The sequence below is a fragment of the Nelumbo lutea genome, chromosome 4, assembly GCF_056320005.1.
Source record: "Nelumbo lutea isolate HS-2025 chromosome 4, American lotus-T2T, whole genome shotgun sequence".
In the NCBI taxonomy this organism is placed as follows: domain Eukaryota; kingdom Viridiplantae; phylum Streptophyta; class Magnoliopsida; order Proteales; family Nelumbonaceae; genus Nelumbo; species Nelumbo lutea.
Genome location: NC_142687.1, coordinates 77,958,113 through 78,030,201, shown reverse-complemented (window position 1 = coordinate 78,030,201; position 72,089 = coordinate 77,958,113). Strand labels below are relative to the sequence as shown.

At 40.4% G+C, this 72,089-nt stretch overlaps 1 protein-coding gene, 1 long non-coding RNA gene and 1 pseudogene across 2 annotated transcripts; 1 reads left to right on the top strand and 2 right to left on the bottom strand.

Annotated features, from left to right (window-relative positions):
• Window positions 1-1,965: 1,965 nt before the first annotated feature.
• LOC148861200 (secreted RxLR effector protein 161-like) lies at window positions 1,966-2,391 on the bottom strand. Its single transcript, XM_088985021.1, has one exon. The coding sequence runs from the start codon at window positions 2,389-2,391 to the stop codon at window positions 1,966-1,968; it is 426 nt and encodes a 141-aa protein (XP_088841147.1).
• A 7,947-nt stretch (window positions 2,392-10,338) lies between these two features.
• Window positions 10,339-11,459, top strand: LOC148861199 (uncharacterized). The gene is made up of 3 exons (XR_016112555.1): window positions 10,339-10,622; window positions 10,732-10,990; window positions 11,091-11,459. It is a non-coding gene; the product is annotated as an uncharacterized LOC148861199 (long non-coding RNA).
• Window positions 11,460-37,701: 26,242 nt separating this feature from the next.
• Window positions 37,702-63,441, bottom strand: LOC148861198 (gibberellin 20 oxidase 2-like; annotated as a pseudogene).
• Between the last annotated feature and the right edge of the window lie 8,648 nt (window positions 63,442-72,089).

Here is a 72,089-nt window from a genome sequence, read left to right as displayed (position 1 = left end):
TTGCTGGTTGTAGATTCTCACCCAAGGCTCTGTTGTATCCTGGGAACGAATTTGCCTATAACCCAACAGCAAACTCAGTAAAACTAAGTGGGGGCAAATAACAATCTAAAGGCAGTGTCTTCAGATGCGCCTCAGAACTTCTCCTCCTAAGTTACAGTGACCCCATCTTCCCCAACAGACTCTACCCACTAATAATTAACAAAACAAATATCAATACACAACTGTCACAATTATTGCAAACAATTAATGAAACGAATTAACGAATGATTAATTCTAGGTCGTCTTCTCTACTCACCACTTGCGCATGAAGGAAGAAATGGACACTGGTAGCATGTGAAACATTCAGAGCTGCTAAACATTGTATGACAAGAATCATAAGTTGAAATGAAGAAGCCGATGCCATGGTTTCCCTACTCTTATTTCACTTCACTTCACTCAAACTCAATCCTTTCTCTAGATTTTCTCAGTTTGGCGATGGTGCATGGTGTTCGGATAGCCACATTTATAGGCAAAAATCGTATGAACATTTGGTAGAAAATTGTAGAGAATACACCAAGCATACAACCATAGATCGATACAGTATGTTAAAGCACGTGGGTATTGTAATGGTGGTCCAGCGGACAAAGAACAGAAGAAGTAGCTAGAACTAAAACACGTGGCGACTTCCTTCAGCTGAAATTCATGAAATTCTATCCTTTTTAACGGTTGCTTTCCTGTTCGTTATCACTTAGCCTCTGTTTGTTTTGTGGGAAGATTTGGGTGGGATGGGAAAAGATGAGATGGGATGGGATGGAAAAGTGTAAAATTTTAACTTTCCAGTGTTTGGTTTTACATGAGAAAGTAGAAGAAAAATATCCAAGACAAAATAGAGGTCTCAAAGGTTCAATCCACAGAGGGAGGATGAAGACGAAATAGAGATCTTGGAGGTTCAATCCGCCCTCATCGTTGGTGAATGCAAACCATCATCAACAACGGTGTTACCAGCAATGGCAGATCTGTTTCATCTTCTACCTTTTGCAACTGCTGGTTTCTATCTGGTGCCAATAAGGACAGCATCTGAAAGACTGACTAACTGAGACAAATTTAAATCTAAAGATATCTATCTATCTTATCCATCTGTCTATATTCAGCTCCACTAAATTTCTTCCTTTTTATCTCCTAGGCTGCCTTCATCACTCTCTAGTTTAAGTTGTTATGATCTGTGAGGTCGTTCTCGTCATCTGGGACTGTTTTTATTGGGATATGGAGGAGAGTAGAGTTGTTAGGACTTGGGATGTGAGAGAGAGTAGACTAGGTAAGATAGGATTGTAGCAAATGATAAAGGCTTGAGTTGTTGGGAAAATGGGAACTTGTATTGGGTTGTTCTCAAATGTACAAGCTTAGCCCTATTTATAGTAGAGCTAAATAGGTGGAGCACTGCCAATCAAAATTCTAGACATCTCTCTCTAGAATTTTACGTTTTCTAGAAATTATCATCTTCTAGACCCAAATACATTCTACAAGTTATGACTTCTAGAAAGTGTATTACTTTTTCTAGAGGCTTAGAGATTTAATTTCTAGAGTGCTAATTAATTCTAGAAGTTTGAACTTCTAGAAACCTCTGGAAAGTGAATTATTTTTTAACACTTCTCCTTAATGCACTTTCTTGTAACTCCTAGTTGCTCCCATAACAACTCAAACTTTGAACACGGTAATGCCTTTATGAAAATGTCTACTAATTGTTCTTCGGACTTGTAGTGCTTGAGCTCAATTTCTCCTTTGCTAGTTGCCTCTCGTAAAAAGTAATACTTGATTACAATGTGTTTCGTCCTAATGTGGTATATTGGATTCTTTTCCATTTCTATAGCAAACTTGTTGTCACAATAGATCATTGTCGGTTCCTTTTGCCGCTCACTCATGTCTTCAAGTATTCTTCTTAGCCATATAGCTTGACTTGTTGTTGTTGTTGTTGCCGCTACTATGTACTCAACTTCTGTTGATAATTGTGCTACTGTGGCTTACTTTTTTGATGCCCAAGAGAATATTCCAAATCCTTGTAAGAAGGCATAGCCTAAGGTTCTTCATGTCATCCACTGATCTTGCCCAATCACTATCAGTATAGCCAATCAATGTTGAGTTAGTAGTGGATTTGTACCAAATGCCATATTCTTTTGTGCCTTGCAAGTATCTTATTATCCTTTTTGCTGCTCCATAGTGAACTTGACTTGGGCTTTGCCTGAACCTTGAGAGTAAACTTGTTGCATACATAATGTCTAGCTGTGTAGCTATGAGATAGAGTAAACTCCCAATAAGATTTCTGTAGATTGAGGCATCAGCCTTCTTTGGACCATCTTCTTTCTTGAACCTCTCATTTGTAACGAGTGGTGTAACGGCCGTCTTGCATCCTTCCATCTTAAACTTCTTCAGTAGATTCTCTATATACTTCTTCTATGATATAAAGGTACCTTCTTCTTCTTGATTGATCTCGATGCCAAGAAAGTAATGCATTAATCCAAGATCACTCATCTTGAACGTTTTCATCATATCTTCTTTGAACTCCTTGGTCATTGTTTTATTGTTTCCTGTATAAATGAGATCATCTACGTATAGAGAAATAATGAGAGTGTTAGAGTTACCTTGGGTCTTGATGTATAGAGTAGGCTCACTTTCACTCCTCCTGAATTCTTGATTGATGAAGTAACCATCAATCCGACTATACCATGCTCGTGGTGCTTGCTTTAGGCCATAGAGAGCTTTCTTCAATCTTAGTACCTTGTCTTCTCGTCTTTTTGCTATGAACCCTTGAGGTTGCTCTACATATATTTCTTCCTCGAGCACTCCATTCAGAAACGCCAACTTGACATTAAGTTGATAGATCTTCCACTTATTCTATGCTACTAACTCTACGAGTGCTCTTATAGTGTCTAAATGTGCCACCAGAGCAAAGGTTTCACTGTAATCTATTCCAGACAATTGTGCATAGCCTTTAGCAAATAGCTTCGCCCTGTTCTTTTGTATTGAGCCATCAAAGTTGAGCTTTGTCTTGTAGACCCACTTGACTTCGATTACTTCTTTGTCTTGAAGACGATCCACTAAATTCCATGTCTTGTTTTTCTCAATCATTGTGATTTCTTCTTTCATCGCCTTTACCCATACTTCTTGTTTTGCTGTTGCTTCAAAGCTTTCAGGCTCCATAGTTACAAAGTTGCATGTTTCATATATGTCACTAAGTGATCTCATCCTTCTTAGTGGCGATTCTAGAAATGACTATTCTTGTTCTTCTTCTTCTATTGTGGCTGATGATGGAGTTGATGGTGATGTTGTAGGTTTAGGACTTTTTGGTCATTTTTCTCCATTATTGAGAGGCCTTAGTCTTTGTACTTTTGGTATCATGATGCTATGTTTCTCCACTTTTTCTTCTTTCCAGTTCCATGTAGCATTCTCGTCAAACTCCACATCTTGACTACTAATTAGCTTCTTTCTCTTTAGGCTATAAATTCTATAGCCTTTTGATTGCGTACTGTATCCTAGGAATATTCCCTTCTTTGTCTTCTCTTCTAGCTTGTGCCTTTTTTCTACTAGAATGTGAACATAGCAAATGCATCCAAAAACTCCCAAGTGTTGTGTTGATGGCTTCCTTCCACTCCAAGCTTCTATAGGAGTCTTGTTTTCTACTACTCTTGTTGGACATCTATTAAGTAGATAGATTGCAGTATATACTGCTTCTGCCCAAAACATCTTTGGCATGCCTTGTTCCAATAGCATTGATTTTGCAATCTCCATCACTATTCTGTTCTTTCTTTCTAAAACTCCATTCTGCTCTGGGGCATAGCTGATGGTCAATTGATGCTCTAAGCCTTCATCTTTGCAAAACTTGTCAAACTCATTTGAAGTATATTCTTTTCCTCTATCACTTCTGGTCACTTTTATGCTTTGGCCGCTTTGTTTTTCAACGAGATTCTTAAATCTTTTAAAAATCTTAATGACTCCTGACCTTTCACGCATAAAATAAACCCAAGGCATTCTTGTAAAATCATCAATGAAGAGAATGAAGTATTTGCTTTGTTCGAAGGATGTCGTTCTCATTGGTCCACAAATATATGTATGTACGAGCTCTAGGATTTCCTTGGTTCTCCATGCACCACTTGATGGGAATGATTTCCAATGTTGCTTACCAAGCAAGAATCCTTCACATATGTCGTTCATCACTTGAATGGATGGCAGATCCTTCATCATGTCTTTTCGATGGAGTACTTTTAGCTCATGCAAATTGAAGTGGCCAAATCTTTGATGCCAAAGCCTTGATTCATCTTCCTAAGCCTTCATTGCTGTCTCAGTGTATTGCCATATGATTGGAAAATTCCTTTGGTGCTGGATATTTACCTAAGCAATCTCTAAGCTTTTATTTTTGTTGTCATATATCGTGTATGAGTCTCCTTTAAAGAATACAAGATTAGCCCTATTTATACTAGAGCCAAATAGGTGGAGCAAAGCCAACCAACATTCTAGACATCTCTCTCTAGAATTTTACCTTTTCTAGAAATCATCATCTTCTAGACCCAAATACATTCTACAAGTTAGAACTTCTAGAAAGTGTATTACTTTTTTTAAAGGCTTAGAGATTTAATTTCTAGAGTGCTAATTAATTCTAGAAGTTTGAACTTCTAGAAACCCTTGGAAAGTGGATTATATTTAACAATTTTGATCATTGTATTGAATCATGTGGAAGAGGGAGAGAGAGAACCCATGTGGGGTTTGTGGGCATTATTACAAATACGAAGTAGGGGAAGTTTGTGGGGTTTGTGGCCATTGGATTCTTGCTTCATCTGAAAAATTGGGCATTCAAACAAGTGCTTTTCCATCGAAGGTCTTGCCTGAGTTTCTTTACTTGGGCAGCTACGATAATGCGCCTCAAGCCGAAAGTAGAAGACGAAACTAGCAGCAGTAGATCTATTACTAGCAGTGGCGATTACCAGCATATGCATGAGGGAGGATGAAGACGATATGTTACCAGAACTGGTGGTAATGGTGGTGCTTACTAGCAGTGATGATGAGGATGAAGACGATCTCGAGTTTTCTCGAGTTTTTCCACTGGGTTCATGCAGTTTTGATGCGACCCCGAATGCTTGATTTTGGGATCTGGCATCCCACATTTTTTTCACCCCATCCCATTCTTTCCCTCAAAACAAATATGAGAAAAGAGAATATTTTTAGAATATTCCATTTTTCTCATCCCTATCCCACAAACCAAACAGAGCCTTAGGCATTGTTTGTTTTTCCGTATCTAGATAATGTGTTTGTCCGTATAAATGATTTCTGGGTAAGAATTATTTGTGTTCTGCTACATCGACACTTATACAGATACAGATTTTGATGAGAGATTTTAACTTTTTAGGTAGATGTATAAGCAATTTACCCATCCCCCATCAGCAAACGATACTCTCCCAAAAGTAATCCTTTTGTGAGATCCAATATTTGTCACTGGAATGCAGCAAAGTTGATTAATTACCCTCACCGAGATACCAACAAATGAATGAAGCCTTAGTATGTTTGCCTACTGTGAATGTGAAATTAAATATATCTGGGAATGAATACAGGACCCTTTTCTTTGGTTTCTCTAGTGGCTTGACCAATCTATAGAGTATAATATAATAAACAAATGATTTCAGTAATCAGTACCTTTTTTGTGTAGAAAATTTCAGTACCACAAATATATATACATATATATATATATATTGCAGTAACAAATGATTTAAGTAATCATTAATTTAATAAATATCTATTTTTTGGATTAATTTAATAAATATATGTATTTATTTTAATAATTACTGATTATTACAGTAATTTAATAAATATATAGATAGTGATTATAATTAATAATTACTGTTATTATAAATATTGTTAATAGCTAGATATTTACTTTAAAATTATAAATACTGTTATTAAAAAATACTATTAATAAATTATTGATTATAACAGTAATTTAATAAATATATAATTAGTGATTATAATTAATAATTACTGTTATTAAAAATATTGTTAATAAATAAATACTTACTTTAATTTTATTTAAATTAAAATTATAAATATTGTTATTAATAAATTTAGTAATTATTGTTATATTAAAAATAATTAAAAATGTTAGTAAAAGTATTGTTATTGATTATTTAATAAAATATTATAATTACTGACTAGTACTGATAAATACTGTTAATTTAATTTAATTTTGGTAATTATTAATTTAATAAATATTATTAATAAATTTTATTCATAAATTTAATATTTATTGTTATATTAAAAATAACTAAATAATATTATTAAAGCTATCATTAATGATTATTTATTTAAATAGAATAATTACTTACTATTATTGATAAATGTTGTTAATAACGCTCTAACAACCGATGGTTCAACCATCCTGTTCAAACGGATGGCCCGTTTTGACAACAAAAACAAGCAAAAAATTACAGAATTGTTCTGGCCACCAGTTTTTGGCTCGACGGTTCAATAATCCAAATGGATGGCCCATTCTAACAACAAAAATTATAGGCAAAAAATTGAGTTTGTAAGGTCCATTAAATAGTATCATATGTGTTATATCATACGAGCATATGCCTCATATGACCCAAAAACGAAACCATTTTGGTCACCGATTTTTGGGCCAACAGTTCGACCATTCAGTTCGAACGAATGGCTCGTTCTAACAACAAAAAATTACAAGAAAAAAATTATGGAACCGTTCTAGTCACCGATTTTCGGGTTAATGGTTCGATCGTCCGATTCGAATGGACAAGCCATTTTGACAACAAAAATTATAGGCAAAATATTGAGTGTTTGAGGTCTATTAAACAGTATCATACATGTTATGTCATTAGAGCGTGTGACTCATACGACCCAAAAATGGAATTGTTATAGTCACCAGTTTTTGGGTTGATGGTTTGACCGTCTGATTCGAATGGGCGGCCCATTCTAACAACAAAAATTATAAAAATAAAAAAAGGCCAAAAACCATTCATGAACGAGTCAAACGGATTAATGATTCGACCACTCGGGTCAATGGGCCATTGACCGATTCAATGGCTTTTGGCTAGGGGCCAAGATTGGGGTAAAACGGAATTGGTTGCCTAAATGGTTCCCAATTAAAAAGATAAAAAAAACGGATGACCCGTTCTGGCAAAAAAAATTACAAGCAAAAAATTGAGTGTGTGAGGTCCATTAAGCAGTTCCATACATGTTATGTCATTCGAGCGTGTGAGTCATACGACCTGAAAACCGAACCGTTCTGGCCACCGGTTTTCTTTGTCGATGGTTCGACTGTTCAGTTCGAACGGATGGCCCATACTGACAACAAAAATTAAAAAATAAAAAAAATAAAAAATGGGTCAACGGTTTGACTGCTCGGGTCAATGGATCATTGACCGATTCAATGGTTTTTCGCTAGGGACTGGGTCAACGGACTGATGGTTCCATTCCAGCCCCTACGAAGTAGGGCCCCTCCACTAGTATATCTATTAAAGAGATAGGGGTGGTCACCCCTTTTGCCAAATGGCAACCCTTTAATATATATATATATATATATATATGCCACTGGTTTTAATCCATTCGGTTCGAATGAATGGCCCGTTCTGACTACAAAAATTATAAGCAAAAAATTACAAAATCGTTTTGGCCACCAGTTTTTGGGTTGATAGTTCGACCATTCGGTTCGAATGGATGGCCCATTCTGACAAGAAAGATTATAGGGAAAAAATTGAGTGTGTGAGGTCCATTAAGCAGTATCATACATGCTATGTCATTCGAATGCGTGACTCTTACGACCCAAAAACGGAACTGTTCTACCCACCAGTTTTTTGGTCAACAATTCGGTTGTTCGGTTCGAATGGGTCAATAGTTCGACTACTTGGGACAATGGGTCATTGACCGATTCAACTATTTTTGTCCAAGGACTAGGATTGGGATAAAACAAAACTAGTTGCTTGGATGATTCCCAATTATAAAAATAAAAAAAAATGGTAGTTCGACCATCCAATTCAAATAGATGACCCATTTTGACAACAAAAATTACAAGCAAAAAATTGAGAGTGTGAGGTCCATTAAGAAGTATCATACGTGTTATGTCATTCGAGCGTGTGACTCATACGACCGAAAATGAAACCGTTCAGTCCACCGATTTTCGGGTCGACGATTCGATCGTCTAGTTCAAATGGACGAGCCGTTCTAACAACAAAAATTAAAAAAATAAAAAAATGGCCAAAAACCATTGAACGAGTCAACGGGTCAATGATTTGGCCACTTGGGTCAATGGGTCGTTGATCGATTCAACGGTTTTTGGCCAGGGACCAGGGTTGGGATAAAACAGAATTGGTTGCCTAGACGGTTCCCAATTAAAAAATAAAACAATGGTCAAAACCATTGAATGGGCCAATGGATTGGTAGTTCGACCGCTCGGGTCAATGGGTCATTGATCAATTCAACGTTTTTGTTTACGAACTAAGATTGGGGTAAAATGGAATTAGTTGACTGGACGGTTCCCATGCCGAAATGTCCGTCCATCTGGGTCAACGGCGGATAAAAAATCATGGTCTTTATGCTTTTGGATTTTTACTATTCAAATGTTTCTTCTACTGTTGGCTTTATTAAAGCGTGTGCGGTATGTTCTTTTTTTTTTCTTTTTTTTTTTTGTATTTGGTCGTCTTCTTCAAGATCCTCCAAAATGGGGGTTTACCACCATTTATTTCTTCTCTTTTGTTTTTTCTTTGGGTTTTTCCTTGTGCAATGCTTTTTTTTTTTTCTTACAAGATGACTCTTTCTTTGATTGCATGTATGTTTAGCTCTGCTTCAAAGCAGAACTTTGGACTCAACTTTCTGATTTTTTTCCTTGGTTTTTTGAGTTTGGTAGATTTACCGCCAATTTTTGTTGTGTTTAAGGTCACTTTGAATTTAACTTTCAAGGTTTTGGAATCCCTTGCAATGTCCACCCTTCCCATGACTATGACTATAAAGTTATTTCGTCTAATTATTGACATCTAGAAAAAATGACTTGGAAATGAAACTATTATGGCCATCGGTTTCCAGGTCAACGGTTCAACTGTCGTTAACTGATTCAACGATTTTTGGCCAGTGATCAAGTTTAGGGTAAAACGGAACCGGTTGCCTGGATTGTTCCTGTGTCGAACGGTCCTACTGTCCGGGTCAGCTACGAGTTCTCGATGTGAAACAAATGATAGCTATAAAGTAAAACTTAGAACTATCATTGTATAATCATATTATTTTATGAGATACTTTATTGAAGCAATATTTAAAAAAAAAAAAAAACTCAAGATGATCCCTTTTAAGTTTTTATATGAGTTTCAAGACCTAGTACTTATAATTGTAAATTTCTTATTAAAAAACCATTATCTTTTTTAATGTAGCAAATAAGAATGTTGTAATTCCATTTCAGCCCCAGAGAAGCAAGAACCCCTCAGCTAGTTCCTTTTAATCTCAAACCCCCTCACTATCTGTTGGTAGAAACAAAAATTGAATTCATTGATTAACAACAATCTCGAATCGCATATGTAGCTATTATCAGAGAAATATTAATTTAAGTTATTTACCGAAAAAGCATTATTTTGAATTTATTAGACCAACCGTGATGACATTCAACAGTAGATGTTATGTTTCCATAGAGTTCACATCTGCGCCTTACATCATGCATATCTCACATCTCATCGTGCATGAGGAACATCTTCCGAAATTGATAATGTTATGTTTCCATAGAGTTCACATCTGCGCCTTACATCATGCATATCTCACATCTCATCGTGCATGAGGAACATCTTCCAAAATTGTTATTGGAAGATGTTCCCAATACACAGTTGGGATGAGGCAAACAGATGTGAATTCCTCGTAATGACAGAAGCAACCGAAACTAGGGGCCATGACAATCAGATATAGACTTATAGAGTTGACGTGGCGCATTGCATCACGTCCAATATTACGAGCATCATTATTTCCTAGAGGACAAAACAATTAATTTCTTTCAACTTATCATTGTCTATCCTCGTTTATATTCATCTCTTTCATTTTTGTCTATATCCCAAGATATTATTCAGCTAAACGCGTGTAAGTAAGATTAGAACCCACCATTGAATAGTTTCCACCTTAGAAATTGTCGTTGACGCGTTGGAAAATGAGGTCACACAATTTAGAGGAATAGCGCTCTAAGACATGTTTAAAGATAATGTCTTTGGAATATTATTTGTCCCAACTCAATTTTATTGATTTTATTGTTGGAATATAAGCAAATTTATTCCTAAGATACAATAAAGCCTTGGACGAGAATTTGTAATTAAAGAAGTTGAAGAGTTTCCGAGATCCATGGTTTTCCATGAAGCTACAATTGAGGGAACACCAAACCAAGGGGACTTCTAGTGCATCCTGTCAAGTTGTTCCCTACTCCTCTGACGCTCAGGATCATGAGCCCCCGAGTGCTTGTCTAGTCTACCAGCCGACGTGGAATGTTAGGGAGGGAGACTCCTTGTGCATAAGCCAGGACCGGCTAACAACTCACCATAGGGATGGTGCTTCCTGGTGATCGTCAGTCCTAGACCCAACACTCCATTAACTCGCTTTAGAATATCTTGCTGGATAAGTTGGCTGAGGTATGATTTTGGACTTCATCGATTGTTATAGTATCTTGACTAGTTCGAACTAACTTATATTTTTTTCTTTCTGCAAATGGTCTCTTGCTCTATCGGCCTCTACGAAAAGGTGGAGGTCCTGATTCAACAGTGTGCCAATCATAGGAAGAGGGTTAAGCTCGTAAGAAGTATGAATGACGTAAGAAGGCCGAGGCTGAGGTTTTGATGAAGAAGAAATTGGTCAAGGGTTTGAAGTCCTTCCTTAGCTCGATGGAAAACTAACTCGAAGAATCATCTTCACACAGGGTAACTAACTATAAGGCCTAGACGAGCACAAAAGGGACTTGGCCTGCTTCACTTCCCTCCCTACATACTATTTGTTTTCTAAGGTAACGATTTCAGTTAAACACGAATGGATCGTCTTCATTTCCCTTTTTCTTTCAATTCTTTCTCTCTGTGTTCATTAATAATTCATGATCTTACCTTCAGGTGGTGACAACGAGTAAAGTTTCAAGGCAAGATAGAATGTGTGCATGGAGTGAGCTCCAAAGAGCTGCTAAAGAGGAGAACAAGGCCATTTTACGGGAAGGTTGACAAGCATAGTCTAATGTACGCAGGTAATATATGAAAGTTTAATCAGCAATACATTAAGAAGTGAGAAACATTGTACACAAAGAAATTCATTGAAAAAATCCCAATGTAAATACTGTTGGCTTGTTGAAAGTCTAATCAGCAAAACAATTAAGAAAGCAGGAATGAGAAATTCATGGAAGTAGGATACTGAGTCCATTTAGTGACTGAGGCCTATGTTCACTTTGTTTTAAATGGAAATGAACCACCATTGAATTTATTCTGCCGTAAGAGTTCTCTTTTGTATGGAAGCATGATAGGGGAATTGATAACACCACAAGAAAATAGAAAAAAAAAAACAAATTAGATAGAAAGTAAATAAATGTTACAAAACACAAGGATTCATGTGATTCAGCGAGTATTTTAAAAGTGAAAGGCACAAAAGAAGTGCAAAGGCCATTTGTGCTTGAGGTGTAAGGCGAGATGTACACATTTTTAAAGCAAGGCGCAAAAATGCAAAAAAATAAATAAATATATATATATATATATCTAAAAAATTCAAAAAATGCATGTAAATTACGTTCTTGCTGTATGGATTCGTGCCTTAGGTGCAAGGTGAGGTGCGTGCATTTTTCTAGATAATATGTTTATAAATTACGTTGATGTGTTGCTTGGATCATGTGATTACGTTCATGGTGTACACTTTATTATACAGTTCTTGCTAGCAACCATTCCATAACACGAACCTCCCTGTTTTTCTAGATAATACGTTTATAAATTACGTTGATGTGTTGCTTGGATCATGTGATGGATATTTCTCCACAGCATCTAGCTGATATTATTTCAATGTATAGAAATTACAGCTTTTAAGTATTTTCTGGTTTCAAAATACCCATTCTTTACCTCAGGCTGAATTTACTCTTCTTTTAATAGGGAGCCTTGATAAACCCATATGGCGACCTTATATCCAACGAGACTGGCGGTTTGGGCATTATGAGATGGATGATCTACAGGACTCATTGAGCCGGTTATCGAGATTTAGGCCATGTTTGGTTTATTTATCTAGGCCTCATTCTCTTAATTCTTGCTCATTATAGGCAAGAATGGGCAAGAATGAATTGTAATAGACTGTTTGGTTACAAAATTTTTGCCAACGGCTACATTTTTTTTAGAATGAAAATCAGCCCCATAGTATAAAAATTGACTTACTTGCAGCATGAAATATAATCATGCCCCATCTTGCTCATTTCATTCTTTGAGGAAACTACCTATAAAATTGTTGTCATAGATGTTTACTTTTGCGAAAGCATTTTTACAAAAGTACTTTTACGAAAGCACTTTTGTAAAAGTACTTTTATGAAAGCACTTTTATAAAACTACTTTTACAAGAAAGCACATTTATGAAAGCACTTTTATAAAAATACTTTTATGAAAGTACTTTTACATGAAAGCATTTTAACGGAAGTACTTTTACGAAAGTACTTTTATAAATGCACTTTTATAGAAGTACTTTTACAAAAGCACTTTTATGGAAGTACTTTTATAAACACTTTTACGAAAGTATTTTTATGAAAGCACTTTTATAAAAGCACTTTATGGAAGCACTTTTATAAAAGTACTTTACTAGAGCAGTTTTACGAAAGTACTTTTATAAACACTTTTATGAAAGTACTTTTACGAAAACACTTATGAAATTATTTTATAAAAGCACTTTGTACTTTTACAAAAGCACACTTTTATAAAACCACTTTTATGAATGTACTTTTATAAAAGAAATTTTATGGAAATACTTTTATGAAAGCACTTTTACAAAGTACTTTTATAAAAGCACTTTTATAAAAGCACTTTTATGAAAGTACTTTTACAAAACGAAAGCACATTTATGGAAGTACTTTTATGAAAGTATTTTTATAAAAGCACTTTTATGAAAGTACTTTTATCGAAGTACTTCTACAAAAGCATTTTGTAAAATCAATTTTGGAAAAGTACTTTTATAAAAGCACTTTTATGGAAGTACTTTTATAAAAACACATGAAATTACTTTTACAAAAATACTTCTATAAAAGCATTTTTACAAAAGTACTTTTATGAAAGTACTTTTATGGAAGTACTTTTATGAAAGCACTTTTACAAAATCACTTTTAAGAAAGCACTTTTATAAAATCACTTTTATGAAAGTACTTCTATAAAAGCACTTTTACAAAAGTACTTTTACAAAACATCTATGCCAATTGGTCAACATTGACTATTGGAGACCAAGGTTGGCGGTTTGTTCATGTAGCATCGTTTCATCATATTTAGGACATTTCCTAGGTATCAAGAACCTTTTGAATCAAGGTACATTTGCCATAAAAGAAAAGCAATGATAAAAGCAACCCAATGTGAAAACCAATTACATTTTGAAAAGTGACCCCTCCTAGGTATTAGAAACCCTATAGAATCAGGGTGCATTTGTTGTAAAGGAAAGCATCAAAAGTAAGTAAAACACAACTTTGAAAGCAATTCAAGAACATAATACTTAAGCTTATCGCAAGGCACAGTCACAAAACAAACACACATATTCTTCAAAAAATATTTTAAGAGCCTTAGGAAAACATGTTGAAAACTTGACAGAGGTCCTGTGCTTGATATAGCGCAACTGCTCTTTGGTCAAACGAGATGCATCATTCCAACCAAGAGCAATCGACGCTTAAAATTTCGACCAAACACTCGATAAATCTAATGATGGTGAAAAGTGTTGTGCTTTCAAGTGTGCGCTAGTATTCATCAAGATAATAATGCATGATTAATATGATTCCTCAAATTAGAAATTTCACTTACGCTCCTTCAGGGATGATGGGTAATCTACAAATTTTGGACACGCTACCACATTCCTTGAGAAAGGTGATGAACTTGTTATCAAGCTTCTATTATCATCATCTCCTATCTCAAAGTGACCCCTCCTCGGTATCTGAATCTTTATGGAGTCAGGGTATTAGAAAATGGCTATTTTTTGGAAAATGACCCCTACTAGGTAAAAACCTTATGAAATTAGGGAAAATTAGTGAAAACTGCCATTTTTTTGGAAAACGACCCCTACTAGGTAAAAACCTTATGAAATTAGGGTAAATTGGTGAAAACTACCATTTTTTGGGAAAATGACCCCGCCTAGGTCAAAACCATATGGAATTAAGGCTTATTTGTGAAAACAACTATTTTTTGGGAAAATGACACCCTCTTGGGTAAAAACCTTACAGAATCAGGGTAAATTGATGAAAACTACCATTTTTTTCAAAAAAGACCCCTTCTAGGTAAAAACGTTAAGGACTTAGGGTTCATTTGTGAAAATGACTATGTTTTGGGAAAATGACCCCTTTTGGGTAAAAACCTTACAGAATCAGGATACATTTGTGAAAACTACAATTCTTTGGGAAAACAACCCGTCTTGGTTGAAAACCTTACGAAATTAGGGTTTATTGGTGAAAACTACTAATTTTTTGGTAAACGACCCCTCCTGGGTAAAAACCTTATGGAATTAGGGTACACTTGCCATAAAGAAAAAAGTCATGAAGAACTTTAATGCAATAATGGTCTTTGATGCCACAAGGGACTTTAATGCCATGAGGGTCTTTACTATCATGACAGTCTTTTAACAATATGGTTATCATGAAGGGATGAGAGATCCATCGTATGGACGCCCAAAACTTGCGAAATAAGGTGGGCGAATTTCAAACAAAATTTTCTCTCCCTTCAATTGGGAATCACATTCCCTATTTTAGAAAATCATATTTTCAATGATCAATCTTGAACCATAAACTGGACTAGATCTGAATAAAAGCAGTAGGAGAGGATTACACCTGATATGGAGAAATAATATCTCCCAACGAAGGTGTCCACGCCCAAGGAATGATCCAAAGACTGCTCCCACTGAAGATGATTCAGTGTAGGATGGAGCAGAATCAATAGTGTTCTCTCCAATAACCTAATCCTTCGCAAGAAATAGTAGGATGGCACATGAGCACAGCTTCCTATCAGTCCCTTCACAAGGAAATGATGTCAAGATCAAATCTTGATTTCTCCCACTGAACTGGATGTCAAATTGGCAGGTGAGGTCGCAGCAAGAAGGAGGCGGCAAGAAAGAATTTGACAGGGATGCTTAATTCTTCCTTTTGTGATTTCAGCTCTGAAGAAGATGTGAATATGTGTCTTCTAAAGATTGTCGCCCCCTCCTTTTTTTGTAACCTTAAAGAGATCAGCTCCTAATCCCACTAGGAGTTGCTGATCCAAATCATATTTGGATCAGACATCCCTTTAGGTGATAAGGGTAAACCCTTGTCTTATTTGCAGATGAGATCAGCCATCTCCTAATCTCATTAGGAGGTTTCTAGATCTGAATGTGATTCAGATCTGGACTCTTTGAATGGATAGGGTTAAGACCCTATCCTATATGCTAATCCATTCCTAGAATTTGCCCCTTATATAACTACTTAAATTAGCCCAGTTCGAAATGGGCTTTAGGCCCATTAAGGTTATGTGCTCACTTAGCCTTCCTAACTGCTGCCCAGTTAGGCTTCCTTGTATGGCGTGGGACCCAAACATTGATCTACACATCAGCCACAAGGGTTCGGCCCAGCCTTTGTTACAAGGCCTGGCCCATAATGATCAAACACTGCCCGACAAGAGAGGACCTCTCCCTCAACTGCAAGGAACAGTGTTGCACTCTCTACTTATATGGATCCCAGGAATTAAAACCTTTTGCAAACATTTTGGAAACCATAATATGTTTGTACTTTTATATCTCATATAAAATATATTTCGCAAAACAAATCTCAACGATTGAAATCAGCTGCCGGCGGTCTTGGTTTCCATCAGAGATAGTGCATCCCCGATCATTACCTTTGTCCAACAAAGGGGCTGATCCTGTCACTACGTTCACCCACTTAGATGAATTCACAAACTGTGCCAACATACCCAGGTTTTGACTCCCTCTAAGGATCTCACTGATTGGTACATCAAAGACAACCTAATCCAACACCTAGTGCAGTATCATAATCAAGTCTAGGGGTCGGGTGTAACTTTCTAGTTTTGCCCATTAATCTCCAAGGTCCAGGGCAAAACTAGAAATCTAGTCCGGTTCAAAGCTTCAATTAGTCCTACACTGCATATGCCTTGGGTCTCACCCTGGTAGCTGAGACAGGCCACCCCAACCAACTTGGAGACACATCAGTGTCAGCGTTATCAAGATAGGTCTACTAGACTGACCCACTAGCTGTGAACATTCTAAACTAACACGAGTCTCATTAAGTGTCCAGTTTAAGGGTATTACACAGAAACACACCACAAGAACATGAATCAAATATGTACTTTATTCATTTACAATAAACTCATAATGTACATCATTCTGATTGAAGCTAAGGGCATACAAAAACTGTCTAACAGCTCCCACTTGCACTTAGGCCCAATCTAGTACAAGTCGGAGTCCCATGCTTTTCACGTGTTTCTCAAACACTTTTTGTGATAGTGGCTTCATCAATGGGTCTGCTACATCTTCCGCTAATGCTACCTTCTAAATTAGGATGTCCCCTCTACCAACAATCTCCCGTAGTACGTGGTACTTCCTCTCGATGTGCTTTGACTTCGAGTGGGCTCGTGGCTCCTTAGCCTGAGTAATGGCTCCATTGTTGTTACAACAACGGGATGGTTGATGTGCTAGACAGAACTGCTCCCAACTTGTGAATGAACTTCTTCATCCACACAGCTTCTTTGGCAGCCTCGCTTGCGGCAATGTATTCGTCTTTGGTTGTGGAGTCTACAGTGGACCCCTATTTTCTGCTTTTCCAACAAACAGCACACAATCCTATCATGAAAACATATCCAGATGTAGACTTTCTATCATCTGGATCCGACTGGAAATCGGCATCAGTATACCCCTGGATCTGTAGTGAGCTACCATCGAATACTAGATAGAACTCTTTTGTCCTTTGAAGGTACTTAAGTAAGTTTTTCACAGTAGTCTAGTGCTCCTGCCCTAGGTTGGCCAAAAATTTTCTTACCACACTCACTGCCTGAGCAATGTCGGGCCGAGTGCACAGCATGGCATACATGATGCTCCCTACAGTAGAGGCATAGGGAACATCCTTCATACCCTCAATCTCCTCAAAGGTCTTGGGAGACATCTTCTTGGAGAGAGTGACTTCGTGCCTGAAAGGAACATTTCCTTTCTTGGAGTTCTCCATGCTATATCTTTTGATTGTTTTGTCGATGTAAGCAGATTGGGATAATTATTATCCACTTCAATCTATCTCTATAGAGTCAATGACTTAGTATATAGGAGGCTTTTCCAAGATCTTTAATGGAGAATTGTTGTGAAAGTCATACTTTCACCATAGTTAACATTCTTACATAATTCCCAATTACTAGAATGTCATCAACATATAGAATTAAGAAAGTAACCTTATCCCCACTAGACTTCCTGTAAACACAGGGCTCATCCGGATTATGCTTGAAGTCAAACGATTTGACAGTAGAGTCAAAACGGATGTTCCAACTCTTAGAAGCTTGCTTAAGTCCATAAATAGATCTATTAAGTTTACACAACATGTGTTCCTGGCCAGCATCAATGAAGCCTTGTGGCTGCTGCATATAGATATCTTCAATAAGATCTCCATTCAGGAATGCAGTTTTGACATCCATTTGCCAAATCTCATAATCATGGTATGCTGCTACAGCTAGCAGGATCCTAATAGATTTAAGTATGGCCATAGGTGAAAAGGTTTCCTCATAATCGATGCCCTCTTTCTGAGTGTACCCTTTCGCCACCAGATGAGCTTTGAAGGACTCAATCCTACCATCAGGGCCCTTCTTCCTCTTGAAAATCCACTTGCAACCAATTGCTTTTACCCCGGAGGGCGGATCTACTAGAGTCCAGACTCCATTGGTCTCCATTGAGTCCATCTCCACTGTCATGGTCTCCACCCACTTCTAGGAATCTATGTCCAACATAGCTCCCGCATAAGTCATGGGATCCTCCTCACTAGTCAAGGTTTCCACTAGGTAACAATCCTGGTCATAACCATAATGGACTAGTGGCCTGGATACCCATGTGGATCTTTTAGGTGGGTCACTACTAGGAACTTGTGGGACAACTCCCACTGCTTCTAAGCTCTCTTCATCAATAACTACTTTCTGACGATGGGTGTCCAGGATGTAATCGGTTTCCAAGAATTGTGCATTTCGGTTGTAGAACACCTTCTGCTCACTTGGGTAATAGAATAGGTAGCCCATAGAGCCTTTTGGGTAGCCTAAAAATAGGCAATGGCTGGTCTTGGATTCCAACTTGTTTGCACTTGTTCTTTTGACGTGTGTTGGACAATCCCAAATCTTCAAGTGTCTAACACATGGTTTCTTTCTGGTCCAAAGTTCATATGGAGTTGTCGGAACTGATTTGGTTTGAACCCGATTCAGCATGTAAATCGCAATCTCTGATGCGTAACCCCAAAAGGATGTGGGTAACTTTGAGTGTATGAGAAGTGACCAGACCATATCCAATAAGGTCCTATTCCTACTCTCTGAAACACCGTTAAGTTGTAGTGTAGTAGGAGGAGTCAATTGTGATACCATCCCATTGTCCTTTAAGTAGTCCATGAATTCGTCAAAGAGATACTCGCCACCTCGATCTGATCGAAGGGCTTTAATTTCTCTTTCTAACTATTTCTCGACCTCTTGTCTGAACTCTTTGAACTTTTCAAAGGATTCAGACTTGTGTCTCATTAGGTACACGTAACAATATCGTGATAAATCATCAATAAAGGTGATGAAATACACGTGTTGATTCCATGTCCTAACACTCAGGGGACCACATACATCACTATGTATAAGGTCAAGTGTGCTTGTACATCTTTCAGGCTTATCGTTAAATGGCCATTTCATCATCTTACCTTGTAGGCAAGGCTCACATGTGGGAAGATCTTCTACAGTTAGAAAATCCAAAGGACCATCCTTTACCAACCTTGTGATTCGGCCAACACCAATATGGCCAAGTCGGTAATGCCATAAGCACATGGGATTAACTATATCACAGACTCTTTTCTTGGGGATTTCATTCATTCTCTAGTTTCCCATATGCGATGAATTTATTGTTTCTTTTAATAGTAATTGTATTACTAAAGAAGATAGGATAACCATCCGGACACAATTTTGAAACAGAAATCAAATTTCTTCTTAAATTTTGTACATAAAGACAATCTTTCAGTACAATATTTCATTCTCTAAAAATTAACTCCACGGTTCCTATGGCCGCGACTGCAACACTTGTAGAAGTCCCCAAGTAGAGCATAACTTCTCCTTCACTCAGCCTTCTACTTACCTTGAACCCCTGCAGTGAGTTACATGCATGAGTTGAAGCCCCGGAGTTAATACACCAGGGCGCAGAAGCTACCAATAAATTGGTTTCTATAACACAAGTTTCAAAATTACCTTTTTTGGATTTTAGGTAGGTAGGACAATTCCTTTTCCAATGGCTGGTCTTCTTGCAGAAGTGACAGACATCCGATGCTTTGTCTTTCTTTTGCTTCTTAACCTTAGTGGCTTTCTTTTGAGGCTTCTTTGCCTTTCTCTTTCTCTTGCCTGTCTTGCAAGCTTCAACAAGCATAGCTATAGGCTCTTCCTTTTTAATCAGTTCTTCTGCTCGTTGCAACATATTGCTGAGCTCTTGTAAGCTGACATTCAGCTTGTTTATGTTATAGTTCATGATGAATGGATTAAAGGAAGGAGGCAAAGAATTAAGGATAGCGTCTATCTAGGTCACAAGGTCCAGCCCGGATCCAAGAGCTTCAAGCTCATTGATGTAACCCATCATCCGAAGACAATGGTCATGAACTTGTTGCCCTTTGGAAATTTGTGCGGTCATGAACTGTTTCAAGACCTTTTGTCGAGTAGAACGATTCTGCTCTTCATACAACAACTTGAGACTGTCCAATATATCTTTGGCAAATTTGATCTAACCGAACTGCCTCTATATTGGATTATCAAAGGAGGCAATGATGTAACGATGGGCAGGGGAGTTTTTCTCCTCCCAATCATGATAGTCTCTCCTTCGAGCCTTAGAAGCCCTATCACTCAGATGCTCCGGGGCAGGATTTTTAGCCACTTTGTCTAACTTTTTAGAAATTAGGACCAACATAAGGTTCCTATACCAGTCGGCATAGTTTGGGCCCTTCAACTTGTTGTCATCAAGAAGATTTGCAAATTGTCCATTTTCCATTTTCTGATAAAAGAACAAACATTAGTCCACAACATAATTTGATTCATGTTCATTACATAGATATGGCTTTTAATCTATGTTCCATTCCCATTTATTCATCTCTGACATTTCCCTCCCATTTCAGTGACGAAGACTATGAGTTGTCTCTGGAAATGTGGGAAATCACATAGGGTGCATGGAGCCAACGGTTTCAGCTGTATAACCCACCACCTTTCTGTGAAAGATCATATCCACTCATCATATGAGTTTTCCCTTTGGCCTCTCTCAAACAAGGTTCAGAGCCGTTTTCAAGTAAACATTTATGTCTAGTGAGTGCTTACCTATCATATTCATGAACGCCAAGGTACCGTGAGAGAGTTCCAATTTTCTGGTGAAGCCCCTCCCACATTGGTCTATGATGCCCCTATCATCTTATGAAATACTCAGACAAGCCCAACAGCAAATGGATAGCCCATTTTCTGGTGCGTTTCCTCATTACTGAAGGACCCATCCTCATGCTAATGATGAAAAGACTTTAGAGAGTTATCATATGAATCTCCCTGTCACATGCACTCATATTAGCTAGAGGGAATAGTAAATTACGCCCTAGTTTGATCTAGGTCAAACCAAAGTGGCTCCCACTAAATTTCATAAAGCTAGATTTCGGTGAGCCTAAATTGGCTAGGGTTTTGCACATAACCTCTCCATGAGGTGTGGGGCCTACCACTGAGGGAGGTCATCCAATGACCAAAAGGGACACCATGGCAATGATGTGCATTCAGCCATGGTGTGCGCAAGAGCCACTATCGATTTAGCATGGGCCAAACACTTATGGCCCATGTACATAGCACATCACACATCCATACATCACATGCAAGGATAAATTGATCCAATCGATTAAATATTTGTAAAGCCCATTTGAAGCCCATTTTTAATCCATAGTATTAACCATTAATATTATCTAAGTATATAGAATGAATGAGGGTTGAACAGTTCGGCCCATATAGCTTTATCCGCAAAGTGGGATTTTAGAAGTTTTAACAACTTAAAATTGGGCCTTTACAAGTTGGGCCAAATTAAACATTTAATTAATTATCAATCTTCAGGCCCATTAGTGGGAAGAAATAGGGCTGATATTCAGCCTTGATCGAACCCTAGATTCGGCCCAACCAGTTTAGACCAATCTGGTTTGAATGCATCTAGGGTTTGATCTTTAATTAAAGATTTAATTCAAGAATTAATCTGAAATTAATTATTGATAAAAGAACAAGCAAGAATCAGTCACATAGGGCTATCCGCACAATCCATCCTACAAAACAGAGGTTAGATCATAGGTTGCAGTTTCACAAACTACAAATCGAAGATAGTGATTCTCCCATCTACGAAATCTCCTTTTCTACGCCGCCATCTTCGATCCAAAATAAAAAAAAATATAGAAAACCTAATTTCTATTAATAATTACATTATATCGAATGCCTATACATTTAGTCTAAAAAAAATTATTTTACAAACCAAATGTAATAGAATAATCATGAAACTACAAAATCGCAAGTTCCCTACGCCAATCAAGATTTCGATCTCCAAGTGTATGAATAGCCCATAAATCAAGAAAATTATAAAGAATAGTTCTAAATAATAATCAAATTTATAAAAATTAATTTCAGATTAATCTCCCATTAACTAGAAACAAATTTTCTAGAGAAACATCAAATCTGCTCAAATCGAGTAGATCACCTTCTGCCCATTTGCGTAAGTTCAGATTTGATCCAATTTGGTTCAAGGCTTGAACCATGGCTCTGATACCACTGAAGGGATGAGAGATCCATCGTATGGATGCCCAAAACTTGTGGAATAAGGTGGGCGAATTTCAAAAAAAAATTTATCTCCCTTCAATTGGGAATCGCATTCCCTATTTTAGAAAATCATATTTACAAGGATCAATCTTGAACCATAAACTGGACCAGATCTGAATAAAAGCAGTAGGAGAGGATTACACCTGATACGGAGAAACAATATCTCCCAACGAAGGTGTTCACACCCAAGGAAGGATCCAAAGACTGCTCCCATTGAAGATGGCGCAGTGTATGATGGAGCAGAATCAGTAGTGTTCTCTCTAAGAACCTAATCCTTCACAAGAAATAGCAGAATGGCACGTGAGCATAGCTTCCTATCAGTCCCTTCACAAGGAACTAATGTCAAGATCGAATCTTGATTTCTCCCACTAAACTGGAAGTCGAACTGGCAGGTGAGGCGGCAGCAGGAAGGAGGCGGCAAGAAAGAATTTCGCAGGGATGCTTAATTCTTCCTTCTGTGATTTCAGCTCTGAAGAGGATGTGAATATGTGTCTTCTAAAGGCTGCCGCCCCCTCCTTCTATTGTAACCATAAAGGGATCAGCTCCTAATCCCATTAGGTGTTGCTGATCCAAATCATATTTGGATCAAACATCCCTTTAGGTGATAAGGATAAACCCTTATCTTATCTACAGATCAGATCAGCCTTCTCCTAATCTCATTAGGAGGTTTCCAGATCTAAATCACATTTAGATTTGGACTCTCTAAATGGATAGGGTTAAGACCATATCCTATCTGCTAATCCATTCCCAGAATTTTCCCCTTATATAACTACTTAAATTAGCCCAGTTCAAAATGGGCTTTAGGTCCATTAAGGTTATGTGCTCACTTAGCCTTCCTAACTGCTGCCTAGTTGGGCTTCCTTGTATGGTGCGGGACCCAAACATTGATCTACACATCAGCCATATGGGTTCGGCCCAACCTTTGTTACAAGGCCTAGCCGAATACACTGTTATGGACAGTGCACCCCTTGAAACCCATCATATGGGCTCTATGGGCCCAACAATTACCCTAAGTGGTCCCTGGGCCAAGTCACCTTGTAACAACCAGGGACTGTGGGCAAATACAAGATTAGCCCATCAGGTATTATCCTCAATGGTCTTACACTTAACCTCTTAGCACATAATGATCAAACACTGCTTGACAAGAGAGGACATCTCCCTCGGCTGCAAGGAATAGTGTTGCACTCTCTGCTTATATGGATCACGGGAATTAAAACCTTTTGCAAATATTTTGGAAACCATAATATGTATATACTTTTATATCTCATATAAAATATATTTTGCAAAACTAATCTCAATGATTGAAATTGGTTGCCGGCAGTCTTGGTTTCCATCAGTGAGAGTGCATTCCCGATCATTACCTTTGTCCGACAAAGGGTTTGATCCTGTCACTATGATCACCCACTCAGATGAATTCTCAGACTGTCCCAATATACCCAGGTTTTGACCCCCGCTAAGGATCTCACTGATTGGTACATTAAAGACAACCCAATCCGACACCTAGTGCAATATCATAATCTAGTCTAGGGGTCGGGTGTAACTTTTCAGTTTTTCCCATTAATCTCAAAGGTCCAGGGCAATATTGAAAATCTGGTCTAGTTCAAAGATTCAATTAATCCTACACTACATGTGCCTTGGGTCTCACCCTGGTGGCTGAGTCAAGCCACCCCAACCGACTTGGTGGCACATCAATGTCAGCCTTATCAGGATAGGTCTCCCCAGACCGATTCCACTGGCTGTGAACATTCTAAACTAACACGAGTCTCATTAAGTGTCCAGTTTAAGGGTATTACACAGAAACACACCACGGGAACATGAATCAAATATGTACTTTATTCATTTACAATAAACTCATAATGTACATTCTTTTGATTGAAGCTAAGGGAATATAAAAACTGTCTAACATATCTTGATCAAATAATGATTTCTATGCCATAGGCGGGAAATGATATGGTTATTTGGAAGCTGGATGATTTTAAAAAGCATGATATGATTAACTAAAAAACACAATTCATCATATAATGATTAACTTTCATATGAAATTTTTAACTTATCAACACAATGCAAAATTCCATATTCAAATATTGCAAAGCAATGGATGTTCTTTTTTTTTTTTGAAATAAAAAGAAGTGTACTACACACAATGGGGGGTAGTACGTCTCCGAAAATCTGCAAAACAAATAAGAAGAAGGGAAGGGGGAGGTGAGTTGATACAATAGTCTAGGTAAGGGGAAGAAGAAGAAAGAGCTTCATGAGGAAGCTAATCTACCGCTTGGTTAGCTTCTCTGAAAATATGCTAGTATCGAAGACCACCCTCGAATAGACCTCTCCTCTTCAAGTAGCAAGAGATGATGCCTTTCAAATTCCAAGGAACATCTGCCTTTTTTTAGGGATGACATAACCAATAATGAATCACCCTTGATTATAATAGGATGCTCCCTATGGATATTCAAAGATAGAGTTCCATCGGGAATTTTTTTCCAGACTTGAATAAGAGATAAAACCAACCACTTCATTCTTGGAAAATAATTATCAATATATTTCAAATCTCAAAGACATAAACATTGGATATGCAATGATCGTCGATCAAATATCCACTTCACGAAACACCCATTGAAAGGGGGTTTTCCCCAATTTGAATCAATTAAGAAGGATTGCTCATGAAACACCCATTGCGCTTTTAATAAGAAGATCCTCTCTTTCTTTACCATTTTGCCCCTAGCTTTAGAGAACAATCAGGCTTGATTTCTTCTTTCCATTTTTTTTCTCTTTTTTTGCCAACCCATTCAGTTCTATCTAGTGTCAATTACCAACTTTTCAATGATCGGGGAGGACTTTTGACTAGGACAAAATGTGGCATAGGACAAGGGATAAAAGGTTCAAGAAACTTAAACTATAATGGATATCGGATGCTTGAATCCATATTTAGAGATTTATTCAAAATTATGCTCTTATACTCTTGTTTTTCCTCAATCAAGCACATCGCAATCATAAATGACACAAAGTGCTCTTCATGTCTTTCAATACTATGGATTATGCTCTCGGGTGATCAAGGAGGACTTTATTAAAGGACGAAATGGAAATAAGTGAAGCTAAAATAAAAAACTAAGAACAGAAGTCACTGTTGGATCCTATCAATCAAGTCTACCCCAGTTGTTCTCACTTGTTCTTTTCTTCTTCTTCTCACAACAATTGGTTGCTCCAATCTATCTTTGCAACCTCCCTTCTTTTTACCTCTTTTCTTTTCTTTTTCTTTCTTTTTCTTTAATTTGCACATTGCCCCAATTTTTATATTCATTTCTTTCTTTCTGTTTTTTCTCAATTGATTGAGGTTCATATGCAGAATTGAACATCTGACATCTGCCTCTTAGGAGGGTTTATTTGAAGGAATGGTTTCTACAAAGTCTCAAAGGGATAACTAGTGAAATGAATAATAAAGAGGGTTTAGCGAAAAGGGATAAAGCAATCAGCCAAAAGAGGGCCTCCCATCATTTCTCCATTAAATGTATAACACGTATGGGAGAAAAACATGTTGAGTACACATTCCGAGTTCAACTAACTTAAGGGTATTTATGTCATTTGATAACTTTAAGACTTGAATGTTCTAAGATTACTCAAATGAGAGTATTTTTTTTTCTTTTTTCTTCTTTCTTTTTTTTTTCTCTTTTCTTTTCTTTTTCTATTTCCCCTTTTCTCCTTTTTTTTTTCTAACTTCTTTTAGTCCCTTGGAAAGAAGCACATTAGGAATTTTATTGGTTTAATCAAAGAAGAGGATCTAACAAATCAGCTCAATGGGCTAAGTAGCGATATTGACAGTGGCAAGGGATTTAGGGGAATAAAAATGACTGATAAGAGCCTCCAGTCCTTTCCATGATTAATAAGCAAAGTAGTAGGTTGTTATGACACAATCATTCTATGTTGGCTCATGAAACGGACCCAAAGGAGTGCATATCTCATCATAGTGGTTTCAACATCATGCTTACCCCAGTTTGAGCTATCAATGGTGGGCTTATCTGCAGACATGCTTGGGAATGGATATCACTACTTTGGATTGATGGGATTACCCCTCCCTAGGGTGTTTCTAGCCATGACCCTTCAATCAACAATCATTATTTCGCACAGTTATGCCTTGCTTATCCTAAGCTTGCTATCCAAGATAGTCATGCTTGCACAATCCTTCTAAGGGAAATAGTAACTTTATCTCTTTCTGAATTTAGGAAGTCCCCTTGTTACTGAAACTTATTACTTTATCGAAAGCGCAGAAGGCAGAACAATAAAATGAAATGACTAACTAAAAACTTTGATTAATGCAAAAGATGATGTGTTCAATGATTACAAAGCAAAATGGAATAGAAGAGTCATAATTAATGCAACCAAACAAAAACTGACGAGATCTTCTAATCAATCAGCTTGTTGGGCATTGGCGGCATCACATTTGGAACTTTCCTAGTGGAATCGAATACAGCCTCGTCAATGAGATCTTGAATAGAAAACTTTAGTTGCCAGCAATAACTAGTTGTGCACCCTAGTCCACGATGAAAGTCACAATGAACATTTTCATCATAATTCCTAGGCTTGGGTAGCATTTGATCATGAGAGCACGGTAAATGGATGAGGATCCTTTTCTCCTTCTAAGTTGGTTGGCCATTTTGAATCATTTGGGCTTGAGCGGGGGCTAATATGTGTGATTTCGGCTTGGAAGATGATGCATAGTGTGGAGTTGTTTAGGGTGGGGCCAAAATGACAAGAGAGTTCTTAGTCATTACAAGTGCACCAGATGAACATCTATGAACTGATGGTTGATGGGATGGGGATACTGGTTGAGGTGGTGGTCTAAAGACTGGGAGTGGATGCAAATGTTGCCAGGGCAGATAGGGACAAAGTACTTCTGATGGGGGTGTGTGAAGTGGGTTTTCCATGATTTAAGATATCAACCAATCCACATTGGAACCTAAGACAATCATCATTTGCTTAAGCTCGTCAAACTCTTGGCGGATTACGAACCAGTGAAAAGAAGCCGAACTTATTATGAAAAATGCAAAAAGGATGGAAAGAAGAGATGGTGAAAAGAAGATTTCTTTGAAAGAATGGTAGGATCCATCTAATGGACACCATGAAGTGTGCGGAATGGGTGGGCAAATTTCAAAAATTTTTCTACCTTCTCCCGACTGAGAATCATATTCCCTAAATTTAGAATACAATATTCAAAGATTCTACTTAAAACATAATCGAACCAGATCTGAACCAAAAGAGAAAGGGAGGATTATACCTGATCCAGAGAAACAATATCTCCCAAAGTTGGTGTTCATGCCCAAAGAAGACACCAAGATCCGCTCCTGCTGAAGATGACACAGCTGTGGATGGAACGAAACCAACAGGGTGCGTCTTACACACTGGATCCTTTGCAAGAACCCACTGGAAACTCTGAACACCGAATCCTTTTCATTCTTTTCTGCAAGACTGATGTCAAGAACTGATTTCTTGACTTCTTTCTTCTGCAAAGATCGAATCTTGCAAGAGGGGATAGTGGCGGCTGGAGAAGAACTCCTGGGAGGCTGAACAACTTTTCTTCTCTCTGGAGTTTTGTGAGATCTAATCTTTGTACGCAGAAAGATTTCTTCCTTACTATAAAACCCTTGGTTCGAAATCTGATATTTTTTGAATTGGTTTTCTCCTCCTTTCTTCTTGATTAAGAAAACCTCCTAATTAGGAGTTATCCCAATCCAAATCAATATTTGGATAGGGGATTATCTTAATCCTATCTGCAGATTAAGTTAGTTTACTCTTGATCTTATTAGGAGATTACCAGATTCAAATCTGATTTGAATTTGGTCTTCTAGAGTGGATAATGTCAAAAGCCCAATCCTTTTACTAACATTAATCTCAGATTCGCCCCATAGATGGGTGATCATATCAGCCCAGCTCGTAATTGGCTTTTGGCCCATTAAGTGTTCAGTATTTAAATAGTTTCCAATCTGCTACCTAGTTGGGCTTCTTTGTATGGCGTGGGATCCAAGAATTGATCTACACACCAGCCACATGGGTTCGGCCCAACCTTTATTACAAGGTCCATTCGAATTCACTGAAAAGCTCAGTGACCCCTTGAGCCCATCACATGGACCCTATGGGCCCAACACTTACATTAAGTGGTTCTTGGGCCAAGCCATCTAATCAGTCCTAAATGGTTTTACACTTAACCTCTCAACCCTTAATGATCAAGCATTGCCCGACAAGAGAGGACCTGTCCCTCGGTTGCAAGGAACAGTGCCGCACTCTCTACTCACATGGATCTGAGAATTAAAATCATTTGCAAACCTTTCGAAACCGTACATATACATTTATATATATTAATTTTGCAAAACAAAATTCCAACGATTGAAATCAACTGCTGACAGTTTGGTTTCCATCAGAGAGAGTGCATTCCCGATCATTACCATTGTCCGACAATGATCACTTACTCAGATAAATTCTCAGACTGCCCCAACATGCCCAGGTTTTGACCCCTGCTAAGGATCTCACTGATTGACATATCAAAGACAACCCGATCCGACACCTAGTGAAATGTCATAATCGAGTCTAGGGGTCAGGTGTAACTTTCCAATTTTGCACATCTGTCTCCAAGGTCCAAGGCAATACTGGAAATCTGGTCCGATTCAAGGATTCAAGTAATCCCATATTGCATGTGCCATGGGTCATACCCTAGTGGCCGAGACAAACCATCTCAACACTTAGTGGCACACCAGTATCAGCCTTGGCAGGATAAATCTCCCCAGACTTATCCAATGGCTTTGAACATTTAAAACTAACACGAGTCTCTATAAGTGTCTAGTTTTAGGGTCTTACACAGAAATATACCAAACAACATGAATCAAACATGCACTTTATTTATTTACACTAAATGACAAAAGTACATCAAAATTGGATTGAAGCTAAGGGCATACAAAACTGTCTAAGAGCTCCCACTTGCACTTAGGTCCAATCCGATACAAGCTGAAGTCCCAAACTTTCCACATGTTTCTCAAACACCTTCTTTTCAGTGGCTTAGTCAATGGGTCTGCCACATTATCCGCTGATGCTACCTTTTGAATTAGGACATCCCCTCTACCAACGATCTCCTGCAATACATGGTACTTCCTCTCGATGTGCTTTGACTTCGAGTGAGCCCGAGGCTCTTTAGCTTGGGTGATCACTCCATTGTTGTCACACAACAACGGGATGGGTGATGTGCTGGACGGAATCACTCCTAATTCATGTATGAATTTCTTCATCCACACGGCTTCCTTGGCAGCTTCACTTGCGGTAATGTACTCGGCCTCAGTTGTGGAGTCTGCAGTGGACCCCTGTTTGCTGCTTTTCCAGCAAACAGCACACGATCCTATCGTAAAAACATACCCAGATGTCGACTTTCTATCATTTGGATCCAACTGGAAATCGGCATCGGTATACCCTAGAACTTGTAGTGAACTACCATCGAATACCAGACAAAACTCTTTTGTCCTTCGAAGGTATTTAAGTATGTTCTTCACAGCAGTCCAATGCTCCTGCCCTGGGTTGGCCTGGAATCTGCTTACCACACTCATCGCCTGAGCTAGGTCCAAGCGAGTGCACAGCATGGCATATATGATGCTCCCTACGGCTGAAACATAGGGAACATTTCTCATGCCCTCAATCTCCTCAGAAGTCTTGGGAGACATCTTCTTGGAGAGAATGACTCCATGCCTGAAAGAAACATTTCCTTTCTTAGAATTCTCCATGTTGTATCTTTTGACAATTTTGTCAATGTAAGCAGCCTGGGATAATCCAATTATCTGCTTCGATCTATCTTTATAGAGTCAAAAACCCAGTATATATGAAGCTTCTCTAAGATCTTTCTTGGAGAACTGTTGTGATAGCCACACCTTGACCGAAGTCAACATTCCTACAGCATTCCCAATGAGTAGGATAGCATCCACGTACAACACCAAAAGGGTGATCTTATCCCCACTGGATTTCCTGTAAACATAGGGCTCATCCGGATTCTACACAAAGTCAAATATTTTGATAGAATAATCTAAACGGATTTTCCAACTCCTAGAAGCCTGCTTAAGTCCATATATCTACATGCAACAGCCGCAAGGCTTCATTGTTGTAGATCTTTCAGGCTTACCATCAAATGGCCGCTTAGTCATCTTACCTTGAAGGCAAGGCTCACAAGTGGGAAAATTTTCTACAGTTAGAAAATCCAAAAGACCATCCTTTACCAACCTTGTGATTCGGTCAACATCGATATGGCCGAGTCGGTAATGCTAGAGGCACGTGGGATTTACTGTATCACGATTTCTTTTCTTGGGATTTTTGACTGACGTAGTTTCGGTTATGTTAGTTCCCAGAGAAGGGTGTAGAACATAGAGACCGTTCTCCAGTTCCCTGCATGCGATGAATTTGTTATTCCATTTAACAGTAATCACATCACTAAAATAAACAGTATATCCATCAGCACACAATTTAGAAACAGAAATCAAATTTCTTCTTAAGTTCTGTACATAAAGACAATCTTTAAGTACAAGCACTCCTTCTCTAAAAACTAATTCTACGGTTCCTTTTGCTGCAGCTGCAACACTTGCAGTTGTTCCCAAAAATAGTGTCACTTCGCCTTCACTCAATCTTCTACTAATTTTGAACCCCTGCAGTGAGTTACACACATGAGTTGAAGCCCCGGAGTCAACACACCAAGATACAGAAGTAACTAACATATTAGTTTCTATGACACAAGTTTCGACGTTACCTTTCTTAGATTCTAGGTAGGTAGGACAGTTCCTCTTCCAGTGGCCTGTCTGCTTGCAGAAGTGACAGACATCAGATGCCTTGTTCTTCTTCTGCTTCTTGGGTTTGGTAGCTTTTTTCTGGGGCTTCTTTGCCTTTCTTTTTCTCTTGCCTGATTTGTTAGCTTCAGCAAGCATAACCACATGCTCATTCTTCTTGAGTAGATCATCGGCCCTCTACAACATATTGCTGAGTTCCTGAACGTTGACATTCAGCTTATTCATGTTGTAGTTCTTTGTGAACGCATTGAAAGAAGAGGGAAAAGAGTTCAGGATGGCATCCACTTGCATGCCAAGATCTAGCCCGAATCTAAGGGCTTCGAGTTCGTTAATGTAGCCCATCATCCGAAGACAATGGTCATGAACTTTCTGCCCCTTGGACATCTACGCAGTCATGAACAGTTTAAGGACCTTCTGTCGAGTAGAACGGTTCTGCTCTTCATACATAGTCTTTAGACTGTCCAATATGTCCTTGGCTAGTTCGATCTGATCGAATTGCCTCTGTATTGACTTGTCTAGTGAGGCAATGACAAAGCAGCGGGTTAGGGAGTTCTTATCCTCCCAATCTTGGTAGTCCCTCCTACGGGCCTCAAAATCCCTATCACCCAGACGCTCCGGGGTAGGATTTTTTACCACCTTATCTAACTTTTCAGAAGTTAGGACCAGCATAAGATTTATGTACCAGTCAGCATAGTTTGGGCCCTTAAGCTTGTTATCATCTAGAAGCTTTACGAATTGACCGTTTGCCATTTTCTAATAAAACAACAAAATCATTAGTCCACAACCTTAGTTTGATTCAAGTTACCTACATAGATATGGCTTTTAATCTATGTTCCATTCCCATTTGTTCATCTCTGAGATTTCCCTCCTTTCTCAGTGACGGAGACGATGAAATGTCTCCAGAAATGTGGGAAATCACATGGGGTGCGTGAAGCCAACTGTTTCAGCTGCATAACCCCACCACCTTTCTATGACGGATCATATCCCCTCATCAGATGAGTTTCCCTTTGGCCTCTGTCAGACAAGGTTCAGAGCCATTTTCACGTAAACCTTTCTATCCAGTGAGTGCACACCCATCATATTCAGGTTATGCCAAGGTACCATGAGAGAGTTCCCTTTTTCTGGTGAAGCCCCTCCCACATCGGTCTATGACGCCCCTATCATCTTATGAAACACTCTAACAGATCCAACAACAAATGAATAGCCCAATTTTATGGTGCGTTTCCTCATTACTGATGGACCCATCATTGTGCTAATGACGGAAGGCCTTTAGAGAGTCCATCATATGGATCTCCCTATCACATGCATTCATATTTGCTGGGGGGAACAAAATTATGCCCTAGTTCTATTTTAGGTCAAACCAAAGTGGCTCCCACTGACTTTCATAAAGTCAGATTTTTGGTGGGCCTTAATCGGCTAGGGGTTCCGTACGCATCCATTTTTAGGGTTGTGGTGGCCCACCAAGAAAGGAAGGGTCATCCAATGACCTTAAGGGACACCATGGAAATGATGTGCATTCAGCCATGGTGTGCACAAGAGCCACTAACGAGTCATCATGGGCCAAGTGCTTATGGCCCATGGTCGCAGCACATCAAACATCCAATCATCACATGAAAAAGGGAGGAATTGATCCAAACACTCAACTGTTGTAAAGCCCATTAAACGGCCCATTTGAAATCCATAACATTAACAATTAATGTCTACTAGGTGTATGGGCTGAATTGTAGTTAGCTGTTCGGCCCATACAACTTTTCTCACAAGTGTGGGCTTTTGCAGTTTTAATCCTTTTAAAACTGGGCTTTACAAGTGGGCTGAATTAACCCCGGTAATTGAACATCAGATTTGGAACAAAAGTATAAGGAAAAATGGACTGAAAAACAGTCCCTTTCGAACCCCAGATTCGGTCCAAACAGTTTTGGTCCAATCTAGTCCGAAATGGTCCGAAACTGATTTTCAATTCAAGAATTAATTCATGAAAGATCTGAAATTAATAATTTTGATTTTAGATAAACACAAATCAACTTTGGATTGTTCGCACCACCTACAAAATAGAGGTTAATCACTAGGGTTGCAGTTTCACAAACTACAAATCACAGAGAACGATTTCTCCATCTACAAATCTCCAGCGCCGCCCTCTTCTTCCTTCTTCTTTAATCAAGAAAATAAATAATAAAAAAAACAGAAATCATATTTCTATTAATTAATTACATTCTTGATCAAATCTTATACATTCAGTCTAGAAAAATAAAAATTTACAAACCAAATTGAATAAAAAAAAGAAAGGAAAAAGGGTGCGCAGGCCATCTGCGCCAAATCTGTACTACGATCTCCAGGTTCGAATAGTCCATTAAATCAAAATAAATGAAGAACATTTCTAAATAAAATTTGGATTTAACAAAATTAATTTCAGATCAATTGCCCTTAACAAGAAACAATTTCTTGAAATAAAGAAAAACAATCTGCGCAAATCTTGGCAGAACATCTTCTGTCCATCTGCGCAGGTTCAGATCTGATTTTCTTTTTGGTTTAAGATTCGAACCTGTGGCTCTGATACCACTGAAAGAATGGTAGGATCCATCTAATGGACGCCATGAAGGGTGCGGAATGGGTGGGCAAATTTCAAAAATTTTCCTACCTTCTCCCAACTAGGAATCATATTCCCTAAATTTAGAATACAATATTCAAGGATTCTACTTGAACCATAATCGAACCAGATCTGAACCAAAAGAGAAAGGGAGGATTATACCTGATCTGGAGAAACAGTATCTCCCAAAGTTGGTGTTCATGCCCAAAGAAGACATCAAGATCCGCTCCTGCTGAAGATGACACAACTGTGGATGGAACGGAACCATCAGGGTGCATCCTACACACTGGATCCTTCGCAAGAACCCACTGGAAACTCTGTACACCGAATCATTTTCAGTCTTTTCTGCAAGACTGATGTCAAGAACTGATTTCTTGACTTCTTTCTTCTGCAAAGATCGAATCTTGCAAGAGGGGATGGTGGCGGCTAGAGGAGAACTCTTGGGATGAAGATGGTTGAACAGCTTTTCTTCTCTCTGGAGTTTTGTGAGATCTAATCTCTGTGTGCATAAAGCTTTCTTCCTTACTATAAAACCCTTGGTTCAAAATCTGATATTTTTTTAATTGGTTTTCTCCTCCTTTCTTCTTGATTAAGAAAACCTCCTAATTAGGAGTTATGTCAATCCAAATCAATATTTGGATAGGGGATTATCTTAATCCTATCTGCAGATTAAGTTAGTTTACTCCTGATCTTATTAGGAGGTTACCAGATTCAAATCTGATTTGAATTTGGTCTCCTAGAGTGGATAAGGTCAAAAGCCCAATCCTTTTACTAACATTAATCTCATATTCACCCAATAGATAGGTGATCATATCAGCCCAGCTTGTAATGGGCTTTTGTCCCATTAAGTGTTCAGTGTTTAAATAGTTTTCAATCTACTGCCCAATTGGGCTTCTTTGTATGGCGTGGGAGCCAAGCATTGATCTACACACCAGCCACATGGGTTCAGCCCAACTGAATTCACTGAAAAGCTCAGTGACCCCTTGAGCCCATCACATGGACCCTATGGGCCCAACACTTACATTAAGTGGTCCCTGGGCCAAGCCATCTTATAAAAACCCAGGGACTGTGGACAGGTGCAAAATTAGCCCATCAGGTATTATCCTAAATGGTCTTACACTTAACCTCTCAGCCCTTAATGATCAAGCACTGCCCGACAAGAGAGGACCTCTCCCTCGGCTGCAAGGAACAGTGCCGCACTCTCTACTCACATGGATCCCGGGAATTAAAACCATTTGCAAACCTTTTGAAATCGTGCATGTACATTTATATATATATTAATTTTGCAAAATAAAATTCCAACGATTGAAATCAACTGCCGACAGTTTGGTTTCCATCAGAGAGAGTGCATTCTCGATCATTACCATTGTCCGACAATGGAGCTGATCCTGTCACTATGATCACTTAATCACTGATTGACATATCAGAGACAGCCCGATCCGGCACCTAGTGAAATGTCATAATCGAGTCTAGGGGTCAGGTGTAACTTTCCAGTTTTGCCCATCTGTCTCCAAGGTCCAGGGCAATACTGAAAATCTGGTCTGGTTCAAGGATTCAAGTAATCCCATGCTGCATGTGCCTTGGGTCATACCTTGGTGGCCGAGACAAGCCATCCTCCCAACACTTAGTGGCACACCAGTATCAGCCTTGGCAGGATAAATCTCCCCAGACTTATCCAATGGCTGTGAACATTTAAAACTAATACGAGTCTCTATAAGTGTCCAATTTTAGGGTCTTACACAGAAATATACCAAACAACATGAATCAAACATGCATTTTATTTATTTACACTAAATGTCAAAAGTACATCAAAATTGGAGTGAAGCTAAGGGCATACAAAATTGTCTAACATTCTTAATGAAGCTTTCATTAAACATAACTGTGTAGTTCGCTTCTATTATCGTTAGAGAGAATTGGTAACATGTCCAAAGCTTTTAGGTTAATCTCATCTTGTTCTATCTTCTCTCCTTTTCTTTTCCATCTTAAAGTAGCATTGATCCTCAAACAACGAATAACATATGCATGAAACATCACAAAGGGAAAACTTGTGCATGAATCCATCCATATATTTATTCTACATTAATTTCACTTTCACCAGCGAAGGTGATTATTTACTAGAGTAGAAGTAGAGAGTAACACTTCAGCAAGGAAGGTGGATCCCTTCAGCGGCTGAACCTTTGAAAGGAGGAAACCTGATGCCGAAGTACAAGTGGGTTTAGGGTAGTAGGGGCAGTCAATGAAGTTAGACCCAGATTTATCCACGCAGAAGATAATTTGGTAGAGTTGATAGTTGTTCGACTTGTCAAGAGTGCAGTCAATTGCAGGAGTTATTCCAGTTGCTTCTTGATGCTATGCTTGATTTGAAGGAAAATGTAAGGAAAGGAAGGGAAAGGTAAGGAAACTTAGACAAAATTAGTGAAGATTTCCCTACCTTTCCTTTCTTCCCTACTTTTTCCTTGAAACCAAACACAGCCTTAATGACTCGTGTGAATCTCTCCGTGCTGTAAAACAACCCGGTGGGTTCGATTCCTGCATCGATCATTAATTATTGTCCACAGCAATGGCGATCATATATACTGATAATTAATGAAGCTCCTCAAATTAAACACATATAAGGCCACAGATCAAGAAATTAGTGGGAGAAGAAGCTATATATCGTCATCTTCATATTATAACACTACCTCCTTCTTTTGAGGATTTTCAGGATATCCATTCTATCCTTGAGGTCGAGGCCTGCTTTAAAGAAATCATAGACTATCGAAGACAGAGAGTGTGCAGGTGCCATACTTGGTCCACTCGAGAGACCAGAATTCGCTGTAATTGCTTGGGCATGAATACGAGGGCCAGTTGGTTAGCAAAAATAACGGTATGAACAGTTGGTAGAAAATGGTAGAGAATACACCATACAGCCATATACGTATACATATTATAGACACAGAGTATGTTAAGGCACATGGGTATTTCTTGTTGTCCTTTCTATCTTTGATTGATGAAAACCGGAGAATAATGTGGGTCATAGGGTGTTGGGCAGGTGGGAAGAGAGTAGACATGACATAAAATTATGATTCTGAGTTAACGGTGGCCCAGCCTCCAACGGACTAAGGACAGAAGAAGCGGCTAGAATTAGAAGACGTAGCGACTTGATTGAATTATGTTACCCTTTCTTTTTATTAGGGTGAGGAAGAGGAACGTTTGGCCTTTAGTGGTTTGAATTATGTGGAGACTGGAGAGTTGAAATATATATATAATATATATATATATATATAAAAGTTATTTTAATATAATAAGACAGAAATTTTCATTTTAGGCCTTGTTTGTTTTATTTAATTAGTTAAAGTATATTTATTTGAGTAAGTATTTTTTAGCTAGGCAAAACTTGATAGGATATGTGAGATTTAATGTTATTACAAATTACAAGTTATTCTGATTTACCCATCTTACAATAAAGAGAGATATTTTTGGATACCCTCGATTATAGTAGAATCTAATATATATGAATATGGTAATTAATTTATTGATTAACCAACTTATCCCTCGTTAAATACCTATTAAAATCATGCATCTATTTGTGTTTATTTGACGAACCATTACCTTCACACTGCCCAGAATGGAACTCCCTAGATTCAATGACTGTTTATTATTACTACTTAACGGACAAAATATATAATAAAATTCTTTTAATACATAACCGACATAGAAGATGTGACCATATATTATATTTCCTCCCTAAGTTGATTTCCTCCATTCCTCCTCTATTACCACATCTCTTACGTCCTTGTCCATCTCCAGATATTATGAAATCAAAATATTAGATTGTAACGGTAAATTTTTGTCGTGAATCATCAATTTGATGTGTGTAAAGAAGATCAGCACCCACCATTGACTGGTCTACATTTTTTAGGGCAATCTCCTTTAATTTATTGTAATAGTTACTTCCCCTGAATTTTAGAAAAATTAGAGAAAAACCTCCATTCCGTCATTGACGCACACAGAAAACGTTATCTGATATATATTTTTTTAAATACCGATTTTATCCTTCATTTTGAATGCTCTCAACTTTAACTATTGATATTCATCTTGGATGCTCTAAAGGGTACACCAACTTATTTACCCTTGGACAGAGAAAGAAAGTCTGAGATTTCCTTGGTGTTTTATTGTTAACAACAACTTTATGCTACTGTCCTTGGACAACCGGAATCAAAAGAAATTAATCCTACAAAATATAAATCACTCATTCCATTCCTGCACATAAATATAACTATTGATCTTATTTATCATACAATGAACATATTACTGACGTTGACGACAAAAGCTTCAGGGTTGGGACTTATCATACAATGAACATATTACTGATGTGGTCTTGATGAAGGATGGTTAAAGAGGTTGGATCACAGTGAGGTCCCTGTTCCAAGGGTGAGTTCTAGCTTCTGGTACTGCAGATAGTAGTTAAGCCTCATTATTGAATCATTTCCTTCAAAAAAATCTCAGAAATGGGTAGGACCTACTCCAAGGCTCATTCATAAGAGCTCCATGATATATACCGAGAGAGAGAACTCATAGCCTCATTGGTAAACCCTCCTATGTGAATCGAACCAACGAAATAGAGGACAAACACGACAAGAAAACACGTACATCAATTAATTAAGCAACAAAGTTTGAGAAAATATTCAAGGAAAAATAGAGGAAATATTCACTCATGACGTTGAGGAAATATCCTTCCACGGTTTTGTGTGGTTGTTGGTGGGCTGAATAGCTGAAGGAAAGGGTCTTTCCAACGTAGTTTGAAGAAGTAGCTAGTAAACCTACCAGCATATCCACAGTTCTTGCTGGTCTTCCTCTAAGCCCAATGCTTTTCGTGGAGTGGCATGTCAAAGAACAAATCCATGTAGCAATGAGCATCAACTATGAATCGAGCTTTTACTCCGTGATTTAAAAGAAGAAAGAAGTTGTGTTTCTTATATGCCTCCCCCACAAGCCTCAGTGCTTCCCAGGCTGCAAATGGGTCACTAGAAAGGAACCCACCTGATGCAGCAAGATCTAGGCACTCTTAGCTGCCTGAGACTTGGCTCCTAGCTGTGACGGATGGGACCTGAGAGGAAGAGGAAGAGGAAGGTGAAGGGTTCCTGGGGAGCTCTCATGGCGGGAACACTCCGATGGCTAAGTTAGAACTCTTGAGGAAACTCAAAGAAGACACAGAGAGTTAAGAGTGTGAAAGTGCTAGCTTCAATACTTTAGCTTCGTGAGGGTTGGGATCCTTGTATACCGAAGCTCGGCCACATCAGGCGTAACCGCCACTGCCCTAGCCGTTACCACCAGGGTAGGGGTAGCAGGTGCAGGCTGCTGCTACAGGTTGCTATTACAAGGTATGGACTCGATAGGCGTGCCATGCTTTTAAGCGACGGCAGGCAGAACGCTGCCTGGCAAGTGATCCGAGCATTGCCACCGGATCTGGTAGGTACAAATGTCAGGCAAGCATGGATGTAAGGCAGATCTCCCTGCAGTCTGCCGAGCTACCATACACCGAACCACCTAGGGCAGATTTACCTTGCATCGAGGTGCCCGCACTAGAGGCAAGCCTTAAGCAAGTTCGAACAGGAATCTCGATGATGCTGCCCCAGTTAGACAGTTTTGTATGCCCTTAGCTTCAATCAAAATGATGTACTTTATGAGTTTATTGTAAATGAATAAAAGTGCATATTTGATTCATGTTCCCTTTGTATGTTTCTGTGTAATACCTTTAAATTGGACACTTAATGAGACTCATGTTATTTTAGAATGTTCATAGCCAATGGACCGGTCTAGGGAGACCTATCTTGACAAGGCTGACAATGTGGTGCCAACAAGTCGGTTGGGGTGGCTTGTCTCAGCTACCGGGGTGAGACCCCAGGCACATACAGTGTGGGATTAATTGAATCTTTGAACTGGACCAGATTTCCAGTATTACCCTGGACCTTGGAGATTGATGGGCAAAACTGGAAAATTACACCTGACCCCTAGACTCGATTATGATACTGCACTAAGTGTCGGATTAGGTTGTCTTTGATATACTAATCAGCGAGATCTTTAGCGGGGGTCAAAACCCGGGTATGTTGGGATAGTCTGAGAATTCATTTGAGTGGGTGATCATAGTGTCAGGATCAGCACCTTTGTCGGACAAAGGTAATGATCGGGGATGCACTCTCACTGATGGAAACCAAGACTGCCGGCAGTCGATTTCAATCGTTGAAATTTGATTTGCAAAATATATTTTATATGAGATATAAAAGTATATAAATTATGGTTTTGCAATGATTTGCAAAAGGTTTTAATTCCCGGGATCCATGAGAGAGTGCAACACTGTTCCTTGCAGCCGAGGGAGATGTCCTCTCTTGTCGGGCAGTGTATGATCATTATGGGCTGAGAGGTTAAGTGTAAGACCATTGAGGATAATACCTGATGGGCTAATCTTGCATCTGCCCACAGTCCTTGGGTGTTACAAGGTGGCTTGGCCCAAGGACCACTTAGGGTAAGTGTTGGGCCCATAGAGCTCATCTGATGGGTTTTAGGGTGTGCACTGTCCATAACAGTGTATTCAGCCAAGCCTTGTAACAAAGGCTGGGCTGAACCCAAGTGGCTGATGTGTAGATCAATGTTTGGGTCCCATGCCTTACAAGGAAGCCCAACTGGGCAATAGTTTGGAAGGCTTAATGAACACATAACCCTAAATGGGCTTTAAGCCCATTTCGAACTGGGCTAATTTGATTAGTCTTTAAGGGGCGAATTCTGAGATAAGACCAACTGATAGGATTGGGCCCACACCCTATCCACTCAGAGAGCCCAAGATCTAAATGAGATTTAGATTTGAAACCCTCTTAATTAGATTAGGAACTGGCTAATCTAATCTACAAATAAGATAAGGATTATCCCTTATCTTAAAGGGATTTATAATCCAGATATGATTTGGGTTAGCAACTCCTAATGGGATTAGGAGCTGATCCCTTTAATTCTATAAAAGGAAGAGGGGGCGGTAGACTTTAGACACAACATCCAACACACAGACAACCAGCAGTCTTGTCTTCAGAGCTGAGATCACAGAAGAAAGAATTCTGCACCCTGCAAATTCTCTTTAGCCGCCTCCTTCCTACAGCCGCCGCCTATAGCAATTCGATCTCCATTCCTTGGGAGAAATCAAGATTGGATCTTGATTCCAATCTTTTGGAGAAAAGATTGGTAGGAGTTGTATTCACAAGCTGTCTAGGTGATTCTTGGGAAGAATCAGGTTCTTAGGAAGGACACTACTGATTCTGCTCCACCTTCCACTGTGCCATCTTCGGTGGGAGCAGATTTTGGTTTCTACCTTGGGCGTGAACACCTCCATTGAGAGATATTATTTCTCTGTATCAGGTATTATCTCTCTCTCCTCCTTTTGGTTCAGATCTGGTTCAGTTTATGGTTCAAGAATGATCCTTGAAAATATAATTTTCTAAATAGGGAATTCAATTCCCAGTTGAAGGAAAAGAAAAGTTTTTGAAATTCGCCCCCTTTATTCCACAATCTTGGGCATCCATATGATGGATTTCCTATCCCTTCAGTGGTATCAGAGCCAGGTTCAAATCTTGAACCATTCTGTTTCATATCTGAACCTGCACAAATAGGGAGAAGGCGTTCTACCTAATTTGCGCAAATATGGGTTTTGGGAAATTTGTTCCCAAAATAGATGGGCAAATAATCTAAAATTAATTTTAAATAAATCTGAAATTATTAAGAATAGTTCTTTATAATTTTCTTGATTTATGGGTTGTTCGTACAAGAGGAGATCGAAATCTTGGTTTGCATAGGGAGAACTGCAAGATTTGCAATTTATTGAATTTATTTATTACATTTGGTCTGTAAATATTTTTTTTTTAATTCTAGACCCATTGTATAGGCATTCGATCTGATGTAATAATTAATATAAATAGGATTTCTATTTATTTATTTTTTAATTTTGGATCGACGATGGCGGCGCAAAGAAGGAGATTTCGCAGATGGGAGATTCGCTATTTGCGATTTGTAGTTTAAGAAATTGCAATCTGTGATCTAACCTCTGTTTTACAGGATGGAGTGTGCGAATAGCCTTGATTAACTGATTATTGTTTTTCGTTTATCAGTTATTTAATTTCAGATTATTTTCTTAAATTAAGGATTTAATTAAAAATCAAACCCTAGACCAATTCGAACAAAGATTGGTTCAAAGTGTTTGGACGAATTCTAAGGTTTAATCAAGGCTGAAAGTCAGCCCTAATTTTCCCACTAATGGGCCTAAGGATTGATATTTAATTAAATGGTTAATTCGGCCCAGCCTATAAAGGCCCAGTTTTAAATAGTTAAAACTGCAAAAGCCCATTTTAAAGGATAAAGCTATATGGGCCGAACTGGGTAACCCTAATTCAGCCCATATACCTAGATAATATTAATGGTTAATATTATGGAATTTTAACGGGCTTCCAACGGGCCTTACAGATAATTAATTGATTTGATCAATTTATCCCTGCATGAGATGTATGGATGTGTGATGTGCTGCGTACATGGGCCATAAGTGCTTGGCCCATGCTCATTCGACAATGGCTCTTGCGCACACCATGGCTGAATGCACATCATTGCCATGGTGTCCCTTTTGGTCATGGATGACCTCCCTCAGTGGTGGGCCCCATACCTCATCAAGAGGTTACGTGCAGAACCCTAGCCGATTTAATGCCCACCGAAATCTAGCTTTATGAAAGTCAGTGGGAGCCACTTTGGTTTGACCTAAATCAAACTATGGCGTAATTTTTGTTCCCTCCAACTAATATGAGTGCTTGTGATAGGGAGATTCATATGATGAACTCTCTAAAGGCCTTCCATCATTAGCATGAGGATGGGTCATTTAGTAATGAAGAAATGCACCAGAAAATGGGCTATCCATTTGCTGTTGGGCTTGTCTGAGTGTTTCATAAGATGATAGGTGCGTCATAGACCGATGTGGGAGGGGCTTCACCCAAAAATGGGAACTCTCTCACGATACCTTGGCATTCACGAATATGATGGGTAAGCACTCTCTGGATAGAAAGGTTTACCTGAAAACGGCTCTGAACCTTTTCTGACAGAGGCCAAAGGGAAAACTCATATGATGAGTGGATGTGATCCTTCACAGAAAGGTGGTGGGGTTATGCAGCTGAAACATTTGTCTCCATGCACCCTATGTGATTTCCCACATTTCCAGAGACAACCCGTAGTCTCTGTCACTGAGAAAGGAGGGAAATCTCAGAGATGAATAAATGGAAATGGATTGTAGATTAAAAGCCATATCTATGAAATGAACATGAATCAAATTAGGTTGTGGACTGATGTTTGCTCTTTTATCAGAAAATGGCAAACGGAACTTTTGCAAAACTTCTTGATGACAAGAAGCTTAAGGGCACAAACTATGCCGACTGGTATAGGAACCTTATGCTGGTCCTAGCTTCAGAAATGCTGGACAAAGTGGCAAAGAATCCTGCCCTAGAGCGTCCGGGTGACAGGGCTTCCGAGGCCCGAAGGAGAGACTATCAGGAATGGGAGGAGAAAAACTCCCTAGCCCGGTGTTACATCATCGCCTCCTTGGACAACCCAATACAGAGGCAGTTCGATCAGATCGAACATGCCAATGACATATTGGACAGCCTGAGGATGATGTATGAAGAGCAGAATCGTTCAACTCGGCAAAATGTCTTGAAGCAGTTCATGACCACTCAAATGTCCAAGGGCCAACAAGTTCATGACCATTGTCTTCGGATGATGGGTTACATCAATGAACTGGAGGCTCTTGGATCTGGGCTGGACCTCGCAACCCAGATTGATGCTATCCTTAATTCTTTGCCTCCTTCCTTTAATCTGTTCATCATGAACTATAACATGAACAAGTTGAATGTCAGCTTGCAAGAGCTCAGCAATATGTTACAAAGAGTTGAAGAACTGATTAAAAAGGATGAGCCTGTAGCTATGCTTGTTGAAACTAGCAAAGCGGGCAAGAGAATTGTCCTACCTACCTGGAATCCAAGAAAGGTAATTTTGAAACTTGTGTTATAGAAACCAATTTATTGGTAGTTTCTACGTCCTGGTGTATTGACTCCGGGGCTTCAACTCATGCGTGTAACTCACTGCAGGGGTTCAAGGTAAGCAGAAGGCTGAGTGAAGGAGAAGTCACTCTCTACTTGGGGACTACTGCAATTGTTGCAGTCGCGGCAATAGGAACCGTGGAGTTAATTTTTAGAGAAGGAAAAGTTGTACTGAAAGATTGTCTTTATGTACAAAACTTAAGAAGAAATTTGATTTTTGTTTCAAAACTGTGTTCAGATGGTTATTCTGTCTTCTTTAATAATACAATTACTATTAAAAGAAATAACAAATTCATCGCATACGGGGAACTGGAGAACGGTCTCTATGTTCTACATCCTTCTCTAGAAACTAACATAACCGAAACTACGTCGGCTGAAATCCCCAAGAAAAGAGCCCGTCATACAGTTAATCCCACGTGTCTGTGGCACTACCGACTTGGCCACATCGGTGTTGACCGAATCACAAGGTTGGTAAAGGATGGTCCTTTGGATTTTCTAACTGTAGAAGATCTTCCCACCTATGAGCCTTGCCTACAAGTTAAGATGATGAAACGGCCATTTAACAGTAAGCCTGAAAGATGTACAGGCACACTTGACCTAATACATACTGATGTATGTGGTCCCCTAAGTGTTAGGGCACGGAATCAACACATGTATTTCATCACTTTCACAGATGATTTCTCACGATATGGTTACGTGTACCTAATGAGACACAAGTCTAAATCCTTTGAAAAGTTCAAAGAGTTTAGACAAGAGGTCGAGAAATAGTTGGGGAGAGAAATTAAAGCCCTTCGATCTGATCGAGGTGGCAAATATCTCTCTAACGAGTTCAGGGACAACTTAAAGGACAATGGAATAGTATCACAATTATCTCCTCCTGCTACAGCACAACTTAACGGTGTTTCAGAGAGGAGGAATAGGACCTTATTGGATATGGTCCGGTCACTTCTCATACACTCAAAGTTACCCACATCCTTAAGAGGTTACGCATTAGAGACTGCGATTTACGTGCTGAATCGGGTTCCAACCAAATCGGTTCCGAACACTCCATATGAACTTTGGACCGGAAAGAAACCAAGTGTCAGACACTTGAAGATTTGGGGTTGTCCAGCACATGTTAAAAGAACGAGTGCTAACAAATTGGAATCCAAAACCAGTCGTTGCCTATTTGTAAGCTACCCAAAAGGCTCTGTAGGTTACCTTTTCTATGACCCAATTGAGCAGAAAGTGTTCTGCAGTCGAAATGCCCAATTCTTGGAGACTGATTATATCCTGGACACCCATCGTCAGGAAATTGTTCTTGATTAGGAGAGCTCAGGAGCAGTGGGAGATGTCCCACAAGTTCCAGGTAGTGACCAACCTAGAAGATCCACTCGGGTATCCAGGCCACCAGTCCGTTATGGTTATGACCAGGATAGTTACCTGGTGGAAACCTTAACTAGTGAGGAGGATCCCGTGACTTACGCGGAAGCTAAGTTGGACATAGATTCCCAGAAGTGGGTCGAGGCCATGAGAGCAGAAATGAACTCAATGGAGACAAATGGAGTCTGGACTCTAGTAGATCCGCCCTCTGGGGTAAAAGCAATCGGTTGCAAATGGATTTACAAGAGGAAGAAGGGACCCGATGGTAGGGTTGAGACCTTCAAAGCTCGTTTGGTGGCGAAAGGGTACACTCAGAAAGAGGGCATCGATTATGAGGAAACCTTTTCGCCTGTGGCCATGCTTAAATTCATTAGGATCTTGCTAGCTGTAGCAGCATACCATGATTTTGAGATTTGGCAAATGGATGTCAAAACTGCATTCCTGAATGGAGATCTTACTGAAGATATCTATATGCAGCAGCCGCAAGGCTTCATAGCTGTGGGTTAGGAAAACATGGTGTGTAAAGTTAATAGATCCATTTATGGACTTAAGCAAGCTTCTAGAAGTTGGAACATCCATTTTGACTCTGCCGTCAAATCGTTTGATTTCGAACAGAATCCGGATGAACCCCGTGTTTACAAGAAGTACAGTGGAGATAAGGTTACCTTCTTGGTTCTGTATGTAGATGACATTCTACTCATTGGGAATGATGTAGGAATGTTGACTATGGTGAAAGTATGGCTTTCACAGCAATTCACCATGAACGATCTTGGAGAGGCCTCTTATATACTGGGTCTTCGACACTATAGAGATAGATCGAAGCAGATAATAGGATTATCCCAATCTGCCTACATTGACAAAATAGTCAAAAGATACGACTTGGAAAACTCCAAGAAAGGAAATGTTCATTTCAGGCATGGAGACACTCTCTCCAAGAAGATGTCTCCCAAGACTACTGAGGAGATTGATGGCATGAAAGACATTCCCTATGCCTCTGCCATAGGGAGCATCATGTATGCCATGCTGTGCACTCGCCCTGACATTGCTCAGGTAGTGAGTGTAGTAAGCAGATTTCAGGCCAACCCAGGGCAGGAGCATTGGACTGCTGTGAAAAACATACTTAAGTACATTCAAAGGACAAAAGAGTTTTGTCTAGTAATCGATGGTAGATCACTACAGATCCAAGGGTATACAGATGTCGATTTCTAGTCGGATCCAGATGATAGAAAGTCTACATCTGGATATGTTTTCACGATAGGATCGTGTGTTGTTTGCTGGAAAAGCAACAATCAGTGGTCCACTACAAACTTCACGACCGAGGCAGAGTACATTGCGGCAAGTGAGGCTGCCAAAGAAGCCGTGTGGATGAAGAAGTTTGTTCATAGGTTAGGAGTAGTTCCGTCCAGCACATCACCCATCCCATTGTTGTGTGACAACAATGGAGTTATTGCTCAGGCTAAGGAGCCACGAGCCCACTCGAAGTCGAAGCACATCGTTAGGAAGTACCATATACTGAGGGAGATTGTTGGTAGAGGGGACGTCCTGATTCAAAAGGTAGCATCAGCGGAAAATGTAGCAGACCCATTGACAAAGCCACTATCACAGAAAGTGTTTGAGAAACACGTTGAAAGCATGGGACTCCGGCTAGTACCTGATTGGACCTAAGTGCAAATGGGAGCTGTTAGACAGTATTGTATGCCCATAGCTTCAATCAAAATGATGTACTTTATGAATTTATTGTAAATGAATAAAAATGCATATTTGATTCATGTGCCCCTGGTATGTTTCTATGTAATACCCTTAAACTGGACACTTAATGAGACTCGTGTTAATTTAGAATGTGCACAGCTAGTGGGTCGGTCTGGGGAGACTTATCCTGACAAGGCTGACACTGTGGTGCTACCAAGTAAGTTGGGGTGGCTTCTCTCAGCTACCGGGGTGAGATTCTAGGCACATACAGTGTGGGATTAATTGAATCTTTGAACTGGACCAAATTTCCAGTATTGCCCTGGACCTTGGAGATTGATAGGCAAAACTGGAAAATTACACCTGACCCCTAGACTCGATTATGATACTGCACTAGGTGTCGGATTAGGCTGTCTTTGATATACCAATCAGTGAGATTCTTACCGGGGGTCAAAACCTGGGTATGTTGGGACAGTCTGAGAATTCATCTGAGTGGGTGATCATAGTGACAGGATCTGCCCCTTTGTCGGACAAAGGTAATGATCGGGGATGCACTCTCACTGATGGAAACCAAAACCGCCGGCAGCCAATTTCAATCATTGAAATTTGATTTGCAAAATATATTTTATATGAGATATAAAAGTATATAAATTATGGTTTCGAAATGATTTGCAAATGGTTTTAATTCCCAGGATCCATACTTGAGAGAGTGCAACACTGTTCCATGTAGCCGAGGGAGAGGTCCTCTCTTGTCGGGCAGTGTATGATCATTATGTGCTGAGAGGTTAAGTGTAAGATCATTGAGGATAATACCTGATGGGATAATCTAGCATCTGCCCACAGTCCCTGGGTGTTACAAGGTGGCTTGGCCCAAGGACCCCTTAGGGTAAGTGTTGGGCCCATAGAGCCTGTCTGATGGGTTTCAGGGGGTGCACTGTCCATAACAGTGTATTCGGCCAAGCCTTGTAACAAAAGCTGGGCTGAACCCATGTGGCTGATGTGTAGATCAATGTTTGGGTCCCATGGCATACAAGGAAGCCCAACTAGGCAGCAGTTTGGAAGGCTTAATGAACACATAACCCTAAATGGGCCTTAAGCCCATTTTGAACTGGGCTAATTTGATTAGTTTTTAAGGGGCGAATTCTGAGATAAGATCAACTGATAGGATTGGGCCCACACCCTATCCACTCAGAGTGTCCAAGATCTAAATGAGATTTAGATTTGGAAACTTCGTAATTAGATTAGGAACTAGCTAATCTAATCTACAGATAAGATAAGGATTATCCCTTATCTTAAAGGGACTTCTAATCTAGATATGATTTGGGTTAGCAACTCCTAATGGGATTAGGAGCTGATCCCTTTAAGTCTATAAAAGGAAGAGAGGGCGGTAGCCTTTAGACACAACATCCAACACACAGACAACCAGTAGTCTTGTCTTCAGAGCTGAGATCACAGAAGAGAGAATTCTGCACCCTGCAAATTCTCTTTAGCCACCTCCTTCCTGCAGCCGCCGCCTATATCAATTCGATCTCCATTCCTTGGGAGAAATCAAGATTGCATCTTGATTCCAATCTTTTGGAAAAAAGATTGGTAGGAGTTGTATTCACAAATCGTCCAGGTGATTCTTGGGAAAATCAGGTTTTTAGGAAGGACACTGTTGATTCTGCTCCACCTTGCACTGCGCCATCTTCAGTGGGAGCAGATTTTGGTTTCTACCTTGGGCGTGAACACCTCCATTGAGAGATATTATTTCTCTGTATCAGGTATTATCTCTCTCTCCTCCTTTTGGTTCAGATCTAGTTCAGTTTATGGTTCAAGAATGATCCTTGAAAATATGATTTTCTAAAAAGGGAATTCGATTCCCAGTTGAAGGGAAAGAAAAATTTTTGAAATTCGCCCCCATTATTCCACAATCTTGGGCGTCTATATGATGGATTTCCTATCCCTTCAACCAGGATAGTTACCTGGTGGAAACCATGACTATTGAGGAGGATCACGTGACTTACGCACGGAACCTATGTTGGACATAGATTCCCAGAAGTGGGTGGAGGCCATGAGAGCAGAAATGGACTCAATGGAGACCAATGGAGTCTGGACTCTAGTAGATCCACCCTCCGGGGTAAAAGCAATCGGTTGCAAATGGATTTAAAAGAGGAAGAAGGGCCCCGATGGTAGGGTTGAGACCTTCAAAGCTCGTCTCGTGGCAAAAGGGTACACTCAGAAAAAGGGCATCGATTATGAGGAAACATTTTCGCCTGTGGCCATGCTTAAATCCATTAGGATCTTGCTAACTATAGCAGCATACCATGATTATGAGATTTGGCAAATGGATGTCAAAACTGCATTCCTGAATGGAGATCTTATGAAAGATATCTATATGCAGCAGCCGCAAGGCTTCATAGCTGCGGATCAGGAAAACATGGTGTGTAAACTTAATAGATCCATTTACGGACTTAAGCAAGCTTCTAGAAGTTGGAACATCCGTTTTGACTCTGCCATCAAATCATTTGACTTCGAGCAGAATCCGGATGAACCCTGTGTTTATAGAAAGTACAGTGGAGATAAGGTTACCTTCTTGGTAGGAATGTTGACTACGGTAAAAGTATGGCTTTCACAGCAATTCTCCATGAAAGATCTTGGAGAATCCTCCTATATACTGGGTCTTCGACTCTATAGAGATAGATTGAAGTGGATAATAGGATTATCCCAATCTGCCTACATTGACAAAATAATCAAGAGATACAGCATGGAAAACTCCAAAAAAGGAAATGTTCCTTTCAGGCACGGAGTCACTCTCTCCAAGAAGATGTCTCCCAAGATATCTGAGGAGATTGATGAAATGAAAAACATTCCCTATGCCTCTACCATACGGAGCATCATGTATGCCATGTTGTGCACTTGTCTAGACATTGCTCAGGTAGTGAGTGTAGTAAGCAGATTTCAGGCCAACCCAGGCAGGAGCAGTGGACTGCTGTGAAAAAATTACTTAAGTACCTTCGAAGGACAAAAGAGTTTTGTCTAGTATTCGATGGTAGCACACTACAGATCCAAAGGTATACAGATGTCGATTTCCAGTGGGATCCTGATGATAGAAAGTCTACATTTGGATATGTTTTCATGATAGGATCGTGTGCTGTTTGCTGGAAAAGCAGCAAACAGGGGTCCACTGCAGACTCCACGACCGAGGCCGAGTACATTGCCACAAGTGAGGCTGCCAAAGTAGCCGTGTGGATGAAGAATTTCGTTCACGAGTTGGGAGTAGTTCCGTCCAGCACATCACCCATCCCATTGTTGTGTGACAACAATGGAGCTATTTCTCAAGCTAAGGAGCCACGAGCCCACTCGAAGTCGAAGCACATCGAGAGGAACTACCATGTACTGAGGGAGATTGTTGGTAGAGGGGACGTCCTGATTCAAAAGGTAGCATCAGCGGAAAATGTAGCAGACCCATTGACAAAGCCACTATCACAGAAAGTGTTTGAGAAACATGTGGAAAGCATGGGACTCTGGCTAGTACCTGATTGGACCTAAGTGCAAGTGGGAGCTGTCAGACAGTTTTGTATGCCCTTAACTTCAATCAAAATGATGTACTTTATGAGTTTATTGTAAATGAATAAAAGTGCATATTTGGTTCATGTTCCCTTGGTATGTTTCTGTGTAATACCCATAAACTGGACACTTAATGAGACTCGTGTTAGTTTAGAATGTTCAAAGCCAGTGGGTCGGTCTGGGGAGACTTATCCTAACAAAGCTGACTTTGTGGTGCCACCAAGTCGGTTGGGGTGGCTTGTCTCAGCTACCGGGGTGAGACCCTAGGCACATACAGTGTAGGATTAATTGAATCTTTGAACTGGACCAGATTTCCAGTATTGCCCTGGACCTTGGTGATTGATGGGCAAAATTGGAAAATTACACCCGACCCCTAGACTCGATTATGATACTGCACTAGGTGTCGGATTTGGCTGTCTTTGATGTACCAATCAGTGAGATCCTTAGTGGGGCTCAAAACCTGGGTATATTGGGATAGTCTGAGAATTCATCTAAGTCGGTGATCATAGTGACAAGATCAGCCCCTTTGTCGGACAAAGGTAATGATCGGGGATGCACTCTCACTGATGGAAACCAAGACTGCCGGCAGCTGATTTCAATCGTTGAAATTTGTTTTGCAAAACATATTTTATATGAGATATAAAAGTATATAAATTATGGTTTCAAAATGATTTGCAAAAGGTTTTAATTCCCAGGATCCATACTTGAGAGAGTGCAACACTGTTCCTTGCAGCCGAGGGTGAAGTCCTATCTTGTCGGGCAGTGTATGATCAGTATGGGCTGAGAGGTTAAGTGTAAGACTATTGAGGATAATACCTGATGGGCTAATCTTGCATCTGCCCACAGTCCCTGGGTGTTACAAGGTGGCTTGGCCCAAGGACCACTTAGGGTAAGTGTTGGGCCCATAGAGCTCATCTGATGGGTTTCAGGGGGTGCACTGTCCATAACAGTGTATTCGGCCAGGCCTTGTAACAAAGGCTGGGTTGAACCCATGTGGCTAATGTGTAGATCAATGTTTGGGTCCACGCCATACAATGAAGCCCAACTGGGCAGCAGTTTGGAAGGCTAAATGAATACATAACCCTAAATGGGCCTTGAGTCCATTTCGAACTGGGCTAATTTGATTACTCAATAAGGGGCGAATTCTAAGATAGGATCAGTTGATAGGATTGGGCCCACACCCTATCCACTCAAAGAGTCCAAGATCTAAATGAGATTTAGATCTGGAAACTTCCTAATTAGATTAGGAGATGGTTGATCTAATCTGCAGATAACATAAGGATTATCCTTTATCTTAAAGGGACTTCTAATCCAGATATGATTTGGGCTAGCATCTCCTAATGGGATTAGGAGCTGATCCCTTTAAGTCTATAAAAGGAAAAGGTGGCAGCAGCCTTTAGACACAACACAACAGACAACCAACAGTCTTGTCTTCAGAGCTGAGATCACAGAGGAGAGAATTCTGCACCCTGCAAATACTCTCTAGCCGCCTCCTTCCTATAGCCGCCACCTATAGCAGTTCGATCTCCATTCCTTGGGAGAAATCAAGATTGGATCTTGATTCTAATCTTTTGGAGAAAAGATTGGTAGGAGTTGTATTCACAAGCCATCCAGGTGATTTTTGGGAAGGATCAAGTTCTTAGGAAGAACACTATTGATTTTGCTCCACCCTACACTACGCCATCTTTAGTGGGAGCAGATTTTGGATTCTACCTTGGGCGTGAACACCTCCATTGAGAGATACTATTTCTCTGTATCAGGTATTATCTCTCTCTACTCCTTTTGGTTCAGATCTGGTTCAGTTTATGGTTCAAGAATGATCATTGAAAATATGATTTTCTAAATAGGGAATTCGATTCCCAAGTGAAGGGAAAGAAAAATTTTTGAAATCCGTCCCCTTTATTCTGCAATCTTGGGCGTCCATGTGATGGATTTCCTATCCCTTCAGTGGTATTAGAGCTAGGTTCAAATCTTGAACCATTCTATTTCAGATCTGAACCTGCGCAAATAGGGAGAAGGCGTTCTACCCAATTTGCACAGATATGGGTTTTGGGAAATTTGTTCCCAAAACAGATGGGCAAATAATATGAAATTAATTTTAAATAAATATGATTATTATTTAGAATAGTTTTTTATAATTTTCATGATTTATGGGTTGTTCGTAGAAGAGGAGATCGAACTCTTAGTTTGCGTAGGGAGAACTGCAAGATTTGTAGTTTATTGAATTTATTTATTACATTTGGTCTGTAAATAATTTTTTTTTTATTTTAGACTCAATGTATAGGCACTCGATCTGATGTAATAATTAATAGAAATAGGATTTCTATTTATTTTTCATTTTGGATCGAAGATGGCGCCGCAGAGAAGGAGATTTCACAGATGGGAGATTCGCTGACTGCGATTTACAGTTTAAGAAAATGCAATCTGTGATCTAACCTCTATTTTACAGGATGAGTGTGCGAACAGCCCTGATTAACCTTTTTTTTTGTTTTTCTTTTATCAATTATTTAATTTCAGATTATTTTCTTGAATTAAGGATTGAATTAAAAATCAAACCCTAGACCCATTTGAACCAAGATTGGTTCAAACTATTTGGACCAACTCTAGGGTTTAATCAAGGCTGAAAGTTTGCCCTAATTTTTCCCACTAATGGGACTAAGGATTGATATTTAATTAAATGGTTAATTCGGCCCAACCTGTAAAGGCCCAGTTTTTAATAGTTAAAACTGCTAAAAGCCCATTTAAAGGATAAAACTATATGGGTCGAACTAGGTAACCCTAATTCAGCCCATATACCTAGATAATATTAATGGTTAATATTATGGAATTTTAGCGGACTTCCAATGGGCCTTACATATAATTAATTGATTGGATCAATTTATCCCTGCATGAGATGTATGAATGTGTGATGTGCTGCGTACATGGGCCATAAGTGCTTGGCCCATGCTCATTCGACAGTGGCTCTTGCGCACACCATGGCTGAATGCACATCCTTGCCACGGTGTCCCTTTTGGTCATTGGATGACCTCCCTCAGTGGTGGGCCCCCACACCTCATCAAGAGGTTACGTGCGGAACCCTATCCGATTTAAGGCCCACCGAAATCTGGCTTTATGAAAGTTAGTGGGAGCCACTTTGGTTTGACCTAAATCAAAATAGGGCGTAATTATTTGTTTCCTCCAGCTAATATGAGTGCAAGTGATAGGGAGATTCATATGATGAACTCTCTAAAGGCCTTCCATCATTAGCATAAGGATGGGTCCTTCAGTAATGAGGAAACGCACCAAAATGGGCTATCCATTTGCTGTTGGGATTGTTTGAGTGTTTCATAAGATGATAAGGGCGTCATAGACCGATGTGCGAGGGGCTTCACCAGAAAATGGGAACTCTCTCACGGTATCTTGGCATTCACGAATATGATGAGTAAGCACTCACTGGACAGAAAGGTTTACCTGAAAACGGCTCTGAACCTTGTCTAACAGAGGCCAAAGGGAAAACTCATATGATGAGTGGATATGATTCTTCACAAAAAGGTGGTGGGGTTATGCAGCTGAAACAGTTGGCTCCATGCACCCTATGTGATTTCCCACATTTCTAGATACAACCCGTAGTCTCCATCTCTGAGAAAGGAAGGAAATCTCAGAGATGAATAAATGGAAATGGATCGTAGATTAAAAGCCATATCTATGAAATGAACATGAATAAAATTAGGTTGTGGACTGATGTTTGCTTTTTTATCAGATAATGGCAAATGGATCTTTTGCAAAGCTTCTTGATGACAACAAGTTAAGGGCCCAAACTACACCAACTGGTACAAGAACCTTATGCTGGTCCTACCTTCTAAAAAACTGGACAAAGTGGCAAAGAATCCTGCCCCGGAGCATCCGGGAGACAAGGCTTCTGAGGCCCGAAGGAGAGGCTATCAGGAATGGGAGGAGAAAAACTCCCTAGCTCGGTGTTACATCATCGCCTCCTTGGATAACCCAATACAGAGGCAGTTCGATCAGATCGAACTTGCCAAGGACATATTGGACAATCTGAGGACGATGTATGCTGAAAAAATGGTAGGATCCATCTAATGGACGCCAAGAAAGGTGCGGAATGGGGGGGGCGAATTTCAAAAAAATTTCATACCTTCTTCCAACTAGGAATCATATTCCCTAAATTTAGATTACATTATTCAAGGATTCTATTTGAAGCACAAACAAACCAGATCTGATCCAAAAGGAAACCGGAAGGATTATATCTGATCCGGAGAAATAATATCTCCCAAAGTTGGAGTTCACACCCAAAGAAGTAACCAAGATCCGCTCCTGCTAAAGATGACACAACTGTGGATGGAACGGAACCAGCAGGGTGCGTCTTACACACTGGATTCTTCACAAAAACCCTTTGGAAACCTTGAACACTGAATCCTAGTGTCTTTCTTGCAAGACTATTGTCAAAAACTGCTTTCTTGACTTCCTGTTGCTGCAAAGATCCAATCTTCCAACAGGTAGTGGCGGCGGCTGAAGGAGGAGAAGTCCAGGGATGAAGAGGGCAGAACTGTCTCTTCTCTCTAGAGTCTGTGAGAGATCAAATCTCATATTGTAGGATGTGTTTCTTGCTTACTGAAACCCCCTAGTTCGAAATCTGATATTTCTGCTAGGGTTTTCTCCTCTTTCTTCTTGATTAAGAAACCTCCCAATATTTTGGGAGTTATCCCAATCCAAATCAATATTTGGATAGAGGTTAATCTTAATCCTATATGCAGATTAAGTTAGTTAACTCTTGATCTTATCAGGAGGTTAACAAATTCAAATATAATTTGAATTTGGTCTCTTAAAGTGGTCAAGGTCAAAGACCCAATCCTTTTACTAACAATAATCTCAGATTCGCCCTATGAACTGGTGATCATATCAACCCAATTCGAAATGGGCTTTTCGCCCATTAAGTGTTCAGTGTTTAACTAGTTTCCAACCTGCTGCCCAGTTGGGCTTCTTTGTATGGCGTGGGACCCAAGCATTGATCTACACACCAGCCACATAGGTTTGGCCTAGCCTTTATTACAAGGCCCAGCCAAATTCACTGAAAGACTCAGTGACCCGCTTGAGCCCGTCACATGGACCCTATGGGCCCAACACATACATTAAGTGATCCCTGGGCCAAGCCATCTTATAAAATCCCAGGGACTGTGGGAAGGTGCAAGATTAGCCCATCAGGTATTATCCTAAATGGTCTTACACTTAACCTCTCAGCCTTTAATGATCAAGCACTGCCCGACAAGAGAAGACCTCTCTCTCGGCTGCAAGGAACAATGTCGCACTCTCTACTCACATGGATCCCGAGAATTAAAACCTTTTGCAAATCTTTTGAAATCGTACATATATATATATATATATATCTTAATTTTGCAAAACAAAATTCCAACGATTGAAATCAACTCCCGGCAGTTTGGTTTCCATCAGAGAGAGTGCATTCCCGATCATTACCATTGTCCGACAAAGGGGCTGATCCTGTCACTATGACCACTCACTCAGATGAATTCTCAGACTTCCCCAACATGTCCAGGTTTTGACCCCCACTAAGGATCTCACTGATTGACACATCAAAGACAGCCCGATCTGACACCTAGTGATGTGTCATAATCGAGTCTAGGGGTCAGGTGTAACTTTCCAGTTTTGCCCATCTGTCTCCAAGGTCTAGGGCAATACAGGAAATCTAGTCCGGTTCAAGGGTCCAAGCAATCCCATACTGCAGGTGCCTTGGGTCTTACCCTGATGGCCGAAACAAGCCATCCCAACACTTGGTGGCACACCAGTATCAGCCTTGACAGGAAAAATCTCCCCAGACTTATCTAATGGCTGTGAACATTTAAAAATAACACAAGTTTCTATAAGTGTCCAGTTTTAGGGTCTTACACAGAATTATACCAAACAACATGAATCAAACATGCACTTTAATTTATTTCCACTAAATAACAAAAGTACATCAAATCCGATTGAAGCTAAGGGCATACAAGACTGTCTAACAGTATGAAGAGCAAAATTGTTCTACTCGGAAAAAGATCTTGAAGCAGTTCATGACCACTCAAATGTCCAAGGGCCAACAAGTTCACGACCATTGTCTTCGGATGATGGGCTACATCAACGAACTGGAGGCTCTTGGATCCGAGCGTACTAAAAGTGACCGGACCATGTCCAACAAGGTCCTATTCCTCCTCTCTGAAACACCGTTGAGTTGTGGTGTAGCAGGAGGAGCTAGTTGTGACACTATCCCATTGTCCTTTAAGTAGTCCTTGAATTCGTCAGAGAGATACCCGCCACATCGATCTGATCGAAGGGCCTTAACTTCTCTCCCCAACTGTTTCTCGACATCCTGTCTGAACTCTTTGAACTTTTCAAAGGATTCAGACTTGTGTCTCATTAGGTACACGTAACCATATCATGAAGAATCATCTGTAAAGGTGATGAAGTACACGTGTTGATTCCGTGTCCTAACACTCAGGGGACCACATACATCAGTATGTATTAGGTCAAGTGTGCCTCCAGATCTTTTAGGCTTACCGTCAAATGGCTGCTTAGTCATCTTACTTTGAAGGCAAGGCTCACAAGTGGGAAGATTTTCTACGGTTAGAAAATCCAAAGGACCATCGTTTACCAGTCTTGTGGTTCGGTCAATACCCATATGGCCAAGTCGGTAATGCCAGAAGCACGTGGGATTAATTGTATCACGATTCCTTTTCTTGGGATTTTCGACCGACGTAGTTTCGGTTATGTTAGTTTCTAGAGAAGGATGTAGAACATAGAGACCATTCTCCAGTTCCCCGCATGCGATGAATTTGTTATTCCGTTTAACAGTAATCATATTACTAAAATAAACAGTATATCCATCAGCACACAGTTTAGAAACAAAAATTAAATTTCTTCTCAAGTTCTGTACATAAAGACAATCTTTAGGTACAAGGACTCCTTCTCTAAAAACTAATTCTACGGTTCCTATCGCCGTAGCTACAACACTTGCAGTCGTTCCCAAGAATAGTGTCACCTCGCCATCACTCAATCTTCTGCTAACTTTGAACCCCTGCAGTGAGTTACATGCATGAGTTGAAGCCCCGGAGTCAAAACACCAGGACACAGAAGTAACTAACATATTAGTTTCTATGACACAAGTTTCGATGTTACCTTTCTTAGATTCCAGGTAGGCAGGACATTTCCTCTTCCAGTGGCCGGTCTGTTTGCAGAAGTGACAGACATCCGACGCCTTGTTCTTCTTCTGCTTCTTGGGTTTGGCAGCTTTCTTCTGGGGCTTCTTTGCCTTTCTCTTTTTCTTGTCCAATCTGTTAGCTTCAGCAAGCATAACCACAGGCTCATCCTTCTTTAAAAGATCCTCGGCCCTCTGCAACATATTTCTGATTTCCTGGACGCTGACATTCAGCTTATTCATATTGTAGTTCATAGTGAACACATTAAAGGAAGAGGGCAAAGAATTCAGGATGGCATCCACTTGCGTGCCAAGATCTAGCCTGGATCCAAGAGCTTCAAGTTCATTAATGTATACCATCATCCGAAGACAATGGTCATGAACTTTCTGCCCCTTGGACATCTGCGCGGTCATGAACAATTTCAGGACCTTCTATCGAGTAGAACGATTATGCTCTTCATACATTGTTCTTAGACTGTCCAATATGTCCTTGGCTAGTTCGATCTTATCAAACTGCCTCTGTATTGAGTTGTCTAATGAGGCAATGACAAAGCAGCGGGCTAGGGAGTTCTTATCTTCCCATTCTTGGTAGTCCACAACCTTAGTTTGATTCATGTTACCTACATAGATATGACTTTTAATCTATGTTCCATTCCCATTTATTCATCTCTGAGATTTTCCCTCCCTTCTCAGTGACGGAGACGACGGAATGTCTTTGGAAATGTGGGAAATCACATAGAGTGCGTGAAGCCAACTATTTCAGCTGCATAACCCCACCACCTTTCTATGACGGATCATATCCACTCATCAAATGAGTTTCCCTTTGGCCTCTGTCAGACAAGGTTCAGAGCCATTTTCAGGTAAACCTTTCTATCCAGTGAGTGCACACCCATCATATTCAGGTTACGCCAAAGTACCTTGAGAGAGTTCCCATTTTTTGGTGAAGCCCCTCCCACATCGGTCTATGACACCCCTATCATATAATGAAACACTCTAATAGATGCAACAGCAAATGGATAGCCCAATTTTATGGTGCGTTTCCTCATTACTGATGGACCCATCATTGTGCTAATGATGGAAGGCCTTTAGAGAGTCCATCAAATGGATCTCCCTATCACAGGCACTCATATTTGCTTGGAGGGAACAAAAATTACGCCCTAGTTCTAATTTAGGTCAAACCAAAGTGGCTCCCACTGACTTTCATAAAGCCAGATTTCTGGTGGGCCTCAATCGGCTAGGGGTTCTGTACGCACCCCTTTTCAGGGTTGTGGGGCCCACCAAGTGGAGAGGGGTCATCCAATGACCTTAAGGGACACCATGGCAATGATGTGCATTCAGCCATGGTGTGCGCAAGAGCCACTAACAAATTAACATGGGCCAAGTGCTTATGGCCCATGGTCACAGTACATCATACATCCAAACATCACATGTAAAGGAAGAATTGATCCAATCAATTAACTACTATAAAGCCCATCGAATGGCCCATTTAAAACTTAAAGCATTAACAATTAATTTTTACTAGGTGTATGGGCTGAATTGTAGTTAGCAGTTCGACCCATACACCTTTTCTCATAACAATGGGCTTTTGCAGTTTTAACCCTTTAAAATTGGGCTTTATAGATGGGCCGAATTAATCCCTATAACTGAACATCAGATTTGGAATAATCAGTGTGAGAAAAAATGGACTGAAAAACAGCTCCCTTCGAATCTCAAATTCGGTCCAAACAATTTTGGTCCAATCTTGTCTGAAATGGTCCAAAACCGATTTTCAATTCAAGAATTAATTCAAGAGAGATCTGAAATTAATAATTTTTTTATTTTAGACAATCACAAATCAAAAATATGGATTGTTCATACCACCTGCAAAATAGAGGTTAATCACAAAAGTTACAGTTTCATAAACTGTAAATCGCAATATGCGATTTCTCCATCTGCAAATCTCCAGCGCCGCCATCTTCTTCCTTTTTCTTTAATCAAGAAAATAAATAAAAAACATAAATCCTATTTCTATTAATTAATTACATTCTTGATCAAATCCTATACATTCAGTCTAGAAAAATAAAAAAAAATTATTTACAGACCGAATAATAATAAAAGGAAGAAAAAAGGGTGCGCAGACTATCTGTGCCAAATCTGCACTGCAATCTCCAGGTTCGAACAGTCCATTAAATAAAAAAATAAATAAAAAACAATTCTAAATAAATTTTTGGATTTAACAAAATTAATTTTAGATCAGATCTGATTTTCTTTTGGTTCAAGATTCGAACCTGTGGCTCTGATACCATTGAAAGAATGGTAGGATCCATCTAATGGATGTCAAGAAAGGTGCGGAATGGGGGGGCGAATTTCAAAAAAAATTCCTACCTTCTTCCAACTGGGAATCATATTCCCTAAATTTAGAATACATTATTCAAGGATCCTACTTGAACCATAAACAAACCAGATCTGAACCAAAAGGAAACATGAAGGATTAAACCTGATCCGGAGAAATAATATCTCCCAAAGTTGGTGTTCACGCCCAAAGAAGTAACCAAGATCCGCTCCTGCTGAAGATGACACAATTGTGGATGGAACGGAACCAGCAGGGTGCGTCCTACACACTGGATTCTTCACAAGTACCCTCTAGAACCTTGAACACCGAATCCTAGTGTCTTTCTTGCAAAACTATTGTCAAGAATTGCTTTCTTGACTTTCTGTTGATGCAAAGATCCAATCTTCCAACAGGTAGTGGTGGTGGCTGAAGGAGGAGAAGTCCAAGGACGAAGAGAGAAGAACTGTCTCTTCTCTCTAGAGTCTGTGAGAGATCAAATCTCAGATTGTAGGATGTGTTTCTTGCTTACTCAAACCCCCTAGTTCGAAATCTGATATTTCTGCTAGGGTTTTCTCCTCTTTCTTCTTGATTAAGAAACCTCCCAATATTTTGGGAGTTATCCCAATCCAAATCAGTATTTGGATAGAGGTTAATCTTAATCCTATCTACAGACTAAGTTAGTTCACTCCTGATCTTATCAGGAGGTTACCAGATTCAATCTAATTTGAATTTGGTCTCTTAGAGTGGATAAGGTCAAAGTCCCAATCCTTTTACTAACACTAATCTCAGATTCGCCCTATGAACTGGTGATCATATCAGCCCAGTTCGAAATGGGCTTTTGGCCCATTAAGTGTTCAGTGTTTAACTAGTTTCCAACCTACTGCCCAGTTGGGCTTCTTTGTATGGCGTGGGACCCAAGCATTGATCTACACACCAGCCACATGGGTTCGGCTCAATCTTTATTACAAGGCCCAACCGAATTCAATGAAAGACTCAGTGACCCCCTTGAGCCCATCACATGGACCCTATGGTCCCAACACTTACATTAAGTGGTCCCTGGGCCAAGCCATCTTATAAAAACCTAGGGACTGTGGGCAGGTGCAAGATTAGCCCATCAGGTACTATCCTAAATGGTCTTACACTTAACCTCTCAGCCCTTAATGATCAAGCACTACCCGACAAGAGAATACCTCTCTCTCGGCTGCAAGGAACAGTGCCGCACTCTCTACTCACATGGATCTCAATAATTAAAGCCTTTTGCAAATCTTTTGAAACCGTACATATACATATATATATATATATATATATATATATATATATCTTAATTTTGCAAAACAAAATTCCAACGATTGAAATCAACTCCCAGCAGTTTGGTTTCCATCAGAGAGAGTGCATTCCTGATCATTACCATTGTCCGACAAAGGGGCTGATCCTGTCCAGTCACTTCTCATACACTCAGAGTTACCGACATCCTTTTGGGGTTACGCATTAGAGACTGCGATTTACGTGCTAAATCAGGTTCCAACCAAATCGGTTCCGAATACTCCATATGAACTTTGGACCGGAAAGAAACCAAGTGTCAGACACTTGAAGATTTGGGGTTGTCCAGCACACGTTAAAAGAACAAGTGCAGACAAGTTGTAATCCAAGACCAGTCGTTGCCTATTTGTAGGCTACCCAAAAGGCTCTATAGGTTACCTTTTCTATGACCCAAGTGAGCAGAAAGTGTTCTACAATCGAAATTCCAAGATCTTGGAGACCGATTATATCCTGGACATCCATAGTCAGGAAATTGTTCTTGATGATGGATACCTCAGGAGCAGTGGGAGATGTCTCACAAGTTCCAGGTAGTGACCAACCAAGAAGATCCACTTGGGTATCCAAGCCACCAGTCCGTTATGGTTATGACTAGGATAGTTACTTTGTGGAAACCTTGACTAGTGAGGAGGATCCCGTGACTTATGCGGAAACTATGTTGGACATAGATTCCCAGAAGTGGGTGGAGGCCATGAGAGCAGAGATGGACTCAATGGAGACCAATGGAGTCTGGACTCTAGTAGATCCGCCCTTCGGGGTAAAAGCAATCGGTTGCAAATGGATTTACAAGAGGAAGAAGGGCCCCGATGGTAGGGTTGAGACCTTCAAAGCTCGTTTGGTGGCAAAAGGGTACACTCAAAAAGAGGGCATCGATTATGAGGAAACCTTTTCGCCTGTGGCCATGCTTAAATCCATTAGGATCCTGCTAGCTGTAGTAGCATACCATGATTTTGAGATTTGGCAAATGGATGTCAAAACTGCATTCCTGAATGGAGATCTTACTGAAGATATCTATATGCAACAGCCGCAAGGCTTCATAACTGCGGGTCAGGAAAACATGGTATGTAAACTTAATAGATCCATTTATGGACTTAAGCAAGATTTTAGAAGTTGGAACATCTGTTTTGACTTTGCCGTCAAATCGTTTGACTTCGAGCAGAATCCGGATGAACCCTGTGTTTACAGGAAGTACAGTGGAGATAAGGTTACCTTCTTGGTTCTGTATGTAGATGACATTCTACTCATTGGGAATGATGTAGGAATGTTGACTACGGTGAAAGTATGGATTTCACAACAATTCTCCATGAAAGATCTTGGAGAAACCTCCTATATACTGGGTCTTCGACTCTATAGAGATAGATCGAAGCGGATAGTAGGATTATCCCAATCTGCCTACATTGACAAAATAGTCAAAAGATACAGCATGGAAAACTCCAAGAAAGTAAATGTTCCTTTCAGGCATGGAGTCACTCTCTCCAAGAAGATGTCTCCCAAGAATTCTGAGGAGATTGATGGCATGAAAGACGTTCCCTATGCCTCTGCCGTAGGGAGCATCATGTATGCCATGCTGTGCACTCGCCCTGACATTGCTCATGCAATGAGTGTAGTAAGCAGATTTCAGGCCAACCTAGGGCCTGAGCATTGGACTGCTGTGAAAAACATACTTAAGTACCTTCAAAGGACAAAAGAGTTTTGTCTAGTATTCGATGGTAGTTCACTACAGATCCAAGGGTATACAGATGCCGATTTCCAGTCGGATACAGATGATAGAAAGTCTACATCTGGATATGTTTTCACGACACGTGGTCCGCTCTTGGAGTTCGCCCATGGCATAGAGGCGACTGGGTCTTATTGTGCCAAGGTCTTTGTTAGCTCGGCATTTTGGCCCTTAAGCCCAGAGAGTGACTCGTCTATTCAGTTATTTATAGGTCTTCTAGGGTTTCAAGCTTGTATGTTCCTTCCACGAGTACTCGCTTTACTCGGTAGGGTCCTTCCCAGTTTGGACCAAGCTTGCCAATGCTGGGCTCAGGCACCATAACCTTACGGAGAACCAGGTCGCCAACACAGAGAGTCCACTTTTTGACCTTGGTGTTATAGTACCGAGCTACTCTTTGCTGGTAGGCCGTGGTCCTAATGTATGCGAGGTCCCCGTACTTCGTCAAGCAGGTTGAGGTTGGTACGTAGCTTGTCGTCATTTGCCCTGCCATCATATGCTTCTAATCTCAGCGAAGGAACTTCAATCTCGGCTGGAATGACTGCTTCGATGCCGTATGTGAGGTTAAAGGGTGTTTCTCCTATGGCAGTCTTTTCCATAGTACGGTAGGCCCATAATACACTGGGCAGCTCATTCGTCCACAATCCCTTAGCTCGGTCCAGCCACACTTTTAGTCCTTGAAGGATTGCCCTGTTCATGACTTTCGTTTGACCATTTGCCTGAGGGTGCGATATTGAGGTGAAGTTCTGCTGAATTCCCATGTCTCAGCACCAGTTTTGGAACTGCTTACCATTGTCGGAGATCAGTACACGAGGTAATCCGAAATGACACACTATGTTCTTCCAAAAGAAATTCTACACGTTTTGGGCCGTGATTGTTGCGAGAGGTTCAGCTTCGACCCACTTTGTGAAATAGTCAACTTCCACCACTAGGAACCTCCTTTGTCCGTTGCTGGTGGGAATTGCCCAAGTAGGTCAATCCCCCATTGTGCAAATGGCCATGGGCTAGTGAGGTATTTTAGGTTGGCAGTAGGCCAGTGGTGGATGTTGGCGTGCTTCTAACACTTGTCACATTTTTTGACAAGCTCGGTCGCATCTGCCTTCATCATTGGCCGGTAATACCTCTGTCGTAGTTCTTTCTGAGTGAGGGCCCTGCCCCCTAAGTGTCCACTGCACAGGCCCTCATGAGTATCACGGAGGACGAGCTTGGCTTCAAAGGGTCGCAGGCAATGTAGGTAGGGGAGCGTGTAGGATCTTAAGTACAGTCGTCCGTCTATCATGGCGTATTTGGCTACCTAACGCTCTACCCTCCTGGCAGCATTATGATCTACGGGGAGGGTCTCGTGTAGCAAGAAGCTCATGAGCGGATCAATCCAGCTCGGCTCTGCTTGAATGATGGGAGCGACCTCCTCTGCTCCCCTGAGAATGCTAGGCTGAGGCAAGTTCTCTATATACACGGTCCTCGTGGTGTTATCGCCAGTGCTGGATAAAGGGGATAGGGCATCGGCCACGGCATTCTCTGATATCAGGATTTGCTGGATGAAGTATGACCGGAAGTTGAGTAGAGCTCCTCTTACTTTGGCTAAGTATGCCACCAGGGTTGGCTCATGGGCTTCATACTCATCCATAACCTGATTTACCATGAGCTGGGAATCGCTGCAGATGACGATGTGCTTGGCTTTCACATCCTTTGCCAGATTCAGCCTGGCTAGCAGCGCCTCGTACTCTGCTTCGTTGTTGGATGTCGCGAACTCAAAGCGTAGTGTGTACTCCAATTTCACACCACTTGGCCCATACAGAACGATTCCAGCTCCGCTGTCCTACCGATTTGACGATCCATCTACGTGAAGGATCCAGGGTTCTCCATCCCAATTTGGGCTTGACCTAACTAGGAGAGATGCCGCGCTGGTTGCTACTTCACGGCACTCGAGTTCAACCAGCCTGGGAACCCCGAACTCTCCCATACTAGGGGCCTCGTGCTCCACCGGCCTGGGGACTTCGGAGGTAAAGGTGCATTCTGCAACGAAATCTACCAAGGCTTGGGCCTTGATAGCAATTTGCGGTTTATACCGGAGTTCATACTCGCTGAGCTTGATGGCCCACTTTGTTAACCTTCCTGAGACCTCGGGCTTCAGCAAAACTTGCCTCAGAGGTTTGTTGGTAAGGACAATGATGGTGTGAGCTTGGATGTATGAGTGGAGCTTTCAGGCTGCTATAACCAGTGCATAGGCTAAGTTTTCTATCTTTGGGAACCCTGCAACGCTTTACTAACATAATAGACAGGTCGTTGGACCCGATCTACTTCTCTTATTATTACCAAGCTGACCACCTCGTCACTTGCCGAGAGGTATAGTTCTAAAAATCACCCACTTCGGGTCCGGTTAAGACTAGGATGCTGGTGAGGTACCTTTTGAGTTCGTCGAATGCGAGCTGGCACTCTTTGGTCCATTCGAAGCCTTTGCTTTTTATGGCCTTAAAGAAAGGTAGGCAGCGATCTGTTGACTTGGACAAAAAGTGACTCAAGGCAGCTAGCCGGCCGTTCAGCTTCTAAACCTCCTTTAAATTTTGGGGTGGTCTCATTTCTAGGATGGCTTTGATTTTGTCTGGGTTGGCCTCAATGCCTTGCCGGTTAATGATGTACCCTAGGAATTTACCCGAGGTGACACCAAAGACACACTTGTTGGGGTTTAACTTCATATTAAATCTACGTAAAATTTTGAAAATTGAATGTAAATCTTGTATTAATTCATGTGAAAATTGGGTTTTGATTATCATATTGTCTACATAACACTCTACTTTTTTGCCAATTAGTGGCTCAAACAGTTTGTTTACAAGTCTTTGAAAAGTGGCCCCAACGTTTTTCAACCCGAAGGGCATAACCTTGTAACAGTATAGGCCAAACTCGGTTATGAAAGCTATTTTCTCTTCATCATTTAGGTCCATCCTGATCTGGTTGTAGCCCGAATAGGCATCTAGGAAGCTCAGAAACTCATGCCCCGAGGTCGCGTCCACTAGACGGTCGATCCTGGGAAGTGGGAAGAAGTCCTTTGGGCAAGCTCGGTTCAGGTCGGTGTAGTCGACACATATGCGCCATTTACTATTGGCCTTTTTCACTAGAACGGGGTTGGCCACCCAGCTCGGGTAATGAACCTCCCTGATAAAATCGGCTGCAAGGAGCTTCCCAATCTCCTCGTCAACTTCCCTCCATCGCTGTGGGGCTAGGTTGCGCTTCTTCTGTCTAACGGGCCTAATTACAGGATTAGTGTTTAGCCTATGAGTTAAAATGCTAGGGTCTATGCCGGGAATTTCTGCCACTGACCATGCAAAAACATCTAAATTTTCAAGTAAGAAACTTACTAGTTGAGACCATAGGTGTGGCTCGCTCCGCGAACTACTCCATGGGTCGCTCTAGCTCGAGGTCATCTTCTATGCGTCACTCTGACACCGAAGTCTATTGGGAACTTCATTTCCAGATGGTAGGTGGAGACTACTGCTCATAAGGCATCGGTGATGGGCTGACCTACTATTGCGTTGTACGGGGAGGGTGTCGCGACCACCAGGAACTCGTGGCTGAGCCTTACCACACTAGGCCAAGTGCCGACCTCCACGGGTACAGTGACTCTCCCTAACGGTCTGACCTCCTCACCGCTGAATCCCACGAGTGGAGTGTTTGCGGGCTTCAGGTCTCTCTCCCTAACGGTCTGACCCTGCGTAGATGACGCTTGCCTGCAGGATGCTAAAAGTGCTAGCTTCAATACCTTAGCTTCATGAGGGTTGGGGTTCTTTTATACCAGAGCTCAGTCACATCAGGCATAACCGCCAGAGCAGGGGTGGTAGTTGCAAGATGCTACTACAGGTTGCTACTTCAAGGTACGGACTCGACAGGCATGCCATGCTTCTTAGAGACAGCAGGCAGAACACCGCCTAGCAAGGGATCCAAGCACTACCATCGGATCCGATAGGTACGGATGTTAGGTAGGCACGGATGTCAGGTAGTTCTCCCCATAATCTGCCAAGCTACTGTACACCCAACCACCTGGGGCAGATTTGCCTTGCACCGAGGTGCCGAGGTACACCAAGGTGCCCGCACTAGAGGTGAGCCTTAAGCAAGTTCAAATAGGAGTCTCGACGGTGCTGCCCCGAGGTGTTTCTCCCTCGGGACACTTAGCCAAAATCCGGGGTGCTCCTTTCTTAGGAAGGGAGAGCTTGGGGCCCCTTAGGAGGAGCTCGGGTCCCCTTGCATGGGGGAGCTCGGGGAGCTCCGCCTTCAGGCTTGGGGCGAATTGGGCCTTGCATACTCGGCGAGTTGTCACACCTGCTGAGTCGTTTGGTCGAGCCTCGGTGAGCTTGTTATGCCGAGTTGTGGCGAGGCTGCCACGCTGACTTGTTGCTTATGCCAGGTCATATACACATGTCCCCGTGATATGCGGTCGGGCCGAATCACCCTACATCACCACCTAAATTGATGAACGGAACCTGGAGTTCTAATGCATCAGCACCATGTTTCTCATCATTCGTGCCACACAAATTGTTTTGGTAGGTTGGATTTGTATCAAATAATCGAGGTATTTTATGATTTTTTTATGCAAAGAAGTTTGAGAAAATCAACAAGGGCAATTATGGTATTTTATGATTTTTTAAATGATGCATCAGGAGTAATTTTGCAAATGCATACGTTTTTCGTCTAGGTCAGTGATGCAAGGGAAGTTTTTTGTTGAGTTTCTAATAGTTCATGAGAGGTATTTGTTACAATGAAACTATAGGGGAGGTTTTTATGATTGTTACAAACTTTTGGGGAGGTTTTTATGATCGTTAGAAACTTTAGGGGAGGTTTTTGTATTTTATCCTTTTTGTCTTACCCAAATCTAAATCATGATTTTTTTATTCTTTTATCTATTATCTATTGGATAAATTTCTTAAACTACTGTTATGGTTTAGTTAATTAATTAATTATATCCTTACTGTTTAACTATTGTCTTGCACTACCTCTATTGTTTTGGACATCTGATATCTACATAAAAAATGAAATGTCAAATTTGCACTCCACTATTTCTTAGATTTTCAAAATAAAATTCAATTTATAAAAAAAATTCAGGAAGATATGATGCTACTTTGTCTCTGTTTTCTGTCTCCGCTAAAATTCCCTTTAGGAAGATATAAAGTGATGGTGCATGCATGTGTCTTTTATTTGATCGTTAAGAGCACCTCTATGGTTCCGTTTCTGTGACTCGTCACCATTTGGGGGACCTCTATTTGAGGAAGCGTCATCGTCTACAACCCTAGTTCAAAAGACTCCCCCTTAACAACAATGCTTCAATCTCTAATGGGGTATGTGCAGAGTAGAAAGGAAAGATTTTCAAATTTATATTCATTTAGCACTTTTTTTCTCTTTCTTAAAGAGATTTAGTAGGATTATAATAAGGAGTATTTTATTAAATTAGGAAATTTCCTTGTAGGAGACATAAAGGTGTAAAGAAGTCTATATAAAGAGTAGATAGGGCAAAGTTAAGGGAGTTTTTGGTTGATTTTCTCTTAGGCTCCGTTTGGTTTATGAGAAGATTTAGGTGTGATGGGAAAAGATGAGATGTAATGGGAAAGTGTAAAAATCTATTCTTCCATTGTTTGGTTTTATACAAGAGAAAATAATAAGAAAACACTATTTCAAGGAGAAGAGAGGAGAAGGTGAGGGAGAAGAAAACACTGTGTCTGCAACTGTATCTACGAACCCAAAAGAAGAAAGAGAAGAAGAGAGGAGAGAGGGAGGAAGGAATTGTCTCTGATCTGTGTCTATGAACCTAGATCTAAGTTCTACCATGGCAGAAATTAGATTTGGGTATGCGAAACCAGATCTGTGTCTGTGATTGTGTCTGCAAACCCAGAAGAAGAAAGAGAAGAAGAGAGGAGAGAGGGAGGAAGGGAGTGTCACCGATCTGAATTTGTGAACCCAGATCTGAGTTCTACCATGGCAGAACTTAGATCTATGTCTACGAACCCAGATCTGTATCTGCAAACCCAAAAGAAGAAAGAGAAGAAGAGAGGAGAGGGAGGAAGGGAGTGGCTGAAAGGGGGTGCTACCGCCATTGCTCTGTTTCTAGGTTCAAACGGGGAGGGGGTGCCATCGTCACTGGTTTCACCGAAGCAGAGAGTGAATAGTGGTTTCTTACATTTTTCCACTGGGGTCACACGGTTTTGGTGCGACTCCAAATCCATGATTTTGGGATCTAATATTCCACACTTTTCTCACCCCATCCCCTGTTAGACAGTTTTGTATGCCCTTAGCTTCAATCAAAATTGATGTACTTTATGAGTTTATTGTAAATGAATAAAACTACATATTTGATTCATGTTCCCTTGGTATGTTTCTGTGTATTACCCTTAAACTGGACACTTATTGAGACTCGTGTTAGTTTTGAATGTTCACAGCCAGTGGGTCGGTCTGGGGAGACTTATCCAGACAAGGCTGACACTGTGGTGCCACCAAGTCGGTTGGGGTGGCTTGTCTCAGCTACCGGGGTGAGACCCTAGGCACATACAGTGTGGGATTAATTAAATCTTTGAAATGGACCAGATTTCCAGTATTGCCCTGGACCTTGGAGATTGATGGGCAAAACTGGAAAGTTACACCCGACCCCTAGACTCGATTATGAAACTGCACTAGGTGTCGGATCGGGCTGTCTTTGATGTACCAATCAGTGAGATCCTTAGCGGGGGTCAAAACCTGGGTATGTTGGGACAATCCGAGAATTCATCTGAGTGGGTGATCATAGTGATAGGATCAGCCCCTTTGTCGGACAAAGGTAATGATCGGGGATGCATTCTCACTGTTGGAAACCAAGACTGCCGGCAGCCGATTTCAACCGTTGAAATTTGTTTTGCAAAATATATTTTATATGAGATATAAAAGTATATATATTATGGTTTCTAAAATGTTTACAAAAGGGTTTTAATTCCCAGGATCCATATAAGTGGAGAGTGCAACACTGTTCCATGCAACCGAGGGAGAGGTCCTCTCTTGTCGGGCAGTGTATGATCATTATGGGCTGAGAGGTTAAGTGTAAGACCATTGAGGATATAACCTGATGGGCTAATCTTGCATCTGCCCATAGTCCCTAGGTATTACAAGGTGGCTTGGCCCAGGGACCACTTAGGGTAAGTGTTGGGCCCATAGAGCCCATTTGATGGGTTTCAGGGGGTGCACTGTCTTTAACAGTGTATTCGACCAGGCCTTGTAACAAAGGCTGGGCCGAACCCATGTGGCTGATGTGTAGATCAATGCTTGGGTCCCATGCCATACAAGGAAGCCCAGCTGGGTAGCAGTTAGGAAGGTTAAGTGAGCACATAAGCTTAATGGGCCTAAAGCCCATTTCGAACTGGGCTATTAATTTAGTTAATTAAAGGGGCAAATTCTGAGATGGATTAGCAGTTAGGATAGGGTCTTAATCCTATCCACTCAGAGAGTCCAGATCTGAATGTGATTCAGATCTAGAAACCTCCCAATAAGATTAGGATAAAGCTAATCTAATCTGCAGATAAGATAAGGGTTTATCCTTATCATTAGAAGAGAAGGCTGATCCAAATATGATTTGGATAAGCACCTCCTAATGGGATTAGGAGCTGATCTTTTCAAGTTAACAAAAGGAAGGAGGGGGCGGCAGTCTTGAGAGAGACCAAGAAACACATCAGATCCTTTTTCTGATAAAACAACAAAGACGTTAGTCCACAACCTTAGTTTGATTCACGTTACCTACATAGATATGACTTTTAATCTATATTCCATTCCCATTTATTCATCTTTGAGATTTTCCCTCCCTTCTCAGTGACGGAGATGACGGAATGTCTCTAGAAATGTGGAAAATCACATTTGAAGGGATGAGAGATCCATCCCATGGACGCCCAAAGATTGCGGAATAAGGGGGCGAATTTCAAAATTTTTCTCTCCCTTCAACTAGGAATCACATTCCCTATTTAGAAAATCATATTTTCAAGGATCATTCTTGAACCTTAAACTGAACCAGATCTGAACCAAAAGGAATAGGAGAGAATTATACCTGATACGGAGAAGTAATATCTCCCAACGAAGGTGTTCACGCCCAAGGAAGGATCCAAAGACTGCTCCCACTGAACATGGTGCAGTGCAGGATGGAGCAGAATCAGTAGTGCTCTTCCCCAAGAACTCTGTCATTCGCAAGAATCAGTAGAATGGTACGTGAGCACAGCTTACTTTTCAATCATTTCTCAAAGAACTGATGTCAAGATCCAATCTTGACTTCTCCCACAACTGGAGATCGAACTGGCAAACATGTTGGCAAGAACAGGGAGGCGGCAAGAGAGTATTCTCAGGGTGCAGAATTGTCTCTTCTTGATTTCAGCACTAAAGAGGATCTGATGTATATCTCCTAAAGGCTGCCACCCCCTCCTTCTTTTTGTTAACTTAAAAGATCAGCTCCTAATCCCATTAGGAGGTGCTTATCCAAATCATATTTGGATCAGCCTTCTCTTCTAGTGATAAGGATAAACCCTTATCTTATCTGTAGATTAGATTAGCTTTCTCCTAATCCCATTAGGAGGTTTCTAGATCTGAATCACATTCAGATCTGGACTCTCTGAGTGGATAGGATTAAGACCCTATCCTATCTGCTAATCCATCTCAGAATTCGCCCCATTAATTAACTAAATAAATAGCCCAGTTCGAAATGGGCTTTAGGCCCATTAAGCTTATGTGCTCACTTAACCTTCCTAACTGCTGCCCAGTTGGGCTTCCTTGTATGGCGTGGGACCCAAGTATTGATCTACACATCAGCCACATGGGTTCGGCCTAGCCTTTGTTACAAGGCCTGGTCGAATACACTGTTAAAGACAGTGCACCCCGTGAAACCCATCGAATGGGCTCTATGGGTCCAACACTTGCCTAAGTGGTCCCTGGGCCAAACCACCTTGTAACACCCAGGGACTGTGGGCAGATGCAAGATTAGCCCATCAGGTATTATCCTCAATGGTCTTACACTTAACCTCTCAGCCCTTAATGATCATACACTGCCCGACAAGATAGGACCTCTCCCTTGGCTGCAAAGAACAGTGTTGCACTCTCTACTTATATGGATCCTGGGAATTAAAACATTTTTGCAAATATTTTAGAAACCGTAACATATATACTTTTATATCTCATATAAAATATACTTTGCAAAACAAATCTCAACGATTGAAATCGGCTACCGGCAGTCTTGGTTTCCAACAGTGAGAGTGCATCC

Coding starts and splice junctions, on each gene's coding strand:
- LOC148861200 (XM_088985021.1), bottom strand. CDS start 2,391: ATGGAAGGATGCAAGACGGCCGTTACACCACTCGTTACAAATGAGAGG.